General features: G+C 33.1%; 2 protein-coding genes across 2 annotated transcripts in view; one reads left to right on the top strand and one right to left on the bottom strand.

Moving 5' to 3' along the window:
- The first annotated feature begins 20,382 nt into the window (after nucleotides 1–20,382).
- Nucleotides 20,383–50,151, top strand: LOC110100354 (protein NBR1 homolog). The gene is made up of 7 exons (XM_020827804.2): nucleotides 20,383–20,650; nucleotides 46,937–48,135; nucleotides 48,265–48,385; nucleotides 48,476–48,721; nucleotides 48,827–48,976; nucleotides 49,336–49,762; nucleotides 49,830–50,151. Exons 1-6 carry the CDS (start codon nucleotides 20,576–20,578, stop codon nucleotides 49,732–49,734), a joined length of 2,190 nt encoding a protein of 729 aa, XP_020683463.1. The 5' UTR covers nucleotides 20,383–20,575; the 3' UTR covers nucleotides 49,735–49,762; nucleotides 49,830–50,151.
- Nucleotides 50,152–68,659: 18,508 nt separating this feature from the next.
- The window catches only part of LOC110100362 (phosphoenolpyruvate/phosphate translocator 2, chloroplastic), a 10,907-nt gene continuing 7,477 nt past the window's right edge, over nucleotides 68,660–72,089 (bottom strand). Inside the window, exons 4-9 of the mRNA XM_020827815.2 lie at nucleotides 70,800–70,885; nucleotides 70,498–70,582; nucleotides 70,197–70,316; nucleotides 69,632–69,700; nucleotides 69,117–69,246; nucleotides 68,660–69,003 (exon numbers count right to left, since the gene is read on the bottom strand). Coding sequence (XP_020683474.1) covers nucleotides 68,933–69,003; nucleotides 69,117–69,246; nucleotides 69,632–69,700; nucleotides 70,197–70,316; nucleotides 70,498–70,582; nucleotides 70,800–70,885 — 561 coding nt within the window. The 3' untranslated portion in view covers nucleotides 68,660–68,932. The remainder of the gene's footprint in view (nucleotides 69,004–69,116; nucleotides 69,247–69,631; nucleotides 69,701–70,196; nucleotides 70,317–70,497; nucleotides 70,583–70,799; nucleotides 70,886–72,089) is intronic.

Genomic DNA, 72,089 nt, shown 5'->3' with positions numbered 1-72,089 from the left:
AAATTATTGGATATTCTAATTCAAATTTTGTAGGATGTACAGTTGATTAAAAAAGTAATTCTAGAACTTATCAATTCATAAGAAACTTTTTAGTTTCTTGGTCTAGCAAAAAATAAAATTCAGTAGCCTATCTACTACTTAAGCACAATACATTATCTTAGGTAGTTGTGTTGCACAAATTCTTTAATTAAAATAATAACTAATTAACTTAGGATTTTCAATTGATATCGTTCTAATTTTTTGTGATAATACTAGTGCTATATGCAATTTAAAGAATCCTATTCAATATTTTTGAACCAAGCATATTGATATAAGGCATCACTTCATTAGAGATAATGTATATAAGGGAGAATTTTAATTGCATCATGTTTCTACTGAGAATAAATTTGTAGATATTTTCAAAAAACTACTGGCATTTGACATGTCTAGTACTTTAGGAACTAGATTAGGTGTGATTGATCTTAATGCTTAAATTGAAATTCTATAAATTTGATTTGTTGTGTAATTATGTATTTGTTTATTTTCTCTTATTATTTATTTTATTTATATTTTATTTGTGTATTTTATATTTTTATCTTATTTTTTATTTTACTGGAAGCATGCCATTTTGTTTGAAAAGCTTTCTATTTATCATGTCTTGTTTTAAGTGTTTTCTTTGTACTGTATGAATTCTGTAATATGTGCATGGTAGGTTTCTGAGTTGAGCACACAAAATTGAGTTTTTCATTAAATTTCATAATATACAATGTCGTCGTCATATGCATGAACTGTGTTGTTTCATCTAATTTATTGGTGACGGTTTTTTAAACATTCAGTTATTTTTGTTAGATCATACGTACAAAATCGCATTTTATCTGTATAATCATGTTGTCGGTTTTTTTAAGTGGATGAACCTAACTGTCATAAAATGATCTTAAATTTTTTTATCATCTTGGACAAACATGTGTTTGTCTGTACGGTAGTTTGGTATAAAAATCTGTACGAAATGATGCTTCGGAAATGGCATTTTACCAAAAGCCTTTTCATTTTTGGTTATTTCTATTCATATATACAAAACATTTGTGTCCTATATGATTTTAGAATCGTATGTACGATCAACATTTCATACTGTACGATATGACTTTTTTTTTTTAATTGAAGGGTCTTGGATAAAATTTTCTTCACATTCTCATTTATTTCCAAACCTTCTTGAGTCCAAAGCTTAGAAATGGCCAGTAAGAGCAAACGACCTCACACTTATAAGGGCTCATCCTCCTGATCTGGTAGGGACGATAAATTTCTTTCTAAACAAAATAAGGAAGCTTTGATAGGTATTTTGCTGCCAAAATAACCCCTTCCTGACTCCTCATTTAGAGTGATATCAACTTTTCTATCATTCCTCTATTTATCTCGGCCCAATTTTCCTTCATCCTTACTTTGATTTACACCTACCACCGTGAAACCTTTTAAAAATTCCTTGCAAATATAAAGGTAAATCAAGTTCACACAAGGATTGCCTCCATCTTTAAGCAATATGTACAGATCACTAAGGAAGATCTAGGTAACTTCCTTCACCTAAGAACGTAAGAAGTTAAAGCGCACAATTTAACCTCTAGAGCCAATTTTAACTTGTCAAAAATAAATCAGACTCTTAGAGGAGTTGCCCAAGCTAGCCCTCTGCTCGTGTGTACACTCTTAATCAAAATGGCAGGATCATTCAACATGTTTTGAGATACTCTATAATTCCGAAAGCCGGTGATCGCATAAACTTGACACCTCTTTTGTCCACTATCAAATATTTGATTATGACTAAAAAACCTTTTGATGAAGCCCAACTTATCATAAATTATATTTATAAACTTTCTGATATTGAACTTCCTCATAATAAGAGGAAGAAAAATGTGGCCTTAGGACATCTAGTTTCCTATATCTTAGGAAAAAAGTACAACCTAATCCATCTTGATCCACCCACTGAACTTCCTATTTTCTTTACTGATGTCTCTTTTTGGGCACTCTTTGGGCGGGATGAAAGTTCATAGGGAGATGATTTTGAGGAAGGAGGAGCTCTTCCTTCAACACCTACACCTGGACCTAACAAGAACTTCTATCAAGAAATGGTCCAGCACTTCAATAGAATGGAAACTCATTTTAATCAATGCTTTAATCAAATTGAGAATCACTTGAATCTGCAGGATGCTAGATATAATGAGGATATGGGTTGGATTCAAGGGCAATTTGACTCGGTTAACACCAGTGCAATTATTATTAGTAGCTACTTTTTAATGTTTAACCTACCACCTCCTCCAGATCAAGGTCCCTCTAATTATTAGTTGTACTTCTATGCTGTAGTTGCTAATGAGTTTATGTGTTTATTGTTGAGTTATTTTCATGTGATTTCACTGATTTTATGTGTTTTTTTTTTTTTTTTTTTGCATTTTTTGGATGGTGTTATTTTAGATGATACTAAATGGAGAAATGTGTTTGTATGTGATCTTGAATGATAAAAGAAATGATGTAATATTGTGTTGGCATGTATTGAATTTCACTTCTTGAAATATTTATTTTTTCCTTAGACAAATCATTTGTGGTTGATCTCTTGAATGGAATTTTGAACTATTTTGTTCTACAAATTAATATCTTTACAAAATTTAATCTTTCAAAATTTAAATTTAAATTATGACTGGATGTAGATAAGGAGATCAATTTCATATTATATAGACAAGTATTATTTAGATATAATTATTACAAAATAGTTAACTTATTTATTTTATTTTTATTTTTCAATGTGTATATTTTTGATATTATTGGAATTTGAATTAATATTATTGATATTGGAAAGAACGAAAAAGTAAAAAAAAAAATACACAAAGTGTGCAAACATTTAAAAGATGTGCAATATTTGCAAAGTGAAAAGAGGCACAAAATTAACTCAAGTTAAAAAGATGCACAAAGTGTGCCACCATTAATTAAAAAGATATGCAATGTCACCAATTAAAAAATTCATATTGTTCTTTCTGTTATCATTCTATCTTTGATCCAAATCCAAATCCAAATAACCAACAACTATCTTCACTATTGAATTAGAAATTAATTAATCTTTATTTTGTCATTTTTTGCTATAATCATTTTTATTTAATTTGTTTAGAATAAATAGTGAACCTGGTTGAGTTTTCTTATCTTAGTTTATATTTGATTCAAAATTTGAATTTTTGTTTTTAAGCAATAGGATGTTACTCTTGTATTTGTAATTAGTTTAAAATCTTCTTCTTCAACTACTTTGATTTATCTGTAGAAACTTTTCATTTCAAGATGTACTTTTCTTTTTGTTATTATCAAAAGGGGAAGTCATTTTTGATGTCTATGATTGTTTGATATTTTTTATGTATGTATATGTTTTGTTACGAGTGTCTTTTGATGTGTTAGTGTGTGTATATTTTTTTTCGTGTTGTTTTTGTTATTTTATTTTTATTTTAGTATTTTTGTTTGGTTTTTGTTTTTTATTTTCAAAGGAACCCCTTATTTTAAATTGATCATTCATTTAACAGGAGCTAAGGAGAAAACTTGCTTTAAATATTAACTCAAACTATAATTATTTTGTCATCATAAAAAATGGAGAGATTGTACCAACTTAGCTTTTAAAACTATGTTTCTATATCATATGAGTTTTTGATGATACCAAAATTTTATTATTTTGATTACTATTTCTCGTAACATAAATTGGAAAAGTCGTATTTATGTTGTTTGTGTGTACTAATATTTTAAAAAAATATACTCCAGACTACTGAAGACTTCAAGATAGATTAAATTAGGGCTTATTATAATTGAAGTCTATACTTTTTCTTATTTTCTTGAGTTTGAGAGAGTATGATTGTAATTGGGTAACCATGCACACATATATTAGAGGAGTGAGTCAAAACTTGTAGTTTTAAAACTAATCTTATTGTAGATGCTAGAATCATACTGGATGATTTGACCTATGTGTTCCTCCTGAAAGAAGTTAATCAAATTATGCCTTAAAATTTTTTCTTGTACTGTTTGTACTATACGAACATTGGTTCATACAAATGATGTCCAGAGTACGAAGTGGATACATACCAGTTCGTCCTGAATGAACTCATCATTTTATGTACTGATCATACTGTATGAAATGAGTTTTGTACATATGATATCCAGAGTACGAAATGGGTGCATACCAATTCATCCCATACGAATAGGTAGATTTTTTAAACTATTCATTCTATATAAACTTGGGTTCATACAGACGATGTCTATAGTATAAAATGGACTCGTCCATTTTCATACCAAATAAATCATGATTTGGTTAAACTGATCATATTGTATAAAATTAAGTCCATACAATACATCAACCAGTGTATGAAATGCAATCGTATAGAATCATACCTGATGAACTTATGTATTTTTTAAACTATTCATACAGTACGATGTTAGTTTGTACATACAATTGATAGAGTATAAAAATAGAGTTGTCCAAGTTTGTACTAGGATTTTTTAATTATTCATACCTACAAAATAGATCATATTATATGGTCCAAGATGGTCAAATTGAAAATTTTAGTTTTCTGGACAGTTTTTCTTGTCCTTTATATATAAGGTCCTAAAAACTGACTGCCTATAGAACTCCTACTGTGAATTTCATTTGAGAGTGCACTTGGAGAGTTTTTGAGAGAGTGACTTGAGATTGGAGAGTGAGAGATTTGTTAATAGGGATTTGTGAGGGGATTCACAAGGTTGTCCAATGGTGAAGATCTCTTGCATGTTCTTCAAAGTTCTCCCTAATTTCTTGAAGGCTCTTGAAAAAAGATTTTCAAAGGAGATCCGGTACTCTGCCAACACCAGGAGGGTGTGAAAGGAGGATGGTACTCTACCGACACTAGGAGGGTGTTAAAAAATGATGGTACTCTACCGACCTCAGGAGGGTGTGAAACGATGATGGTACTTTGCCGCACCAGGGATTGGGGGAAGAGAGGTTAATTATAAAGGCTTCTCCATCTTATTGTGGGAGCAAAAGGAGAGTCACTTTAGTATAGTGCAATACCTAAAGAGGGAGTCTTCAGGGAGTAAATGTAGGTCTAGTTGGACCGAACCAATATACATTTCTGTGTTCTTTTATTTTTATTTTTACTACATTTTTATTGTTCTTCACTTTTAATTTTGTAGTTGAAAAATTAATTTTGAGAAAAATTTTCATTGTGCTTAAAAACTTAAAATCAGTTTTCTAAAATTTCCAAGAGATTTTTTAAATTACCAATTCACCCCTCTCTTAGTTAGCCTTGGGGCAATTGCTTTATATCTAACAACCTATTTAGACTTTCACTTACCCTTTACCAAGATAAAACCTAACCCTAACTCTACATTCTAAATCTTTAAAAGACCTCACTAAATTAAATTAAGCCCATTTAGTCACTTGATCCCCCATGATTGGCCATGTTTGACCAAATTAACTCTACACTCTAGCCCTTTTAACCCAAACCCCCATTCTTATAATTAAACTCAACCCATGCCATTCCATGACCTCTCAACATACCCAATATTCCCTTGAATGTATTATATCCTATTGAACCCCTTCGTTAACCAAGTCAACCCTAAAGCTCAAAATAATTCACAATCCTTCATCATGAAATTAATCCTAAACCTTAAATCCAAATAGTAACCTAACTTCCTAAACTTCCTAAACTAGCTACTTGATCCCCTTGTTTGACCTGGGTCAACCCTTGCGATAGCCTAAAGGGATAATAAATGGCTTAAAATCTAATTCAACCCAAATCACCTAGCCAAAATCTTATATTTCACTCCTTTGGGTCCCAATAACCTTTCCAAACCTTTTTCTATATATCAATCCACCTGGTCTAAACCCATTGCATTATTAAAAGCTCAACCCAACCCAACCAAAACCCAAACATAATGAAAAGACCCCGACTCCATTACTCTTCCTACAAGTTATCCGGTTCATATGGCATGATCCTAAGGAGGAATCTTAATCAATCTAAACCATCCAGACCTACCCCTAATGGTTGAATAGGATGAAAACCCAAAAAAGTTAATCATTTTGATCTCATTGCCTAGAGCATCCCATTGACATTTTTTCATTCTTGAACCTTCCATATAGGAAACCCTAGATGGTAAAAGCATTTCTAACCACTTTGGCAAAATGGAGAGGCCAGGCAAGCAAGTTCAAATAAGTCTTTCATGGTAGAAATACAACTTTCAATATAACCCTCCTTAGTTCCTACAGTCTTCAGCAAAGTTGTTCTCAGGATGTCCACAAAATGAACTGAGCCAAAATCCCCTTCATTAGACCATTTCCCTGAGATAAATTTCAAACTTGATCTCCCTAAAATATGCGTTAGGACCTTTCTGAACAAAATCTCCATCCCATAGCCATTTGATCATTGGATGGTTAATTTTCCTTATGGAAATTCTTCTCGATCAGTCTTGAGCAATTTAACCTGTTGGATTTCCCAAATAAGTAGGTTTTTCATAAACAATCATTATTTAAGATTGGAGGTTAAAGACAAAATCATATTTATCCATCCAAATGTACTTTCATAGCATTGATTTTTTTCATGTTCCATCACGTTCAACCTCCCCACAATTTACCCCTTTGAATGGTAACTATTTAATCCTAGAACAAACCATTGTCATTCGATATAAGTTATTACAAGCCCTTATCATAGATCAAGTAGCCAATCATCTTATATCACATGGAAAGTGCATGTTTAGTTGGTTGCTAACTGTATAATATTTGGGAGTTTTAAATGGTCGAAACATGCTTATAGTGGCATGGCTAATAAATAGGAGAAAGATCAAGGGTAAGTTGGGAGTGGTTTTCATGGACGGCCGATGTTGATTCCCTTGATCGTGATCGTTTAATTTATATTTAAATGTCTTAGTGATATCGGAATTTAGCGATCTTGAGCTCTTTGGACTCATCTCACCAAGTTGCTCGATTCAACTATAAGCATGTCACATTTGGAAACTATTTGATAATAATTGTGGTTTGAAGCTTCCAAAAGCTCTTCAGGTCTTTCATTTGAACCCATTTGGGCTCGTATTGAGTCGAAAGTGGTGTCGTTGGGTTCATATTTTTGAGACGATCAATTTGACTATAAGTTTGTTGAAATTAGAGTTTGAATGGTCCCAATTTTAATTTTAAAAGTTTCCAACTTAATTTTGCTTCGAGATTCATGCCCAATCAAGATTTTTTTTAATGTATCAAGTCTCATTGTAAGAAACCATTAACCTATTTTTTATTTTAAATATTTTTGTTTTATTCATTTTAATTTGGTTAAAACTTACAAAAGTTACACAATGTTGAATTTTAGCAAATTTTCACCGCATAACTTTTGGTATATGATAGATGTCAATAATATAATTATTTTGACTATTATATTATTAAATTTCACTAGATAAAATAGAAATTATTGAATTTTTTACAATTTATACTGAATAAATAATTGAGTACTTTTATTTAAATATATTATTAATACAACCAATTAATATGTATTGAAAAGATGTAATAGCAAGATATCTTCACTTAAAATATCTAATATAATACTAATTATTATTTATTTATATTTTACTAACATTAATACTAAAACACTAATTTATATTATTAATTGCTACTATAAAGTACATATATTAATACTATTATTATAATTGATAAACTGATCAAAATGATTGAATGCTATGAATGAATGAAACTGATTGAATAATAAAGATAAAATGATTAATTAATTGATACATGAGACTACTGATTCCCTATATTGCTATTGAGTATGTGACATACTAAGCATGTAATATACTTAGTATGTGATGTATTAGACAGCATGTGTAGATTATTTTAGGGGTTTATTATAATAATATAATTTTGATAATTTTCATCTAGGCTTTAGTTTTATCAATTATATGATTTCTTTAATGATTGATTGTACTGATTTGTCAACTATTTTTTTAATTTGACAAGTATATTAATTTATAGGTTTCTCTACTGTATTATTATATTGGCTTCTATACTGTATTAGTTTATTGTTTACAAACTTTGTTACTATAATATGTTAATTTTACTACTTCTTCAGTGATTTATGATCATATAAATATTACTGCTATGATTTAACTACTGACATGCATATTGCTCTTTCACCATGCTTTGAATTTAATTGTATTACTTGCTGGATTCTTGAGCTCATTATATGTAGTTAAATGATTTCTGAAAGTTTGAAAGTTCGAGAAGGTTATTAGACCTAAGGAATAATCCTGAGGCACACTAATACATAAGTAATACTATCACTTAATATGGAAGCTAGTACACTTATCAAAAGTTACAAATATAGTGATAATAATTTAATCAATACAACATCATATCATTCACAGATTTTCAACCAAGCAGTTATAATAGAAAATAAAATACAAAATTATAAACTACAGAAAATAAAATCAGAAATAACATAACATATTTTATAGTGGTTCGATCAAACTATAACCTATGTCCACTCCCTAGAGTCACCCACTCTAGGTATTGCACTATCACTATAGTGTCTCTCCTTTAGCTCCTACAGCTAGGCAAAGAAGCCCTTATAAAATCTTACACCAACTTAGTGCGGTATAGGATCATTCTCCTTTCATAGGTAGAGAACCTTGACTCCTTTTCACCCTCCTGGTGAGGTGGAGAACCTTGACTCCTTTTTACCCTCTAAATGAGGAAAAGAACCTTAAATCACTTTCACCTTTCCCAGCGCGATGGAGTAGTCGAGTCCTTTAATACCGAAGAAATCTTCTTCTTTCCAAAACTTCCCTCAAAAAAGATATTGACTGTGATGGTTCTAAGGTGCAAGTTTGTTAAAGCAATTATATGAAACCCCCTCCATACTCTCTTGAAACCCACAAGGATCTTCTCCCTCTCAAACTCCACCCTTTTGTCTCTCCCTTTTAAAGCTCTATCTTCAAGTTTTATCTAGAAGAATGGAGACTCATTGCATGCTAAAGACTCTTACAAAGTTTATGAGAAAGCTCAAATAGAGGGCTTCAAAAAACCCTAAAAGTTTAATTCAACCATCAAAGATTGTACAGTATAATTATAGGATCGTCTAATATGATGTGTTGAATTTGACATGTTAGTATTATAAGATCATCAGTGCAAACATTAGTATGAATAGTTCAAGTTACCTATTAGTACTATACGGTCATCAGTATGAATGATCAATCATAAAGTATGATTAGTTCAACTAAAATGCAGTTCGTCCAGAACAAATCAAAGGATGACCAAAATTGTTTATGTTAATCATGTAGTATGATCAAGTTCATACAATATGATTAAAATTTCAAAATTAAGCAAATTTGATTAATTAATCACAAGATTAAATTAGGCAATATTTAAAACATTGTACAATATGATTATGTTTGTATAGTATGAATAGAATAATTTTTAAATTCTAGTTTTTTCCTAATTTAAAGAACGATAGGGTTTCTAATCATAACAGATCGTCCAATACGATGTGTTATTCGTACTATACAATTAGTTATATTTCAAAATTATTCTCAGATAAATAAAATATTTTGATTGATTTATGTAATAATAGATTTTTTTTAAGGATGCAATATCAATAGTATTAAGAAAATATACTATTACAAATTATAAATAGAATCACATTCCTCCTTTAATAAAAGAAAAAAAGAAGAAGGAATACAATCCAAACTAAAATCATACCAAATAAATTCATAACTAAGAGCTATGTTAGCGCAAATATAAGCTAACTTATTACAACACCCATTCACATAATTAAAAATACTATAATTAAAATCTTTAATAATAATAGAATCCCCCACTTAGTCTTCAACAACACCACCATACGAATCTTTAGAACAACCTTGGAGAAACTTGATAACATTAACATTATCATCTTCTACTATGATCCCTTTATAATTTAACATCCATTTCTATAAGAATCGACTCAAGGACTGGACTGCTAGCAACTCAAATCGTTAAATGTCCCAATGTACCCCACTGTAATCTAATGCAAATAAGAACCTCCCTCTATGATCTCTAAAAACACCTCCAACACTAAATATATAAGACAAAAGAAAACAAACCTCAACATTCACTTTGATCTAATTGGGAGGAGGAGGATGCCAAGAACTCTTCAATAGTCGGTTAGGCTAATTGACACTAAAGAAGCTCGAATTTAAAATACCACAACCTTCTGAACTATCTATAGCAGAAATACTGACCATATTCGAAGCAATGACCAAACTGCTATCTTCATTACCACCATACACTCCTTTGCTTCTTGACTTCCATTACAAAAATACCATAGTATAATAGATTCTACATGAAACAAGCTATTTGGAAGCATTTCGTTCCAGCCATTCACATCATTCATTAAGGGAATGAAAAACTGGAATAAAAAAACACCACTTATTCAAAATCTGTATAATATGCACCAATTACAAACACCCCACTACCACATGTTTGTCATCTTCAATCTCCAAATAGCCTATTGGATAAGCATTTTTAACTTTCATCTCCTATGCATCAGAAATTGAAATGTAGGGATAGCATTGTGGAATATCCTCTACCAAAAAGTTTCCACATGCGGATTAAGTTTCACTTTTTTAATCTAACTCCAATATTGATAAACTAAAACTTCAAAAGCAAGAGCAAAAATAGTTTTACTCGAACTCTGATGAATCATCTCCACTTGATCTTCGGACAATTAAGGATAAATATTAGTATTACAGATCTGCAAGATCAGGTCTTCACCAAAATAATTCTGAATCTCCTCTACATTTAATACCCTATTCAAAATGAACTTATCTAGCATCCAATCAGAGTCCATATGAATCGAAACAAACGTAGGCAAATTGAGAAGGCTCTTATCTAATACCCAAACATTATTGAGAACATTAATGGACCTACCATCCACTACCTTCCATCTGATTATAGGATTAAGAGCATTTGCACCATCTGCAACAATCTTCCATGCATTAGACCAACATTTTTGTAATAATAGATTATCTAGTACGATATTGATCATAAAATATGATGTATAAAAAAATTAAAATATTTAAAATTAATTCTCCTTCTCGTGTGTGTGTGTGTGTGTGTGTGTGTGTGTGTGCATGGTCACTAGGCTAGCATACACCTTTATAGGACTTGACTCAAGAAGTTAAAAATAAATAAATAAAAGTTATATATGCTTTTAACATAATCCATTCTACCCAATCTTGAGCCCTGAATCTTTAAAGAATAGTATATGTTGTACCTAAAATGTTAGTGATCAACACATTAATAGATATGCACTACAAAGTTATTTATGCTTGTGCATCATCAGACTTTTAAATTTATTTGTAATCAATGTTATCTCCTTACTCTCATCATCTACTAAGCCACATTCATCCATTTCTTTGACTTTTATCATTATAATCTTCTCATCACCTACATTTAAAGGTCTTTGACTCACCCTTTGCTCATAGGCAATGAGTGAGCTGATTAGATTGTCAATAAAATAAGCATTCAAGTCTTTCAATTCATATATAGTCGTTACTTTGACATTAAATTTATCAAGTTTACAATGTATAATTTTGTTAACCTTTTCAAAATTTGAAAGTTCTCTACCTAAAGCATGCAAAGATGTCACTATTTGAATAAATCTAGTATACATGTCTAAGAAAGTCTCACAAGATTTCATACTGAAATGTTTATAATCATGTAGTAATATTTAACCTAGATTGTTTGACTTCACTAGTACCTTCAAATGTAATGTAAAGTCTATCCCAAATATCTTTGCCAGTTGTATAGGTTGAAACACTCATATAATCTTTTGAAGTTAAAGTACATAATAAATAATTCAAAGATTTTATATTCAATTGGGCTTAAATTTTTTCTTCTCCACTCCATTCAGTATAAGGAATATTTATTTAACTAATTTAATAATTCATGAGAGTACAGAGTAGTCAGTTTGAATCATATGCGACATTCAAAAATCTATTGATTACAAGAAAGTAGACATGTAAATTTTCCAAAAATCAAACAAAATATTATCAAATAAAGGAGGACAAGTAATTGAGTAATCTTCTACAGTGTTCTAATTTCCAAAGTGAGTCATTAATCATTTTTTCAAAAGTTTTTTAAAACCTTGTTTTTGAAATATCACTCTGATACAACTTGAAAGTGCTTTGATAACACCTAAAAGTTTGAATGTTCAAGGAGGTAGTTAGACCTTAAGGAACTAACCCAAGACATATTAATACGAAAGTAATATTATCACTTAATATAGAAGCTAATACACTTATTAAAAGTTATAAAGATGGTGATAATAATATAATCAATCTAATATAATATCAATCATAGATTTTCAACCAAGCAGTAATAATATAAAATAAAATACAAAAAATAAACTACAAAAAAAAAATCAAAAAGAACACACCATATTTTATAGTGGTTTGGTCAAATCATGACCTACGTCCACTCCTCGGAGTCCCCCACTATGAGTATTGCATTATCACTATAGTGTTTCTCCTTTAGCCTCTACAACTAGGCGGAGAAGCCCTTACAAACTCTCTTCCACCAACCTTATGGGACAGTAGACCATTCTCCTTTTATAGACAAAGAAACTTGACTCCTTTTCACCCTCCTTGTGAGGCAGAGAACTTGGATTCCTTTTACCCTCCTAATGAGGTAGAGAACCTTGAATCACTTTCACCTTCCCCAGTGCAGCGGAGTAGCTAGGTCCTTTAACACCAAAGAGATCTTATTCTTCCTAAAACATCCCTTAAAATAAGCCTTGACTATAATGGTACTAAGGTGCAAGCTTGCTGGAGCAGTTATATAAAACCCCCTCTACACTCTCTTGAAACCCACTAAGATTTTCTCCCTCATAAACTCCACCATTTCCTCTCTTCCTTTTAAGGCTCTCTCTTTAAGTTTTCTCTAGAAGAATGGAGACTCAATGCATGTCAAAGACTCTTACATGTCTTATGATGAACCTTAAATAGAGGGCTTCAAAAAACCCTTAAAGTTAAATTCAACCGTCAAAGATTATACTGTATAATAATAAGATCATCTAGTAGATGTGAAAAATTTGACCTATTAGTATTGTACGATCATCAGTGCGAATATAAGTATGAATGGCTTAATTTACTTATTAATACTATATGATGATCAGTGCGAATGACAAATTATATAGTTTGATTAATTCAATCGAAATGCAATTCATCCAGGATGAATAATGAGATGACCAAAATTGTCTATATTGATCGCACAATATGATCTAGTTTATACAATACGATCTAAATATATAAATTAAGATGATTTGATTAGTTAATCACAAGATTAAATTAGGTAATATTTTAATCATCATATAATATAATTAGATTCGTATAATATGAATTGAATAATTTTTCAAATTCAAATTTTTGTCTAATTTAATGAACGACTGGGTTTCTAATTATAACAGATCGTCGAGTACGATGTGGTGTTCATACTATATGATTAGTTATATTTCAAAAATATTTTCTCAGTTAAATAAAATAGTTTAATTAATTTCTATAATAACAGATTATCTAATGCTATATTGATCATAAAGTATGATGTACAAAAAAATCAAAATATTTAAAATTAATTCTCCTCCCCTTATGTGTGTGTGCATGGTAACTAGACTAGCATAAACCCTTACATGACTTGACCAAGAAATTAAAAATAAATAAATGAAAATTACATATACTTTTAACTTAACCTATCCTACCCAATCTTGAGCCCTAAATCTTCAAGGAATAGTGTCTGTTATACCTAAAATGTTAGTAAACACACAAACATATATGTACTATAAATATTAAGAAAAATAATGAGGTAATCAATATTATTTGTTATCATCAAAATCATAAATTTAGAAATTTGAGTTACAATAATCTCCCCCTTTTTATGATGACAAATATTAATGGTTGATTTTACAAACTAAAAATATTTTCTTCTAAACTCCCCCTCACTAAAAGAATTACATTAAAAAATAGGGGAAAGTATTTTTTTTATTTAAAAAAGAAAAAAAAACTAAATAATATAAATTTTTAAAAACTAAACCACAAATACAACTAACCATAATACATTCTCCTCCTTTGACATTATAAAAAAGAAGAGATAAAATAACACTTAAAATTAAAATACATGCAGAAGAAAATAACAACATATATAAAGAACTAAAGCATGAAATTATATTTAAAATATAATAAAAATCAAATACACAAAATATATAAACAATCACATAAAATACATAAACAAAGCATACAAACAAATATTACTATACTTATACATGATTGGAATTAATAATTGAACCCTTGTTTGTACATCATAAGTTGGTTACCTCCTCATCATCTTGCTCATATTCTAATGACTCAGAAGCTAAGTCTGCTGAGGAGATTTTTTGCTTCTTATCATTTACCATTATTACATTTTTCTTATTTTCACCCTTTTTTACATGATAAGTTTTTAAATTTGGGCATTCATATTTCAAATGTCCAAGTTTCTTACACCCAAAGTAAATAACATTAAAAGAATGCTTAATATTTTTACCATTTTTACCTTTGCTCCACTTTTATTGATGCTTATGCTTATGCTTTAACAGACTTTCAAATTTATTTGTTATCAATGCTATCTCCTTACTGTCATCTTCTACTAAGTCACATTCATCCATGTCTTTGGCCTTTAGCATTATAATTTTCTCATCACCTGCATCCAAAAGTCTTTGACTCACCCTTGCTCGTAGGTAATGAGTGAGCAGATTAGATTGTCAATAGAATAAGTATTCAAATCTTTTAATTCTTATATAGTTGTTACTTTGGCATTAAATTTATCAAGTAGACAATATAGAATTTTGTTAACCTTTCAAAGTTTGAAAGTTATCTATCTAAAACACAGAAAAACTAATTCAAATATTTTATATTCAATTGATCATAAAGTTTTTCTATTCTACTCCATTCAGTATAAGGAATATTTGTTTTGACTCCTTTAATAATTCGTGATGGTGCAGAATAGCTAGTTTGAATCTTATGCCACTTTCAAAATTCTATTGATTGCAAAAAAATAAACATGCGAACTTCTTAAAAATCAAATAAAATATTATCAAGTAAAGGAGAATATATAATTGAGTAACCATCTATGGTGTTCCTACAGCTAGGTGAAAAATGACCAATCATATAGTACAATTAGTTTAACTGAAATGCAGTTCGTCTAAGATGAATCATGGGATGACCAAAATCGTCTCTATTGATCATACATTATGATCATGTTCATATAGTATAACCAAAATATCAAAATTAAACATATTCAATTGATTAATCATAGTATTAAATTAGGTAATATTTTAAATATCAAATAGTATGATTAGGTTTATATAGTACTAATAGAATAACTTTTCAAATTTAAATTTTTGCCTAATTTAATGAATAATGGAGTTTCTAAGTATAACATATCATCCAGTATGATGTGGTGTTTGTACTGTACGATTAATTATATTTCAATAATATTTTCCCAGATAAATAAAATATTGTAATTAATTTATATAATAATAGATTATCCAATACGATATTGATCTTATAGTATGATGTATAAAAAAAATTAAAATATTTAAAATTAATTCTACTCCCCTTGTGTGTGTGTGTGCATAGTCATTAGACTAGCATACACCTTTATAAGATTTGGCTCAAGAAATTAAAAATAAATAAATAAAAATTATATACACTTTTAATATAACCTATTATATCCAATCTTGAGCCATGAATCTTCAAAGAATAGTGTATATTATACCTAAAATGTTAGTTAACACACAAACATATATGCACTACAAATACTAGGAGAAATAAAGAGGTAATCAATATTATTTATTATCATCAAAATCATAAACTCGGAAGCCCGAGTTATAATAATTTCAAATCATGGCAAGTGAGTAAGAGTGTGAGATCGACCAGGATTATTTAAGTTTAGATTCCTATTATTTTAGTTATTTTTTTGTGCTCATGATAGAATAGTTATGATATGATTATATAAATCTTTAGTAATGTATATGACTTTTGAGAAATAAATACATATGTATATATTGATATTTTAATTGATAATTTTATTTTTACTAGTGTTTATATTGATAAAAGAAATTATATAGCTCTAATTATTATATATTAAAATATAAAAGAATACTTCTTCTAAATTAGATTATGATGCATCACAAGTATGATCCTAAAAAAATTAAAATATTTAATTACACTCCCTCTTTTGTGTGTGCGTGGTTGCTAAATCAGCATACACCTATTACAAATATTGACTAAAAATGAATATTATAGTCTCTTTGAGATATAAATTAATTCACACACCAATACACCATAATTTTGAGCCTTGAATCTGTAGTCTTGCTTCATGTATGTTGTACCTGAAAGGGTTAATAATGCTCAAGAAAAATATATGCAGTGTATAAAGCATGAGAAATTAAATAAATATCTAATAATTTTTAATCATCAAAATACAAGGTTAGGCTCCCAAATTACAACATAACTATCTCCACTAACTAAGTAGAGTGGGGACCATAATGACCCATGAAAATGGAACCATAAGATCTTAATCAAGTTCATTATCATTCCCTTACCCCCTAACCATCCATATTAGGTGAAATGATGGTAGATTTTTAAATCTTAAATATTAAAAATAATTCTACTATAAATCAGGTACTAACTATCTATTTATTGACAAGCCTTAATTGAAATAGCTCTTTCATCATCAAGAGGGATAATTAACCATAGGGGATTGTGCCTATGAGAAACTTAAGCTTAAAGTTCTCACGAGTGAGAACAAAAATTTTAGGTTGTGCTTTATCTCTAACCAATATGCCTTCCGAAAACTCACCCTATACATTAATCTATTAAAACTCTCCTCGAATCATGCGGAGATGTCAGGGCACAACAAAAAAATTTGGAGCTTACACTTCTTGAACTCAGTGTCTCTCTACCCTCCATACTAATAGTCTATTATAATAATATTAGTGCAACCTACTTATGTATAAACCTATTTCTTATTTGTGTATCAAGCAAATTGCCATTAACTTTCACTTTGTTTGAGAAAATTTGAAAAATAGTGGTGTGCTATTTCTCAGGTATCATTTAATGATTAGCTTGCAGATGCTCATACTTGATACGTTCTCATGAAATTATTTTGATCGGGCACGAATCTCGAGAAAAAAAGTCAGTTGGAAACTTCAAAAATTAAATTGAGGAGCTCCCGAACTCCGATTTCAGCGAGCTTATAGTCAAACTGAGCACGTATCCGATAATCTAACAGAAACAAGTCAAAAACATGGCAATAAGTACGAAATAAGGATACTGAAGAGACGCTGATTGAGAATAGGATTAGGCAACGATTTGGATGTATACAAACGGACTTACGATTTTGACGAGCTTATACTTGAATCGAACGACTCGATGAGACGAGTCCAACGATCTAAGATCACATAATTCCGACATCACTAAGGCTTTCAAATGTCCAACGAATGGTGCACCAATCGTAGGATTCAATATCGGCCGTCCATTCGACCACTCCCTATTCGCCCCTGATTCAGCCTATTTAGGGCCATGCCACTCCAGAAAATCTATAAATAAGAGCATCATTCTTCAACAAGGGAGGGCCAAGCAAGAGAAGCAAGAGAGAGAAGAAGAGAAGGAAGAAGGCCTCTCTCGACGGCTCCGGACCACCGTCGGACCACCGCAGAAGTCCCGCGGACCACCAAGGAACTGCAGACACCGAAGGAACTCGCCGGACACCACCGAAGCCTCGCCGGAGTTTCATTTGCACACTTCTTAAGGTCCGACGTTCAGTTCCCTACGTCTGTTGAAGACACGACGTCTGCTAAGGCCCGACGTTCAGATCCCTACGTCTGTTGAAAGACCCGACGTCCTGCTTAAGGCCGACGTTCAGTACCCTACGTCTGAATGAAGTCGTTAGGCCGAGTTCAGTCACGATCCTGCTGAAGAGATGTACCGCTTAAGGCCCGATGTTCAGTCTCTACGTTCCCGCTGAGCCCGACATCTGCTTAAGCCCGAACGTTCAGACCCAACGTCCTACCCAAGGCTAGACCATCAACACCGATCTTCCAAGTGACGCTGGTGCTAACACCTGAATTCCTTGTCTCCTACCGCCTACGGTCCTTCTGACCTCTGTCGCTCTACGGTCCGTCCGACCACATCAATAGACAACGGTCTTTCGACCCAGTTTTCTAAACGACTACGGTCCTCATCAGGCCTTCGTCGCTAACTATGATCCTTCGACCTCCATCAACAAACACCAGTCTTTCTGACTGCCCGGTCTCTGCCAAGAGAAGAGAAGGAAGAAGTCCTCTCTGACGGATGCCGGACCACCGCCGGACACCGCAGAAGTCCCGCCGGCACCACAGGAACCTCACCGGACACCACCGAAGCCCTCGCCGGAGTTTCATTGGCACCAATGCTTAAGGTCCGACGTTCAGTCCTAGTCTGTTGAAGACCCGACGTCCTGCTTAAGGCCGACATTCAGTCCCTACGTCTGTTGAAACCGACGTCCTGCTTAAGGCCCGACGTTCAGTCCTACGTCTTGCTGAATATCGACGTCCCGTTAAGGCCCGACGTTTCAGTCCTACGATCCTGCTGAAGATCGACGTCCCGCTTAAGGCCGCGATGTTTCAAGCTTCTACGTCCCGCTGAAGACCCACATCCTGCTTAAGGCTGACGTTCAGACAACATCCTACCAAGGCAGACGATCAACCCGATCTTACAAGTGACACTGGGTCTAACACTGATCCTTGTCTCCTACGCCTACGTTCCTTCTGACCTTGTCGCTACTACGGTCATACGACCAACATCACTAGACAACGGTCTTTCAAACCCCAGTTTTCTAACGACTACGGTCCTTCAGGCCTTCGTCGCCTACTATGATCCTTCTGACCTCCATCAACAAACAACAGTCCTGCCGACTAAGGTCTCCTGCCGACTACGGTCCTTCAGGCCAAACAAACATGTATATGTAACTCCTACCATGTAATGCAATCTATATGATGTACATTTGCTACATCAATCCAAGGCCTTCTCCCAAGGAAGGGCCTCATTTGTAATCGACTGCAAATACTAGTGGATTCATTCAAACTGGGCCAGACCTCGTGGTTTTTCCCCCTTTTCAGGGGTTTTCCACGTAAAAACTTTGGTGTCTCTTATGAATGCTACTCCCTCTCACTTATTTGCTTGTGTGTTGGATCTTCGTACAATGCTAATACGTTAAACTAAATATTTCTCTACCGCCGCGAATACTCCAGGACGCAACAATACTAAGCATTTTTCTCATCATCTACTCAACAATCTATGTGTTAAGTTTGCGACTCCATCTTAAGGGGGCATATTGAAGAAATCAAATAAATCAATTGTTTCCTTAGTTTCAATTTTTTTCTTTTGGTCTATATATTAAATTGACATTTATTATGGGTGTTAATTCACTTTTATTTTGATTTTCTTTCATCCGGTCTATGTTTTAATTAACATTCATTATGAGAGTTAATTCATTTCTTCTTTTAATTTCCTTCATTTAATCAATATATTAAATTGACATTCCTTACATATATTAATTCATTATCTTTTTTCTTCACTCTTTTGTATCTAAAATATTACACAAAGTTTGTAATACAAAATCAAATAAAATAATTCTTTCCCTTCAAATTGTCTTTCTCACTATTTAAAGTCATCATGCTAATAACATCAATCATTATGTTCATAACTATCAAGATCAAATTAATAAATTATTAATATAATAATGAAAATTATCTCATCTACTTTTAACACATTAAAACAAAAATTGTGAGTTATCCTTAAGCAACCTAAAATTTTCTTTCTTATCATGTTTGAGTTGATAGTCATCTCCACATTTGAAACCAGCCTAAAAATTGCTCAACTTAGCTAAGCTCAAAATCTACTATTTATAGCTCTACTCCATGCTTGAAATCAATTTCAATTTGTTTTTGACTTGTTCAAATATAATTAGAGTCCACTCGAGATATAGGCTTCGTTTGTGACGGCTTTCTTACTGCTTCTTAAAGCAGTTTCCTAGTACAAAAATTAAAGTTTTTTATTAAAAAACTGCTTTACGAAATAAAAAAAAGTCGTCCCAAATAAAGTCATAGTTCACAATATTTTCATAAAATCTATGGCATCTATTATATAATATATGCATCACTTTTAATATAATATTTATAATTACATATTTAAATAATTAAATTTAATTTGTTTCATCCAAAATTAATTTTTTTTTTTTTGAGTTGATTCATTTGACTTAAAATAGCTTGATTATAAAAGAAAAAGGAAAAAAAATGAGCCATTGCTTGCTTAGTCGAGAAGAAACCGGCACTATAAAAGGACCGCCATGCGCAAAACTACGCAGTCCGTCCGTTATTCTCGCCCTGCGCCTCATAATTTCGCTGGTCCTCGTTCCAATATTCTTCTCTACGACGATCAGTCTTGCTACTAACCATGTTAGATTTAGGTTAGGTCAGTCTTCCTCTTTCATCTATCTCCGGCTCCCACCGGCACGATGGCTTCGACATCCTCGTTCCGTCCAATGGGTAGCAAGGAACAACTCGTAGACATGTGGAATGTGGTGATAAAGGTTCGATTTCGTCTCTTCTGATTCATTTGATTACCATTCGTAGCGATTTAACAACAAGCGCGACCAAGTCATCGTCGTCTACTAGGCTATGGTCTGGTGTTATTGAAGTAGGAGGGTTTTGTCTGTTGTTCTTTAATGCCAATCCGTACCTTAATATCGATTTCGTGCCTTCCGATATCTGTGGAAAGTTAATGGAAATTCGAAAATATCAAAATTTTAGGCGTATTTGATTGTTTGGCTAGATTTAACAAATAGGGTTTTGGTGACGTTGTTTTTTCTGTGAAATTTTCTTTAAATTTGATGTTTTGGTGGATTTTGCTACATTTTCCTTGACTTCATGTTATGTCGTTGTTACCAAATTTGCAGATAGTTACAATTATCAGCTATTTACGGGAAAGGGTATTTATGGTTGCTTAAACAGCTTAATTGAACTGATAATGGTGCTCCATCACCAAGTGATTAAGCTGTTTTGTTATAAGTTTGTCTATGTAAAATAGGGCAGGTGAATGCTGTCATCGTTGATGGCATCAATTTGATTTTTGCCAACTAAAGGAGAAATTTAAAGAGAACACGAGCAAGTCGAATTAGTCGTTGGGGTGAGAACCAAAATTATTTTAAATTGCAGCAAAAGCCATTTAAAAATGTGTTTTTGCTCTGCCATACGGGTAGTACGGCACCTGCGAGGCAGGGCAAAATGCGCTGTAATTTGCGGCAAATTATTGCATCCGGTCACCAGACGCGGAAAATAGGTTCGGACATCCAATAAAAATTTGCCACGTCACTTGCGCTTTTGGCTGCGCTTTTAGTTGCGCTTTGACTGCGCTTTACCTGCGCTTTTGACTGCGCTTTGACCCGCGCTTTACCTACGCTTTACATGCGTTTTACTTGCACTTCACCTGCGCTTTTGACTCGCTTAATTTAAAATAATATTTTATTAAAATCCGAACCTATCTCCGTGTCCGTTGACCGGATGCAATAATTTGCCGTAATTTGCTATGTTGTTTTGTTCATCTGTTTTTTAAATGGCTCGTCTTTAGAGGGGAATGCAAAAAATTACTATTGTTAAAAAAATTAATTTAAAATATTTAACATGTAAACCTCAACAAATATCTTGCAATTATATTAATAAAATAATTAATGCATAATAAAATTAGCATAAGTGGCATGTCAAAGCAATTAAGAAAATTGAAGGATCACAACAAATTCCTCACATAATTTCAAACTATAGATTGAGCTTGATGTGAGAACTCAATTATTTAGAAAATAAGAGCCAAAAATTGAAATAAGAATTAGTTTTGAACAACTGCTGCTATAGCAGTCAAAAAATGAAAGGCAAAGTTCATTTAGAAGTCATTTTGCCCTTGCCTCGTAAGCTAGGCAATGCCTATGTGCATGCTACTTGTCCACTTAATAGGTGAATTTCAGGGAGCCAACTTGGCTGCATGGCAAAGGCGAAGCTCCCTTTTAATGGCATTTTGCTCAAATGTTGTTTTGGTCAAGTCCATCCTTAGCCTTGTTATGCACTTTTGGCTATGCTATCATAACACAGTTGCACTTTTAAATAAGTTTATCCTGATTCAACCAGGCCCAAATCTATCCCTACTCTAGTCTTGCACTTTTGATTAGGTTTACCCTTATCTTAGGTATGATCTTTTGACTAAGGATTTCTTTGTTTGGCTGAAAAAGGAATACAGTGTAATAGGAATGCTTTAGAGTTATATGGATGAGTGTACAAAGAATGCATGAGATTTTTTTTTATTTGAAACAAAATGAATGTAATGTAAAGTGCAAAAAAGGTGATGACAGGTGGCTAATATTGACGGTTGTGGATTGTGGCAGCCGACAACGGTGGTGGATGGTGGAGCCAGCGGCGGTGGTGGTGGATGGTTGCTGCGGTGTCTGGTGTTGGTAGCCGTTGACGGCAGTCGAGCTGGTCGAGGAGGGTGGCTGCTTATGGTGGACAGTGCTGGCGGGCGGTGGTGCTTAACGGTGGTGGGCTTCTGCTGATTGAGCTATCAACAGTCCGTGGTGGCAGGCGGTGGTGGCGAGCGGGTAGCTAGTGGTGGTGGCAAACGCGTGGCGCCAATGAGCGGCGCCAATCTCAATGAATTTTCGTTGTATTTGGAACTCGCTAAAATCTGAGGAATTCCAAATAAGCCAAAAATAATTTAGAAGATGAATTCTAAATGCATCAAAGTTTTACCTTGCATTCTACTTTAAACCAAACAACCCTTTCATTTTTGAATAAGTTCATACCCTTTTGAACTTGCTACCTTTATTTATTTACCTTCCATCTAGGAATATTCTTTAGGGACCTAGCCAGATTATACTTGGTTGATTTTAATATTGACTTTGTTGGATAGTTTGACCAAGTCATTCTATTATTCAGTCACAGCTTATAGTTGAACACTTTTAGCGTTGGCTAGAGACATATGCCCAAACATTCCTCTTCTTCTACGCAAACTGTCTCTATTTGGGATTACCTTGCACTTTGGCCATTTATAGCTCTTTTTTAATGCTTAGAATCTTTTATCTTTCTAGTATTTGTATTACATTCAAACAAATGAATTTTGAGCTAGATAGAGGATGGTATCAACTATATTACCCTAATATTACTGTATGTACATATGTATGAGGTCAGCCTATATAAATTGGCTAGATAGATTAACCATTAGGTTTTAATAATTAGCATGTGGCTATGATAGGTTAACTGTCATTATTGGGTTATGATTCATCTAATAATGAGGATCATCCTACCCTAATAATGATTAGATATAACTGTTTAGGAATACCAACAACCTAGGGTACGTCATCTTAATAAATTTTTATACCATTTGTATGGCCAAAAGCCAGTTTGGAAATCCATCACAGTCATACGAGTTGACACTTATTACACTTCAATTTTTTGTTCACACACTTAGGTGTTATGATTATTTATATCTTCTTTGCCATTCAGTATATAGTGGATGTAGCCAGGTCAATATTTTGCTAGAGGATCTTATTGGTGTATGAAATGGCTCGTTATATGACTATTTAGGATGGATATGATTGGTGATTTGACTATTTTTTGCACTTTAATAGGATATATTCTTCTTGTAGGTATGAGATGTATGATCATTTAAAGTTTTCTTTTTACATGGATTGTGCTTCAAAATTTAAAAATACTATCTCAAGCATTATTGTTATAAAATGTGATTCTATATAATTTATTTATGGGATTTGATATATAAAGTGCAAGATTTTGTTTACTTTCTAGCATTTTAAACTCCTATAAAATGTTTTAATTTAGAAAAGCTTTATGTGCACTATAAGGTGCAAATAAAGGTTCCCAATTTAATATATATTTTAGACTAAATCCTAGAATACCTAGTTCCAGGAGCACCCGGATGATATAGCTAATGTTAGATAGGACCAAATATACATACTTGAACTAGGTGGCAAGGACCATGGGCAGAAGGATTTCCTAGCCTATATCTTATTGCTTTTTTTTTTTTTTTTTTTGTATGGAGATTTTGGAGTCTGAGCATGTATTTCTATAGCTCAGGTACTTTTTCTTATTTATATTAGAGCATTTATATGCAAAATACCTAATTACACAGACTTATATTTTCTTCTTTCAGCCTTCATGGCATGTAATCTTAGAATAGGATTTTTTTTTTTTTTTTTGCTTCACGTATAAGAGAATAATGAAATTAAAATTGAAGCGAGCAAACAACTAAAAATTAACTTGCTAAATTAATTTTTTTTCAAGTAATTTAAATGTTATATTTCAATTTTCAACCCTATAATTTTATAATTATAAGCTACTTAAAAAATTTATCATATATTTTTAAATAACCTTTTTTTTTAATGTTAAACATGTTTAGTTTGCAAATTTATTTTGAAGAAAATTTATTAAAATTTAAGCATGCAATCTTATAATTCAACCTAATCATTTTAATGATTTGCCTAATTTGCTTAAGGGTTGTTTTGTTACAAGTATTTAAAATTCAAGAGAATTTTAAATGCAGTATTTGGAATGTACTACATTTAGAATATAGGGATCTTTTGTTATTTTTGGTTAGAATGATAAAAAATTAATCTAAAAATAAAAGAAAAACAACAACCTAGGGTATGGATGCAGGATTCTCCACCCATCGAGCAAATGAGTATTGCTCGAGTGCAGCAATCCTAGATTATGAAATGAATTTTGGCATGGACTCGGGCTTTGTAAAGCCGAATCATGTAAAAATCATTTTATCCGCAAAGCTAATTTTCTGTAGTATTATTTCTCTTATTTATTACTTTTATGTTTATGTTTCTCTTTAATATCCATATCTTTATGTTGAGACTTTCCTATGCTTATCTTGTGAAATTAAATCCCATCTTGGGACAAGTGTTAGCTAAGGGTGCAAGTGAGTCAAGCCGACTTGTGAGCCGGTTCGGGATTGACTTGATAAATGGCTCGTGAGGGAGCTCAATGAGCTAACAAGCCAAGCTTGAGCCAACCCCGACTCAACTCCTTAGCTCATGAACCGGAACATTTAAAAATAATATAAAATATACTATAATATATTAAGATTTAGAATGTTAAGTACAAAATTGTTGAAAATATTTGAAAATTATATTCATTTTCTTATATTAAATTATTCTTATTTTTTTTAATAATTTTGCATTCTTTTTATAATTTTGTTATAATAATTTATTAAATCATAATTATTTTCTCTCTTTCATTATAAATGAGCCAACTCGAACTCGTTGAATAAAGCTCTTGCTCAAGCTCGAACTCGTTCAATAAAGCTCTTGCTTAAGCTCGAACTCGATTAATTAATCAAGCTCAAGCTCAAGCAAGGGGTAACTCGAGCTCAGCTCAACTCGTTTACACCCCTAGTATAAGCTATTAATTGGTGCCAAAGTTTAGACTTTATATTTGGATAACATCCAGAAGTTGATCTTTTGGGATTTACACATAATTCATAGCACACGAGCACACATTTGAAACAATTCATGAAGAGCATTCTATCACTTGACATTCCTTATTTGATTGCATATTGTTTGATTTTTTGGAAAAATCACGATGTGATCAACATTTGCAATCATGCAATATGCATTTGTGGAAATTGATTTTGGAAAAATTTAAAATGGCTATTTTTATGATTGATAACCTAATTACAGCCTATTCAATTGAAGACTGGATTCCCCTCAAGTTGCTTTTTTTAGTTAATAGTAAAAGTGTTATGGCTTTATACCATGTTTTGAAATAAGTTGGTTACATGAATATTTATAAGTTTAAGACAGGTAAGCATATATGAGACATTTTCATTCTCGCATGTTAAGGAACAAACAAGCTGAAATAAACTTTCATTAACATTCTTATGTAAGAGTACATACTACTTAAAATGTAGCCCAAAGAAACAATCATTGAAATGTTTGGGTGTTTCAATGGACTACATGTGCTAGGTAAGGAGCATAAAAATTGAAAAAAAGGTAAACAAGTCATTTGTTCTTTGCCTAAAGAATGGGATCTAAAGGTAATAATCATTTTAAAAGCTAGAGATTTAAATATTTCTTCTATTTATCAATTACATGGATCTTTTGTAGAACATGAGCAAAAGATGACTTCTAGGGGGGAAAAGTAGGAATCTGCAAAGTAGAAAAGTAATATTTTGACATTTGAAGTTTCAAAAATTCATTGAGAGTATGGAATTAATTTTAGGGGCTATCTGGTTTGAAGTAAAAGGGGTGTAAAGTATTCTAAATGTAGGAGATGGAGAATATTAGCATTTAGTTTAAAGTAAAACAAATGCAATGTAAAGTTTTGGTGTATTTTATCCTTTAGTCCATTTTTTGTGCATTTGAAATTCCTTTGATTTGGGCGATTTTCAAATACACTGGAACTTCATCTACTGTCTGCGAGTCGTCGCTGCCATTGCTGTCGATCGCCACCACAAACTCCAGCCGCCAATGCCAATGACCTCCAGCACTGATTGTCGCTGTCAATCACCACCACCACTGGCCTCCACCACACTCGACTGCCACCACCATCACACTGCTTCCGGTCATATCCCCTCTGGCAGCCACTGCCGACCTCCACTTTCCATCGCCAGTTCCAACCACCACTTGCCATTGTCGTCGCCGGCTACCACCGTCACTAACCACCTTATCATTAAACTTTGCATTCATTTTACTTCAAGCTAAAAAAAATCATTTTCCCGCATTTATTTTACACTCATTCAAATAATTCCAAAGTATTTTAAATACACTGCATTCCTTTTTCGGCCAAACAAACAACCCCTTAGGAAGTGATAAAGAAAAGAGTGCATTACAAGCTAGATGGCTTGGAAGAATGATGAAGAAATATCTTCATATTTATAAAGGTTTTTTTTTTTTTTTTTGTAAAAAGAGTTGGCCGAGTAAACAAACCCTATAATACCCACAAGTTATGTTGGTCATATATTTTGATAATCATACAACCCATCAGTTAAAAGATGTGCATGGCATACATAGCCAAGATGATTTCTAGATATATTAAAGATAAAGATGGATCTTGTTTTGCATATAAAAAGAGGACAATGTACAAATATGTTTTTATCGTAAGAAGTTTGGTCACATTCAATAGGATTGCAGTTCAAACAAGGACAAGAAAGAGAGAATTCACAAAAAAAAAAAAAAATGAAAATTACATGGGCTTATTCCGACAGTGAAGAAGCTAGCACATCCAAATTTGATCATGAGGAGGCAAACATTTGTCTTAGAGCTTTGGATGACTCAACGGAAGAAGAATTAGATGAGATAAATGATGATCTATCTCATTGAGGGTTAAAATGATGCACTATTTGAACTAAATAAAGTTTTGCTATTCGGAAAAGACAGTGCATGATAAATAAGGAATATTTAAACTTAGAGTTAATTGGCGGATGCTAATGAGATTATAATTTAAACCATTAACCAATATAACCCTTATACATATTGTGTTGAGTCCAATAATTTTACTTTCAGTGTTGTCTCCTAATGACACAAATCTGTCATCCCTTTGTTCCGATGTAATAAATTTTGTACGATCTCTTATTATATACAAAGTAACAATCATTTAGTTGCAAAACCCAGACTCTATCCACACATGGATGAATAAATGCTTTGTGGAGGGGTTGTGCTCAACATTTATGCCTAAGTGGGTTTGGGTATCCAAACAAATTGAGATGAACTAATAACAAATCTACATATATAGTTCCTAGACATTTGCCCCATTCAACCACATGAAATACAATAAACATTAGTGTTAGCATAGAGACAATGGGGATTAGAGTGGTATGTATTGGTTTGGACATGGCATTTTTGTATAAATAATCTATTTATGATTTCATAATTAGATTCTCTCTATGTATCAAATAACGAAAGATTATGCAACAATAATTTAGTTTTCTTTCAAATAACGAAAGATGTGCCATGCTTGTGCATGGTTTTCTGTATGCATTTTTGTATAAATAATCTATTTATGACTTCATAATTAGATTCTCTCTATGTATCAAATAACGAAAGATTATGCAACAATAATTTAGTTTTCTTTCTAACACTATCAAGCTTAGTTCAAAAAAGTGCATTGATAAAAAGTTTGGTATGCATTTTTCTTTTTCATACTATTTGATTAAGTATAATGGTTCAACTTTTCTTGCAATCATGGGAAAACTAGTAATTTTTTTCTTTATATTGATTGTCTTTATAAAATTTTCATTAAATGGCTTTCAATTTACTTATATGATGATTCATAGTTATGACATATGAGATTATGTCATACCAATACACACATTTATAAAACTTTCTTCAAATAAATTGTTAACTAGCTTACCAAAACTAGAATTTTCCACTTATCACATATGTGATCTATGTTAATCAGGAAAGCAGACTACAACCTCTTTTAAAACTAAAAATATTTATACTTATAGACCATTGGAATTATTGCACATGGTCTTATTTTATTCCATTAGCCTTAGGAGAAAAATCATATGGTTATGTGATTTGTAATATTATTTTAGTTTCTTAGTTATATATTTTGTAAGTAAGAGTGATTGCCTTGTTAAAATTTACTGAGTTTGTAAAATGGATTAAAAAAGATTAAAAAGGTAAAAACTAATGATTTCTTGCATAAGAAATGATCGCTAACATGAGTTTACAAATGAAATGTTTGAAAACTTGTGTGATGATTAAAGTGTTAGACATAATTTTTTAGCCACTATGACGCCTCAATATAATGTTTATGTAGAATGTAAGAATAATGCTTTATTAGATATGGTTAGGACCATGCTTAGCGAGTTCTGCTTAATAAATTATTTTTGGGCTGAAGAAAAAATACAATGTATTAAAGGATTCATGTTATGATTATTTGATAAGTTTTATGCTGGTTGTTAACTACGTAATGTAACCCTCTATTTTTTTCATCCAAGGCTTTGTACGTGGCAACGACAGTGTTTAGCATTGGTTAAACAATATTAGAAATGATATTTCTTTATTAGATTTAAATGAGTATTTGACTCTTAATAGAACACAATGGAGAAAAATGATTCATGTAGCCGACCCTCGTGGTGGGATAAAGACTTTATGTTGTTCTTTTTATGCTAAAACAATCAACACTGCTTTTTATGTGATAACTGATAACTAGATTTAATGTTAGATCCATTATTTGTAAAGGTAAGAAATCAAATATATTTCATTTCTATGTTTTTTTATGTTTGTGTTATATTCTTAAAAATAGAAGAGCCCACTTAAAAGAAATTTGGCTTTTGATCTAATGAAGATTTATTTCTAGGTTATCCAGGATATAACAAATTTATAGAATTTTTAATAATAGAATACTAGCTATGGGAAAATTTATACATGTCACGTTTGATGAATTATATCATGTTTCAATTAAAATATATGTTTTGGAAAACGATGAATTCATTATAATTGTCAACATAAGTTTAGATGAAAAAGGGACCTATGCATGAACTGCCAAGTTACCTAGGAATTGAGATACACGTAGTCCCCTTAAATAAATTATTTTAGGAGAAATGCCTTTAAGGATAAGGACTAGATGACACCTTAGAGATGAAATAGACCATTCAACATTTTCATCACAATAAAAACCTCTAAATATTAATGAAACTTAAAAAAATAAATTTGGATTATCGCCATGCATGAATTGCTAATTCAATTTCTTAGAAATCATATTTAAGAATTAGTCCCAAGAGCCTCTTATGAGAGCCTTATATTAACTTATCATTGGAACAAAATGGGTATATAGGAATATACATTTTTCTTCATCACACTTTAATAAGAATAGTGATTGAGGCATTCTTGTTGTCATGGTGAAAATGACATTTATTTTCTTTATATTGATTGTCTTTATGCAATTCTGTTAAATGCTTAAAATTTACTTGTGGATTATGACATAAGAGATGATGTTATATCAATGTACAGATACTTATAAAACTTAATATAAATAAATTAGTAATTGTCTTGCTAAAACTATAATTATAGAAATAAGAAAAAAATTATCATTGCCGTCATTGTTGTATTATGATTCTTATCTACTAGTTTTTGTTTATTTTGGACGAGTGTTGGATCATCTAATCCTATCTTCTATCCATTAAATAGCTCAGAAGATGTCATTAAGATGTCCTTGTACAAAAGTAGATTGTGGGCTCCAAAAATTTGGCCCCGGCCTCCGCCCGCTTTCTTTTCTGTTCGGGGGAGTTTTAACGGAATTAAATTCCAGGATAAATTTTAGAAGGCGGATGAGTTTGTCGATACGACACTACCCAGAGATTTTGCCCTCATTTAGCGAGGACTTTATGATCTGAGTTTTGGTTTCCTATAGGCGCAAGCCCCTATAGTTAATTACCCCTCCCGATCATGAGAGAGCACTTTCGATTAAAGCTAGTCGTGAATCAAATACATTGTATTCATAGATATGTAGTATCCGGCATATAGTAGCAGTATGGGTTTGGGATGTTGGAAAATCTGAAGATTTGATATTTAAAATAGAATTTCACCACCTTGCACTTAAAGCGAATGGTGGGGGAATGAATGACGGACTCGATCAAGATTCCATGGTTTCGTTGTCCCAGGCCGTCGTGATCCCTGGTTTACTTAGTTAGAAACTTGACAGAAGGATCCTTATCGGCAGCCATGGGTTGCTTCGTCCAAGGGTACCTTGTAGACCAAGGGTGGATGTTTGTCTAAGGGGATAAATTTGAATCCACCTTAGCTAACAGAGGATTTTGTGCTCTATCGATCATATCCTATTGATTTATATCTCAAGGATTTGATGACACTAAGGAATGTATTGGCTCTAGTCATAATCAGTATTTTGTGGAGCCATTTGGCGGAAAAACCACTCGGTTTAGAGGGCCTCAGGTCATAACCGTTTATTCTGCGGTGCCATTTTGCGGCAAAATTGTCGGTCAGAGGACACGTACCACGTCCTTACTGGCAGGAGATTATTTGAGAATCGATTATAGTGATATTTTCGATTAGACATTAGCTTTATGTGAGCTAAAGTATATTTTAATTTGTCCACCTCGGCAAACTATTGTGGAGGGTGGATGAGTTTTGTTTTAAGTATTTTCATGGATTATTTTAATTTTAAACATCTTGGAGTTTGGAATTTTGAAGATTTTTAGATTTTGGGTACTTGGAGTGGAATTTTGACTTATTTGAAATGGATCCCTCCAGTTGGGATTTGCATTTAACACGGTCATCATCCGGATGAAAGGGGTTATTTCTCTTTATTGATTGAATCTAGTCAACTTTGTCGAGTTATCGACAGATGATCGAGTTTCGTAGGCTTTATGTCTTTATTGATGAATTTTATTTTTTAGATGTCTTGAAGCTTAATATGAATGCATTAAAATAAATATCTCGGTCGACATCACGATCGCATATTTATTTAAGGATTCGAGCCTTGTTGACTCCTGTCTACCCGCACAGGAGGATTGGGCTCGAACTTGGGCTTATTTATTGACCCGCGCAGTATCCCTATAAGTCACGTGTGTATCCATAACACGTTCGTCAGGGCCAATGCAGGTGTATGATTACATACCCCTTTTTGTGTACCTATGTATATACATATTACTATACATGTGTGGGGGGTACTTTGAAATATTTGTAAACGTTTTTGGTTCGGTCACATGAATGTTGCGGATCTGGTGGCATAGTGTTGTACTGGTTATCTACCCGTTTTGTACAAGTAGACTAGCCATGCACTACTTGTTATTTTTGCAAGTGGATTATACTGTACTAACGAATCTCCTGCTTTAGGTTGTAAATGTTTGCATCTATCATAATTCTTTTACATTTTTGCTCAAAGTCTTTGATCTTTACTGGGGATGGCATATTGCATGCTCATAAAGGATCCCTTGCCTTTGTAGTATATCTACTACTGTTGCTTGCAAATGAATCGTGTTGTCGTAGTTCTCTTGCGTTGTGCTTGTAAACATTGGGTCCCTTACAAGTACTTGTAGGTATTTGCATTTATCATAGTATTTTTGCATTTGCTGATGGGTGGCATGTTATATGCATGATAAGTTTCCTATGGTGATTTGTAGGAGCTAGCACTTATTGTGACCTTTCTATATTCTGTGTTTTATCATCCACAAGCAGGTCGTAGTGCGCACATAATAATCTTCTACATTTAATTGTTGGTATCTATACACATTGTAGGCTTTCATCTAAGCTTGTAAATGACATCTTGCATGAGTATCCATACGCCTAAGAAATTCATCGTATATGCAGCATACCTCCTATCGTCATTTGCATGCATTCCTTATGTCTTTGCTGCAAATTTTTAATATTTGTTGTACACCTGCTATTGCTATTTGTAGGCATGTAGATGCATTCATCCATGGCTCGATGTTGATTACAGGACACTTCATTTATTAAAGCCCTTCCGTATTTTCTTGCAACGAATTGGTGTATTTGCAGGATATTACACGGTGGTCAATTGTAAGGGTACATTGTACTTGTTCACAAGTTTAAAATGACTGTGTAGAGGTTATTGTATTTGTTCTAAATTTTTTAAATTCATCTTGATTAGCAATTCATTGCATACTAATTGAGAACACACTTTTGTATTTGTTGAGTCTCCATATCAGTATTTGCGAGGGATTCTTCATACCCATCTCATACTGGATATCATCACTTATAAGAGCCACCTAAGTAACATTAGCTGTGTATGAGCTTCTATGTCTTGTTGATGAACACACTATGATATTCATTGTAGTCACATTGTTTCCCATTAGTGTTTGCAAGTGAATGATGATTGTTGGATGAACTCCACTCATTGCTAATTTCTTCATATATTTTGACCCCAATTGCTTGTAGGGCTCAATACATTTAACTGCATTTTGATCTTGTGTTTGTAACAGATAGACATGATTGTTTGCATGTAGATGATCCATGTTGAGTGTTACAAGTCTTCTATTTTCTCAACTAGAGAAAGAAAAGTGATGTTTGAATAACTAAGGACCTTTTATTTTGATAATCCAAATTATCATTTTAATGCTTATATTATGGTTGCACATTCGTTGATCTAATATCCGGTCCTATGTAGTTCGTTGTTTGAGTCCCTTGTTATTCAGTTCAAGTCCTGTATGTCTAGTCCCTATTAACTGCAAATTTTGTTGCATGTTCAAGCTTTTCAAATCAACTCAAAGTCCTTTGCACTTAGTCCAAACCCGAGTTCGAGTTCTCTTATACATGACTCAAGTTTAGTTCATTCAATTTTATTCATTATATCCAATTCAAGTTCAATTTCAAGTCTTATGTATTCAAGTTCTACTTGATGTTGCTCAACTCAAATTCAATGTTCACAAGTTCTTGCTTTGAGTTCAAATCTGTTGAGAAAAAAAATCCTACATGTCTTGCACAGTCGAATCCTCCGCAAGTCCTGCAGAAATCGGCGCCGTTTGCATCGTTTCCCGGAATTCGTGCGCAAGACCTTAATCGTACCCAAATCCCATCATTAAATACCGAGCAAACGAAGCCGAAGAGCTATGTTCTTTCGACGCTCTATTCCTCCACGCATTCAAAGTCCCGCAAGCCTCCTCCTGCTCGCAAGAAGCTTCCGCTCCACATCTCCCTTCCATTCGATCTCCCTCAAGGAAACCACCCGAACTCCACCTCTTGCAACCCCCATCCGACTCCTTCCATTCAAGCGACCGAACTCCACCTTCACTCGCAATCTCCTCCTCTTGCCGGGAGACTCACCCATCTTCCTTACCTGACACCTCTGCAGTCGACCTCACCATAGCTCCGAACTCCACTACCTCAACCCCTATCCGGCTTCTCACCCAAGCCGAGAGAGAGAGAGAGAGAGAGAGAGAGAGAGAGAGAGAGGATCGGTGCCCCTAACCTCTCCTCCGACGATTTCCCTTCCTTTCGATTGGAGGTTACGCCATTTTGATCGGAAGCAGCAACTTGGAGCATGCTTCCTGTGAAAAAAACTCCCTCCCTTTCACGCGCTATTTCGGCCAAATCCCGTAAATGTCAAAATTAGAGAGAATAATGGGGGAGGGATTATTATTAATTATTTTAATTATAATAATTTAAATTAATTAAAAATAATATTAGTTAGAATTAACTTAATTTGATTATAATTAATCATCATAAATATTATTAATTATTATTAATTATATTTAAATATAATTAATTAATTATATGTTAATTACTTTAATTATAATTAATTAATAATAATCTTAATCATTTATAATTAATTTAGTTTAATTATGAATGATTATTTTATTTTATTAATTAATTAATAATTATTGGTAATTACATATAATTAGTCAAATTAATTATATATTAAATATTTTTAATCGTAATTAAATAATAATAGTTATAATTAGTTATAATTAAATCTTATTATAATTTATCTTTTTTAATGAATTTTCAAAAAAAAAAAGAAGAAAAATGAAACCCTATTACCTCGATCCACGTGCAACAAACCCGTGAAGGTATGTATTCTCTAAAACTTAGATTCTTGCCTTCGGAGTTCGCGGTGCACCGGAAAACTGCCTGTGTACGCCTTTATTGCGCGTGGTGGTATGGGACCGGTGCGACACCTACGATGAGGCGAGTAATCACCTAAAAGCCCCATTTTGAAATCGTGGCGCACCAGAAAATCGCCTATACATGCCTTTATTGCTTGTGGTGGGATGGGACCCCGGTGCGGCGCCTACGGCGAGGCGGGGGTACTTATAAGTTCGCCCGAGCAGGTGGAAAGCAAACTACTTTTTTAAAGCATGTACTGTCAAAAACTTCATAAACGCCTTTATTGCGTGTGGTGGGAATTAAGGTTTAAAATTGCGTAAATAAGCCTCAAGGCACTTTTCGTCCGTGAGGTGAGGCGTAAGCCTCGGGCAGTGCGAGGCTCAAGCCTCATGGACGAATAATTGTGTAAATAGGAATTTAAGTATTCTAACAGGTAAATAACACTAAGAGTTTATGATACAATAAAAATATCTAAATGAGAAATGAACTTAGTGGAAAACAATAAAATAAATGCAATATATGCATTTCATAGCATAATTCAAAATACAAAATCACAACTTGAAGTCTATCAAAAGTCAAAACTCCCAAAGTACAAATAAGAAAGAACATCTAAAATCCAATCATGTTTCATCACAAAAATTGCATTTCAAATACACATATGTCTTCTCGTCGCCGCCTACGTCAACCTGTACACTGTACTTCCAAGAAGGGTCCCTTTGAACATAACTCAAATGATTAATCAAGACTTGAATCAAATAAAATAAGTTCGAACTTGAACTAAATTTGAACAAAAAGTGAACATAATTTGAACTCAAGAGAAAACTTGAGTTGGATTACAGGGGACATAGAACTGAGCTTGCACATTGAGCTTATGAACTTGATTTGAACTGGACTTGAAAGAACTCAGGCTTGAGTCTGATTTGGACAATAGGGGACCTACTCAAATTTCATTGTAAGCAACAATGTGGAACATCTCAATCATGAATAAAGACCAATAGGGAGTGAACAAATGATGCAAATATGTGATGTTGATTACAAGTAAACATCAATGATACAAGTCCACCATGCATGCTACAAGGAGGATGAATAACTTATAATGTTCGCCATTACTCACACACAAGAAACAAAATTGTAAAGTGAGTGAGCACGAAGAAATGCAGTAGTGTCCTTATTACTAACAACGATTCAACTCCAAGAAAATACATCAATAAAAGCATCTTAAATGCGCATAGAAGAGGAATAATGGAGTTGAAATAACTTGCAGCATTCAGTCAAGTTAATCTACAAACAATAATGGTATATCCTCTGCAAGTATAATAGGTCCCCTTGTGACAACGAATACACACTCAACATCAGATAGCTCATAGATGAATATATCAACTCGCTGGTAAGCAACAATAGCATCACAACATATGATGATTATTGGGATACTCTCATAATCAATGTTAATCAAGCATCTACGATCAAGGCATTGGAAGTGAAGAAACAGTGGTCTTCAAAGCATGAAGTTCATTGTTTTTATTTTATGATTTCTTCTTTTATTAGTTATTATGGTTATTGTATTTTTAGGTATAAATTAAGCACTAGAGTGTATTTGAAAGAGGGGGATATAATTTGGAATTTTAAGAATCGCTCTATATCTTATTTTTTACTTAATCAGGAACTCTGGGATACTAATCAATCTTTTGGGTTGTTTAATTTTTGGTATCCCCTCCACCCCAATTGGTTTAAAATGAGGAGTAGAGGATCTTTTGTTCCTTATGAAATTTCATATCTTTCAAATATATTTCTTTTTCTTAATTTTACTTTAATAAGGCTTCCTTTCAGTTTTGGAAGGATTGCCATTCTTTTTCTAGGCTTTGAAAATAAAATGTAAACCACAGTGAGTTAAAACAATTCAACTGGCTACAAATACTAATCAAAATTTTTAAATATTTCTTTTTTTAAATAAATTTTTATAATATTTAAATATAGTATAATAAATCACTGTGCTGAGTAAAGTAATAAGAACATAGCAGTTATCCAAAATTTAAATAATATACTGAGCAGTCAAATAAATTGAAATTCATATCACATAACATAATAGATTTCTCCTGTCCCAGACAATTTCAAAGAATTTCTAGCCCCTTATGACTCCCTTTATATTTATAGTACCAAAACATATTCATAGGCACTAGAATATAACATTGTGCCACAAGAATATGTCTGTAGGCATCATAACATGACTTTTAGCCACCAGAATATGTTGTATAAACGCTAGAATATCTTGCTTCTTTTACAATAACATTTCGCAAAACTTTTCAATTCAACCAATAAAATTCATAACTCAATCACATAAACATATATTCATCACTAACTAGCATAATTAGCTTATATCAGAATTGTATAGTTTTTCATAATGGTAGGCAATATAAATTCTTATCAAATACAAATTAATGGTTTAAAAGCATAATCTAATACTGAATCTAGAGGTGTTACAGCTCTTCTCTCAAAAAAATGTCATTCTCAACATTTTTAAAATTCAAATTGCAGTTCACAGATAAATTGGGATAGAGCTTCATATGAAGTCATACCTATGCTTGACTGAAATTTGTTATTGTAAGCAAATTTAGTCAGAGGAATGTGATTCTCCCAGCTGCCACCAAAATTCAAATCATAGCCTGAATAGATCTCAGTACCTGTATAGTCCTTTTAGACTATTTATTACTTTGAGGATGAAATGTCGTACTGAAATATAATTTTATACCCAAACCTTGTTGAATACCCTCTTAGTCTAGAGTTAAACCTGTCATCTCTTTCAGAGATTATTACCTTAGATATTCTATGAAATTTGATAATCTCACGCACATGTATTTGTGCCAAGTTGTCTATCGAATCTGACTATCAGATCAGAATGAAATGAGCAGACTATCATATGATCAATTACAACCCAAACAACATATCCAACTATCATATGATCAATTACAACCCAAACAACATATCCCTATCTTGAACTGGGAAAATCCAAAGCAAAATCCATAATCACCTCTTCCCATGTCTACTCTAGAATGGGCAATGGATTTTAAAAACCTCTCAGTCGTTGATTTTTTTCCTTCACTAATTGATAGACTTCATATTTTGAAATAAAATATGTTACATCTTTTTTTATTCAAAAGCCATCAAAACATATCTTTCAAATCATTATATATTTTACTGCTTCCTAGATGAATATTATATACTGAATAATAAGCCTCATTTAGAATCTCATGTCTCAAATCTCCTGAATGAGTAATCCACAACCTGCCCTTACAAAAGATAGTACTAGAATCAAACACTTGTAGTTTAGTTACCAGCTTTAATCAAATCAATCAATTTCAGATATTTTGTATCGAACTTCTGAGATCTTGAGTTCTTTCTTACAAAGAAGACTGAATAATCATCTGAGCTAATATACTAAAATCCTAATCAGCAGAAGAAATCACCTCTAACTATAATCTCTCTATATCTCGTATTAGGGATTCATGACAAGTAAATTGAATACGTGAAAATTCAGAAGACTTTTGCTCAGAGCATTTGTTACTGCATTAGCCTTATCAGACTGATACTAAATAATCATATCGTAGTCTTTAATCAACTCAAGTCATCCCCTTTGCCTCAAATTCATATCACTGTGCTGAGCAAAGTAATAAGAATATCGAAGTTATCCAAAATTCAAATAATATACTGAGCAGTCAAATAAATTGAAATTTATATCACATAACATAACATATTTTTCTTGTCTCAGATAGAATCTCAAAGAATTCTGGCTCTTTATGACTCTCTTTGTACTTATAGTACTAAAGCATACCCATACGTGCTAGAATATAACATTTTGCCACAAGAACATGCCCGTTGGCATCAGAAATGACTTTTTAGCCACCATAATATGTTGTATAGGCACTAGAATATCTTGTTTCTTTTAGAATAACATCTCGCATAACTTATCAATTCAACCAATAAAATGCATAACTCAATCACATAAACATTTATTCATCACGGTGTAGTATAATTGAGCTTATATCAGAATTGTACAGTTTTTCATAATGGTAAGCAATATAAATTCTTATTGTTCAGTAAAAATTTATGGTTTAAAAGCATAATCAAATTATTATAGATTGTATAAAATATCATTTTTAGACTTTAATTGTATTACATTATTTTTTCAAAGTATAGATTATTTTCTATTCAATAAAAGCGGAGTAAATTCTAAAACTTCTAGTATAAATTTTTTTAAAAAGATTTAAAATATTTATAATCTCAATCTCTATAACATCTAAAAAGTTTAGTAATAATTTTACCAGTGCAAAGTTATTCTTATTTTTGGGTAATGAAAATAAAAATTTAATAAAAAAATTAAAAAAAATTGTATTTTTATAATTGAGATAAACATAATGTGACCTGTCTCGATCCGGATAACTTTCTGAATTGATCCGATGGCTAAAAATGACCCAAAGATGCTCAAAATTCTTTTTTTTTTTCCTCTAAAAGGCTCTCTACTCTCTCCAACGTTGATTGCCCAAATATTTAAATGAATAAAATAGTGAAATTTAAAATATATAAAAATGTACATAATGGCTTAGTGCTATATCATGCCCCAATATCTAATTCGAAAAAAAATTATTCTTTTTTATCTTTTATAATCATAACATCAAAGCTATCTAATTTTTTTATCAATGAAAACTACCATTAACATTTTTAAAATTCATAACATCAATATAGATCTATATTATCATTGCTTCCAAAATCATATTCAATACTCAGGAATTATATAAGTACAAAACATCATCCAGTCATGAGTATAAAAGAAAACTACAAGAATGAAGAAATAAAACAACAGTAAAGCTGGATAATCTTGACTATTCTCACACTCCTGATCTTCTGCCCTGACCTGAAATGATTGAAACTATATATAATGAGCTAGAAAGCTCAGCAGGTCACCAAATCGTACAACTGAACTCAAAGCATGATAAAAAGATAGTATGCATGTCATCTGTCAATTTGTAATAGTGAGAACCAATGATCATAAATCATTGCAAAAGTAGTAAAACTCATGTGCAATAGCAGATAAATTTGTAGATATTAAAATAGTACGGTATGGAAGCCAGTAAAATAATTCAGTATGAAAATTAGGACATCAGTATGGTTGTCAAATTAATAAAACAGTCACCATAGTAATATTATTTAATAAGTAAAGAAATCATATAAATAGTGGAACTAAAGCCTCGATAAAGACCATCGAAATCATAATCGCCAGTTCAGTATATCCCATAATTGGCAACAGTGGATCAGTAACTGTAATAATATCAATGAATCAGTATCAAAATCAGCGATTTAATAACAGTATCGTCGGTGACAGTAATAGTAGAGCAGTACCATATTGGTAACAGTATATTCCTACAGTGATAGTAAATCGGTGTAGTAATAATAAAGTCATACAATAACTGCAATTTAGTAATCACACTAAACAAGGAGTCTTGGCAAAGCAGTATTTTTCTAGTAATAAGTTAGTTATATTCGTTGGCTCAGTAAACAAAGTCGTCACTCCTTACCCGTCACCATATTTATAATTTCTTATAACTATGAATCAATGAATTACATGAATTAGTGGAGGATAACATCAAACCACAGTATTTAAAGGAAAAATTATTCCCTTTCTCAAACCCTAAAAATAGAATGAAGACTACAGTGAGCTAAAACAACTTCACATGACGTAAATATTGATCTAAATTTTTAAATATTTCATTTATTAAGCAAATTTCTCGAATACTAAACACAGTATAATAAATCACTGTGATAAGCAAAGTAATAAGAATATAGTTGTTTTCTAAAATTCAAATAGTATATTGAGTAGTCAAATAAATTGAAATTCATATGACATAATAGATTTCACCAGTTCCAGACAGAATCTCAAAGAATTCTAGCCCCTTATCTCTCTCTTTGTGCTTATAATATGAAAACATGCCCTTAGGCACTAGAACATGACATTTTGCCACCAGAACATACTCGTAGGCATTAGAACATGATTTTCTAGCCACCAGAACATGTCGTATAGACAACAGAATATCTTGCTTCTTTTACAATTACATTTCCCAAAACTTCTAAATTCAACCATCAAAGCAAATAACTGGATCACTTAAAAATATATTTTATCACACTATAATATAATTGAGCTCATATCAAAATTTCACAATATTTTATAACGGTAGACAATGGAAATTCCTACAACAACAACAACAACAACATCAAGCCTTTATCCCACTACGTGGGGTCGGCTACATGAATCCTTTTTCTCCATTGTGTCCTATTAAAAATCAAATTCTCGTTTAAATCTAATAAAGAAAGGTCATTCCTAATATTTTCTAACCAAGTCTTTTTAGGTCTACCCCTACCTTTCTTAACATAAGTCAAATCTAATACCTCTACTCTCCTAACCGGGTCATCGCAAGGCCGCCGTTTTATGTGACCAAACCATCTAAGGCGACTTTCTCTAATCTTATCTTCTACTGGAGCTACTCCAACCTTTTCACGTATATGCTCATTTCGTATCCTATCTCTAAGGGTAAAGCCACTCATCCACTCGAGCGTCCTCATCTCTGTCACACTTAACTTAGTATTATGCTTCTCTTTTAATGGCCAACATTCGGCACCATAAAGCATTGCAGGCCTCACTACCATCTTATAGAATTTTTTCTTAAGTTTGAGGGGTATATTTCTATCACATAACAAGCCCGATGCATTCCTCCACTTTAACCATCTAACTTGAATTCTGCTGATATTATCCTCATCTATTTCACCATCACTCTGAACAATAGATCCAAGATATCTAAAATGTGTACTCTTATTAATGACTTGATCGCCCAAAGTCACAATCCCCTCACTAGGACTATTACTGCTAAAATTACACTCCATATATTCCGTTTTAGATCTACTCAATCGAAAATCTTTAGACTCTAAGGTTGACCTCTATAATTCAAGTTTACCTTCAATTCCCTCTCTAGTCTTATCAACAAGAAGAATATCATCAGCAAAAAGCATACACCAAGGTACATCCTCTTGCAAATGTCTAGTGAGAACATCCATGACTAAAGTAAAAAGATATGGGCTTAAGGCTGATCCTTGATGTAACCCAACCGAAATAGGGAAATACTTGGTCAAACCACCTTGTGTTTGAACACATGTAATAGCTCCTGCATACATATCTTTAATGATTTGAATATAAGCATTATTGACTCCTTTCTTTTCAAGAACTCTCCATAGCACTTCTCTTGGAACTTTATCATATGCTTTTTCTAAATCAATAAATATCATATGTAGATCCTCTTTATTTTCTCTATATTTCTCCATCAAACCTCTTAATAAATGTATGGCTTCCATAGTCGACCTACCCGGCATGAATCCAAATTGATTTTGAGAAACATTAGTATCACGCCGCAACCTATGCTCCAAAACTCGCTCCCATAGTTTTAAAGTATGACACATTAACTTAATACCTCTATAATTCGCACAATCTTGTACATCACCTTTATTCTTAAAAATAGGAATTAACACACTCATTCTCCACTCATCTGGCATCTTCTTAGTCTTCAAAATAGTATTAAAAAGTTTAGTAAGCCATGAAATTCCTTCATCTCCTAAGCATTTCCACACCTCTATTGGAATATCATCAGGTCCAACAGCTTTTCCACCCTTCATTTTCTTTAAAGCCTCTCTAACTTCAATTTTACTAATACGCCGATAAAAATATAAATCTTTATTTTCATCTAGGGTGCTAAGGTCACTATAGTCAATCTTATTTTCACAATCTTCATTAAAAAGTTTAGCAAAATATCTCATCCATCTTTCTTGAATATCATCTTCTAAGAAAAGTATTTTTTGATCTTCATCTTTAATACACTTCACTTGAACTAAATCCTTACTACTCCTATCTCTAAAGATTATATAAAATATCATTTTAAGACTTTAATCTTACTACAACATATTTTTCAAAGTCTAGATTATTTTCTACAATAAAAATCAAGTAAATTCCAAAACTCCCTGTATAATTTTTTTTAGAAAAGATTCAAAATGTTCATAATCTTAATCTATATAATATATAAAAAGTTATGCAGTAAAAATTTCACCAATGAAAAATTATTATTCTTGTATTTTGGTAATGAAAATATTAATTTAATCAGAAAATTCAGAAAAATATCATATTGAGATAATCATAATGTCACCTACCTCAATCTAGATAACTTTTTGAATTAGGCCGATAGCTAAAAACTACCCGAAGCGGCTCAAAATCCCTTCTTTTCCCTCAAAAACCCCCTCCTCTCTCCAATGTCGACTGCTTAAATGTTTAAATGAATGGAATAGTGGAATTTAAAATATAGAAAAATGCTAATAATGGTCTAATGCTACGACGCTAGTTCATTTTTTTAAAATCCAAGAGCACAATGTCGAGGCGCCACTTTTAAGTACCTAGGCGCCATAGCCCACAACATTGCGGCGTTATACGAGATAACACCCTAGGCGCTCCAAGGGAAATTTTCTAGATTTTTTCAATATGCATTCAAACCCTTGGAACCCACTCCAAAGCTGATGCAGACCTTTTCCATACACACATATCACTTCCAAAAGCATGCAAAAGAGTTCAAAATATAAAAAGTTCAAACATTTATCTTTTTCAATTCGGGTTAGAATAAGTCGAACCAAATGTTGAACTTGGAGGTGTTTATTCAAAGTGTGGGAATCATATGTATAATAATAAGATGGATAAAAAGATTTAGGTGGCAATTGCTCAACTTAATTTTTGCTATTGGGATCAAATGGAATATGATGCGATCCATAATAGCTTGCATGATGGTATGATATGTATAATGATGATAGTTAATAAATGCCACATATGTCCCATTCATATCTTCAACTGAAGAGTAGTGATGCAGGTCTTATGATAGATACATGAATAATATGAATATTTCAGATACTTGTTGTAGTGATAATGCACAACATTATGATCACCATAGATTATGTTTTGATTGCCTATGTAATATGATGTCATAGTATACTCATTGTGGATTAGTAGATTAGGTTATGGTGGGATTATTTTAGGATTTGGGAGTAATATGGAGAGTATGTTGTCTGTTTTAGGAAATGTTTCTATTGTTAGTTCCAAAATTAGGTGGGGAAGGGGATGAGGTTTAAGTAGGAAGGAATTGAAGAAGGGGGACATATTCCTGCACGAGGATTAGCCGTGTATGAGGGTGGTTTAGAAATTACTTTGGTTTAATTATGAGTTTTGAAATATTTGGACTAGGATTTTAATTAGGGAGGATTTTATGAAGGTATATAAGAAGGAAAAAATAAGGGATTTAGAGGAAACAAAAAGGAAATTGAGAATTTGGTCTGAGTTGAGGGAGGTATTATTATAGTAGAACTTGAATTGTATGATTTATATTTTTGCAAAAATAATGTTATGCATTAAAATAATTGAGTTTTCAAGAATTGAGAGAAGAAATGAAATATTAGAAATTTTTAATGGAAATGGAAAAACATGGGTGAATACATAGAATCCAAGGTAGCAGACTTAGAAGTCCATGTAATAGGATATTATTTGCATGAAAAATTGGGGCAGAAATTGAATAGAAGAAAGAATGTTAAATGGATCTTTTTAGATACTAGTAATGCGGATTTGGAAACATATGATTCTTTATAGTTCCTTGATACATACGGAGAATGGAGGAATCAATTTAGGAGGGAGAAACCAAGAAGGGGAGAGAGGAATCAATTTAGTAGAGAGAAACCGAGGGGGAGAGAGGAAGAGATTGGTCTAGACTTAAAATAAAGGACAATTAGAAGGGTGGGAGAGGATTAAGCAACTTGCTTTAACTATTTAATCTTGAAAATCTTGTGCACCCAACCTTAACCTTATTATATTGAGGGGACCTCTATTAATAAGAAAAGTGTAAATAAATAATGATATTTAGAGGGACTCTCTAATAAGGAAAATTTTCAAGAAAGGAATTTAATACAAATCCAAAATAAAACTAATTGTTGTGGTCTTCTAATCATTGTGATGTGCTGATGCGATAGGAAATAGTGCAAAGATACAAATCTTTCTTTCTTACAACATAGATAAATATAACGCTAAGATTGCAAATTAAGAGACAACTTTCTTCCTTAAAACATAGACAAACATAAACAAGATAACAATATTATTAAAAACAAAGACACGCTACAACTTATAAAAGCTTAAGCAGAAGGATACATGTGGAGTGGAAACCTTGGAGAGAAGAAGTAGGTAGAAGTCTAAGACGAATTAGAAGTAGGGTAGAGGAAGATAGCTCCCAAGCTAGATAACCCGTAGGTTATATATTCCAAATATTCATCTCCAAAAAAACCTTCTAAAACAGCAGCAAACAGCCCTATATATAGGGAAATTTGGGAGATTATAAATTATATTCAAAGTAAGGTAGCCAATGTATATTTTTTTTAGAGATTATATGGTTCTATTTAGGGAGAGATTTCTGTTAGATAAGTAATAAGTTAAATAATAAAAAATGCACTGTTTCCTGACACGAATTCTTATCTAACTTTGCTTGGACTAAGTGGACGCCTTCATGTATTTCTATGTTTTATAAAATTTCGTTTCATATTGGTTATGCTTGAATTTGAATTTAATTTAACCAAGTCTGTAAGGATGAGAGAATCTTGGATCTTTTCATGAATGTTCGTTCTCCTTCCAATGTTTAAAATTGCGTTATCGGGTATTGAGGCGTTTTTCATTCGTGAGGCGAGGCGTAAGCCTCAAGGCGTTTTGAGGCGTAAGCCTCAAAATCAAAAGATTGCGTAAACATAAAATGCTAAATTTTTTATATGCTAATGAGTGAATAATATAAAACATAAAAAAACATAAGATATAAAGTGAAATCAAAATATCCCAATAATAAGACAACATAAAATATAGTTCAACTCAAAATTATATCTTTCCCAAATCCCAGTATTCTTTTCATTAACATATAATTCCAATTTCCAAAAATAAATAGCACTGACATATCACATAAGAACTCATAACTCATCAGCACTGTCATCACTAAGGAGTTCTTCATTTAAATCATCATTATGATGAACTGCTCTCTCCCCTTCCTCCCCTCCTATAGAGTCCAATGTCGGGCATTTACTTCAAGATTTATGTATGTTTTAATATATATTGCGTGGGGCGTAAGCCTCATGCCAGTGAGGCGAGGCGGGCCTCAACCAAGTTGAGGCGCAAGCCTCATAAAAAAAACTCGAGGCGTAAGCATCGAGGCGTTTTTTATTGGAATTGCGCAAAGGCGAGCCTCATATTGCTTAATTTTAAACCATGTCTCCTTCAATCCAATGATTAAGGATCTCTTTTTATGAAAAGAAGCACTCAAGGTGAAATACAATTGCTTATACAAAGAAGCCCTTCTCCTCTTATAGTTGTCTTCCTATTCTCTTTTTTCATGACTTGTTATCTCCAGAGCGACTCAAGCTGTCGTCATAGAAACTTGGTGTGACAGAGTGATCTGTATTCTTCTAATTGAGCTTCTTTTGCTTGAAAATGTATAAAATATACAAAGCTTATGATTAGTATAAAATATATAATATGTAATTTCAATGTTACTAGAAGATAAAAGTAAATCGAGGTATAATAGGTTTAGGTATATCTTAAATCTATCATGTAGAAGAATTGGAATATAGATGAAATTATGATAAATGTAATTTTAAGAGTTAAGATTGAATTATTAAAATAAAAAAGTGCCTTTGGAACTGATAAAGGAATATTGTTATCGAGATTTAAAGGTTATAAAATTACAACTGAACCGGCTTTCTTGCTTGAGAGCGTTTGTTAGGAAAGAAGTTATTGATCGATAAAAAAAAATGTTATTGATGGATAAGTTGAGCACATTAAAATATTAAGATGGATGTGTAAAAACTAATTTTTTTTTTTTTGGTGTTACTATGAGGTATATAAAATAAACAATCTAACATCTTTCAGATGCCTTAGCATTCAAATACTAACTTTGCCGCTTCTTTTCCCCTTGAATTTGGCTTTCAAATTAAAAGTAATCCTTGTTTAATGGGCAACCGCCCTCTTTGATAGACGTCAACATACTAAATGTGGTTTCACTTGCTAGCTTTTTGAAGGGATACCGTTCTCTTGGAATCTATAACCTTAACCGTATGTTGCATCTTATTATTTTATGAGATCCGTGACTTTTGGCTGCAACTTTTTAAGCTACTTCTTTTCACTGCCAGGTAAACCATGGTGATAATCTCAGGCGATTCAATGCCCACATGCGTCAACAATATATGTTATTTGAATATGACATGACAAAACTGAGAGCTAAAATATCAAGTCTCTTCAAGTTTAGTCCTGATGCAGTTCTTGAACTTACCTATACTGATGAAGATGGTGATGTGGTGGCTCTAGAAAATGATGATGAATTGTGTGACGCTGTTCTTTATCAGAGTTTAAACCCTCTAAGGATAAATGTTCAGATAAAATCGTATTCAACCAATGGTTCTTATTCAGGAAAAAGTCCGGTGAAAAATTCTGATTCAAATTCTGATACTGGATCTGATAAAGCAATTTCAGCTTGTGACAGGTTTTCTCAACTTGCAACTGGACTGAATCCTACTGTTGAAAGCTCTCCGAAGTCGGATCCTGAGCCAATTCTTCGAGCCCTTGCAAATATTTTTCATGAGGTGATACAAACTGCATCAACCACACCTATGCTTAGTGAACTTTTGACACTCTTATCCAAGAAGCAACTAACAAAAGTCTCCCAATCTTCTCACAAGTCTACTGGCAACCCAGTGGGCATCTCTTGTGGAACTCCTGGTCTAGTATACTCTAATACTGGTAATGAACCAACAGTTTCAAATCACAAGCCTCAGACTAACTTTGTTAGTCCAATTCCAGAAAATATTCAAAAGACGGATGAAATTGACCACTCAAAGCAATGTTTGCGATGCATAACCTATGCTCCTGTAATTTTTGATCAGAATATAAGCAAGGAACAAAAGGAAGTATGTGATGTTTTTCGTGATGGGAAACCCATGGCTGCTGCTGCTAAGCTTCCTTCTTTGTCAACTACTACTCTGGTTGATAATAATTTCATGGAAAGTTTTGACAAGCTAAACCCCAACATTGCTCCAAACGTTTTGCATGGAAATTCCAGAGCCAATATGCTTCCCTGTGATACTACTACTGGACGTCCTTTTGATTCAATTTTCTCTTTCAAACAACAAGATGGTTCCACTTCTCATGTTGATGCCATAGGAAACAGGACATTTGCTTCTTCAACTGCATTTCCTCTCCATTCTCCAATGCTGCACCCTTGTGAAAGGTCATCTAGCTCTCTTGATAGCATGCCACGTCCTTTCCACAGGGGTATCATATGTGATGGATGTGGGATGCACCCTATTGTGGGGCCAAGATACAAGTCTACTGTGTAAGTAGCTGCTTATCTTACATCCGCTTTTATTATTGTCATTCTTTTGCTATATTTCTGCTGTCAATCTACTTTTTCCTCTTGTCTGCACAGCTTGGCTCACTATGCTTTTTTTTTTTCCCTCTTCAGGTTTGAAAATTATGATTTATGCAGTACTTGTTTCCGAGATATGGGCAGTGAGACTGAGTACATGAGAATCGATTGGTCTGATTTCCAATTCCCTAAAGCGGTGAAAGACCAACACAAGCTTGTAAGATGATTAATTTGCACGCTCATGATTTATCAATTTTACACAACTATTTGGCACTCTGTGTGACTGCAGTATTTCTTCTTATTCCAGCAGTATGGTAGCCAACTTCCTTCAACACTTGCTTCCCCTAATTGGATGAAGGCGCCCATACCAAAACTTGATAGTTGCTTCATCAGAGATGTAACTGTATGGGATGGAACTGTGATCGGCCCTTGTTCTCGCTTTACGAAAATATGGAAGATGCGCAACAATGGCACAATTTCCTGGCCATTTGGAACACAACTTGTAAGGCTTAGAGGAGACTACTTAGGGGGCCATGACTCAGCCATATTGAAGGTTGAGCATTCATACTTTAGTTGAACTGATTCAATTTAGCGTTTCTTTTATGTTTACTAAAATTTGCTTTTGATGAATTATTGATATTAATTCTAACATATGCAGATTCCTGAGACAGGATTGCCAGTGGATGAGGAACTTGACATTGCAGTTGATTTTTTTTCACCATCAGTACCAGGTCGATACATGTCATACTGGCAGATGTTATCCCCTTTTGGGCAAAAGTTTGGGCAGGAGGTTTGGGTCATTATCCAGGTCTTATACAAAACTTTCCCTTTCCATTTTCCTATCCTGTGACAAAAATCTAGATCTTTCTATTTTAAAGTTTAGCAGATTATATACATGATCGGATCAAGCTTCATTTTTCAGAATGGATAAAAAAAAAAATTTTTGTGGGGGATGAGCAAGGACGCGAAAGATTGATAAAATTAGGGGGACAATTTTTTTAAGAGGGGGCAAAATATCCAAAATACCCAAAATATTTCAAAATATCCCCTCAATTTTTTTTTTTTTGTGAGTGGGCATTTGCCTCCGCCCCCCGCCTCAACACATATGGGGGGTCCGCCCATGATTATATATCCACTTGACAATTGCATGCAATTGTATTAACACAGGTTGACGATCATCACCAACGGGCTTCTGCTTTTCTCAACATGAATTTGCCCACTAAAAGCAGTCAGCAGAACAATAAAGTCGTCGTGGATGTCGGCGAACCCGAGCCCTTGGATTCAAACAATTTATCAGTGAAAATGTTTAAGCCAGTTCTGCCAGCTGCATCTCAAATTTCAAATCCTTATATTGATATTTCAAAATCTTTACCACCTGCTAGTTATCATCCTCTAATTGATACTCCATCTGATGCTCTCGCCAAAGAGGACATGGTGGAGCAAACCTTACTAAGAGAGCTAGAGGAGATGGGCTTCAAGCAGATTGATTTGAATAAGGAGATCCTGAGGCAGAATCAGTATGACCTGGAGCAGTCGCTGGAGGATCTCTGTGCCTTTATTGAATGAGATCCACTTCTCCAATACTTCCGGAATGGTAATTTTTTATTCAACTCTTGCTTTTCTATGTTCTTCTGATATTGACTGGCTTCTTTGGATGATAGAGAGCTGAACAGGAAGCCTCAATCGAATTTCAAGGCTCTTATTACCGGAGAGAAAGATGAATAATTATAGCTTATATATAAGTTGAAAGTGGATTTCTTATATGTTTATTTATGACAAATAAGGATGCAATTTACGCTTTGGTTTTACTGTTCTGCTATAGCTATATATAATTTCGAACACTTACATTTTGGTTTTACTGTTCAACTAAAGTCCAAGTTTACAAAGGGGAGGATTTGCATGATGTTTCGTTGCTGCTGTATCTTCTTTCACCTTTTGTAACAGTTATTTTTCTTGTTTTATTCAACTACTTTGGCTTTGATTTGGATAATTTTTTATTTTTTTAATTTATTTTTTAATTAAAAAAATGTGTTAAAAATTTGCTTTAGAAAGTTGGGCAGTTGTTATTTTTTAATTATCAGATTTATTGTGTGATTAAGATTAAGATTTCATTTGGGACGGTTTTCTAAATGCTTTTTAAAAGTAATTTTTAATTGCAAAATTTTTAATTTTTATATTAAAAAGTTGTTTTAAGAAACAGTCAAGAAATTGTTCCAAATGAAATTTAAGATTCAAATTCATCTTGATTTTTTATATTATTTTGATAAGTGAAATGAATCTCAAGCATAGAAAATAAATTAAACATATATGATTCAATAATTAAACCTCAACGATTGCTCATTAGCTATAGGAGATCAGGATTCTTATATAATGAAACATGAATATAACTTGGAACATTTTTTTGTTATCATTTTTTGCTGCTTTTAAATGATTTTTTACTAGAAAATTTTCTCAAAAAAAGTGGAGCATGAACTATGAAATGTGAATACTATGAAAGGATTGGTGGTCTCCTGTTAGAGCTCATATTTTAAGATTGATAATTCATTACTTTCAAAGTATTAAAAAAAGGAAAAAAAAAAATGTGTGAACTCTATTCAATTTGCATGAAATAAAATGACAAGCACTACCTTTTATATGGATCCCAACAGTTAATCTGTGCTTCATTCCTGTTATCATGCTCATCATCCATAGAACAACATGAATTTGTTGGCCTCAATTAAGAAGCTTTCCTTAAATAATTTGAAAATATCATGCTTTCTAAATTTTAAAATCTTCCTACAAGGGAGAATTTTTTGTTGTTGAGGCTGTCAGGTTATCTGACGTAGCTCTATGTTCGGACGCCAATAATATGTCGCCACGTGGTCTTACTCAATACCGTGCGGCCCGACGACTTGATCCAGGATTGCTATGTTCGTGTATTGCTCGGTATTGCTCTAGAGCCGAGCAAAATAGACCAATATAGAGAAAATACCGAGCAATACCTAGCAACACGCGAACATAACAATCTTGCCTCCGTTCCGGGTCAGGGTTGTCGGGCCGCGCGGTAAATAGTGAGAACACGTGACACTATTTTACTGGAGTCTGAACGTAGAACTACATCAGGTGACCTGACCAAATAAAAGTGAAATATTAAATAATCTGAATATCTTTATTAACTTGCATTGTACAAACAAATTCAAATCCATCTCAATATACCTTTTAAAAAAACTGTCCTTTTTAATGCAACATCTTATTAGAATCACAAAGCAGCAATTTGAGCATAGTTTTACAAAAATGTTATAATATAAGATTGTGACATATATATTTCTCACAATAGAATTTGTAGAATAAGAGAGAAATCATGAAAATCACCACTACCCTATTTGTTATTATAGTATCACAACTATAGAAAATTATCTCTAAATTACAATATGAGATATATGATTTTTCATGCAAACATAACTTCCCCTTAGGTGTTACACTATGAAGCATCTAGGCAATGCAAACTCCCTTCTTAACTTGACAATGAAGGCATACCTTCTAATGCCTAAGTGCATGAGCACAACATTGAACTAACTAAACATATAAATTTATATATACATTGTAACTAGTAGATATGAAAAAAATCATATTTCTAAAACTTTCTTTCAGTGTAGACTGGTCATGTTGATAGACTTATGAGGGTTATAATACTACAAAGTATATATGAAAAATGATTTTTGAACTTTTTGTAATTCTTTGATTTTATAGGGCATGTCCCACAACATAAATTTAGCATACGTTTTTCTGCATTGAAAACCTATTATATCACAACAAACGTAAAAAAATAATAATAATAAGTTATGCAATCCATCACATTCACTCTGACCATCTTTTTAATAAGATTGTGAATCAAGCTAAACATTACCTTATTTTAGTGTATATGTTTACTTACTGATCTCAGGTGAGCACGTTTTACATGTGTATGTTAAAGAATCATTACCCCTATCTCAATTATTTGGAAGGGGCGTACTAAATTATTATTTCTATGTTTGTTTCAATTGAGTGCCATCGATATGTTAAAATTATTCTTTGCAAATCATTTTGAATTAATTCTAACCATTTAACATTAGGTCAAATCATCTTTCTTAATAAATTTGACATTAATTTTAGTTTATCAAAAGTATATCTATAATACTATTATAAAAGTCGTTTGAATTTCCTTCCATATTAAATTTTGGACATCCATTTTATCTCTTCTAAAATTATCTTGTACCTTTATTATATTATAAATAATTAATAAATCTATATATAAGTGTAACCCTTTGTATTCTTATTTATTATTATACATGAAATTGTGAAACTCCTCACATTAACTATATAAAATTAAAATTAGTAAAACTCACATTAATTAATTTAGTGCTCATATCAAATCTAACCATCCATCTTTATATGAATGCATGCTTCGTATTCTATTTTAGAAATTAAAATCCTAAGGGAACCCTTTGTATTCTCAATTGTTATTATACATAAAATTATGAAACTCAATCTTGGTCATCCATTTGTTTCTTCTAAAATTATATTATCCCTTCATTGTATTATAAATAATTAATAATCTATACAAGTATAACCTTTTATATTCTCAGTTATTATTATACATGAAATTGTTCACATTAACTATCTGAAATTAAATTTGGTAAAACTCATATTAATTAAAACTCATATCAAATCTGACCATCCATCTTTATATGAATGCTTCTTATTCCATCTAAATCAATTAAAAAGTATATTTCAAGAAGAATCGAAGTTGAAATAATACACTGAACTCTAATTAAAAATAAGATATTTTCATCGACATATCTTATTACTTAAAAACATTCTTATAACTCAAAATTACAATTACAAAATATGTGAATCCCAACAGTTAATTTGTGCTTCATTCTTGTTATCATACTCATCATCCAGAACATAAAATGAATTTGTTGGCTTTCCTTAAATAATTTGAAAATGTCATGCTTTCTAAATTTTAAATTCTTCTTGCTACAAGGGAGTTTTATAGAGGCTCTTCACAAGACAATAAATTAGGGAAATATTAAATAATGTGAATATCTTTATTTATCAATCTTGCATTGTACAAACAAATTCAAATCCATCTCAATATACTTTTTAAGAAAAACTTTGTCCCTTTTAATGCAACATCTTATTAGAATATGAGTAATGTATGAGCGATGGTCCAATGATGGTCATATCGGCCTTTGCACAGCGACTTGTTTTTCTGAAGCTGCTAGATTCATCATGCCCACTCCACTAGAGCTTTGCCCTAGCAGCTTCTTCGGTGTGTTTTTCTCCGTTGCTGCTAGCATTTCGCTGGCGTTGTTCGTTTGTGAAGCATCTTGCGTCGTTCATGTTTGTTTAGGGAGGTCTCGTCTCCTCTATTTTGTTGAATCCTTCATTTTTAATAGTTCGTTGGCCCTTCTATCCAGTAGTCAACTTTGGCCGATCCTGATTTTTTTGGGGGGTCAACTAAAATCTTGCTCATTTGCATATGCTTTGTCTGGTATTTCTTTTGAGGCATGTTTTTCTGATCTCAAGCCATCTATTTTTCGTGGTTTGCTGTCTCTTTGAATTTTAGATGATGAGGTGCTCACCCTTGCGGCTCCTTTGAAGTTTTCTTTGGTTTGTTTCTTTCCTTCCAGGCGTCTGAGTCTTGACACTTTTCAGAAGTTTTTCTTTGCTCTTAAGCTCAATGGTGAATTTTTTGTAACATTGTTGGACCATTGTCATGTGTTGATTAAGCTGGTGAATGACCTCAACTATAGCAGAATTTTCTCTCATAGATCTTATTTTGTTAGAAATTGTTATATGAAGGTGGTCAAATGGTCTCCTCTTCTTGATATTGGTGTGGAGTCCCCAGTCATATCGATCTGGACTTCATTCCCCAACTTGCGACCACCTTTTTTTTTTTTGTCATGTATTCTTCATGGATTAGGTTCTTTATTTGGTCATCCCCTAAAGGAGGATCATGTGACGGCTCCCGTCCCTCTGTACGTGTGTGTTAGTTGAGCTTGACATTACAAAAAAAAATTATGATAAAGTTTGGATTGGTCCTGAAAAGTTTAGTTATGTTCAGCATGTTGTCATGGAGGAGTTTCCCCATTTTTGTGTGCAATGTTAATCAATTGGTCATTTGCCTGGTGAATGTCGTTCTTCAAATATGGTGTTTGATTTGGGTTTTAATTGTAATTCTAGTGAGAAGGTTAATGCCGTGGTTGAAAATGTGGTTATTGCCGGTCCTGTGGAAAATTCTATTCCCATCGTAGCTCCAGTTAATCCTATTGAGGTTGTTGTTAATGGGGAAATTGGTATGGATGATGCTTTAGCTATAGAAACGAGCAATGGCAACACTGAGGATGCTGCTCTTGGTGAAGGGATATCGATGGCTCTTTCTTGTGGTATTAATGAGATTGTGGCTGAGGCTTCTGAGCCTAACAATTACTTAGTTAATTTGGAAGCAAGTCCTATTGTCAATCCTGATTTTGATGTTGATGCCTATGATAGTGTACCTATGGGTTTTTATGTTATTGTCCCACACGGGTCAGGGGACTGTGTTGTTGATCCAGAGTTGAGCCCTTTGGTGGGTGCTTTGGTTGTGAAACCATTGAGTTTAGCTGCTGGATGTATGGATTCTCCTGCGATTGTGTTGGAATCGTCAAATAAGCTTTTGGTTGATGTCCCTGTTTCACTAATTTTTAATGAGGTCTTGAAAGTTCAATTAGCAAGTGTGGAGCAAAATGACTAGATTAAGGAGTATGTATCCACACCTTGCGAGGGTGTTGGGGAAGACTTCCTTCAGTATGAAGATGATGTTCAAGCTATGTTTATCTTGAAGGACAATTGGAGTGGTGAAAAAGTTTTTGCTTTGAGGGGTGGCAAATGTGGAAGAAGAAACTCTAGAAGGAAGTAATTCATTTTATTGCTGGATCTTTGGATGTTTAGTCTCATTTACGAGTTATGATGTTGCATTTGGCTCATCACCTGGGCTCCGTGGCTTGTTGGCAATCATTGGTGGTGGATCTTCTTGCTCTTTTGGTGGCCTTATTTCGAGTGTTTTTTGTTGTTCGGCTGGTAGACTGTTGCTTTTTCCCTCCTCTTGATGGTCTTTGCCTATCGTTTGGGTGGTTGGTATGAGTTATGTAAGATGTATGAAACTATCAAATTTAACATGTTATTTTTTTTCCTATAAGTAATATATTTCTAATTTATAAAATAAACTAAAAAGAATTTCTTGAAGAAAAAAAAGGATTTTTGAACTTTTGGTAATTCTTTATTTTTATAGAGAGCATGCCCCGCAACACAAATTTATTACGCTCATTTTTTGCATTCAAAACCTAGTATATTGCAACAATATAATAAGTTATGCAATCCATCACATTTACTTCGACTATCTTTTTAATAAAGCCGTGAATCAAGCTAAACATTAACTTATTTAAGCTTCCATATTTACTTATTGATAGCAAGCGGACAGTTTTACATGTGTATATTAAAGAATCATTACCCTTATCCCTTAAATTATTATTTCTATGTTCGTTTCAATTGGAGAGACGTTGTCAATCGAGTGAGTCAAGTGTGCAGATGCGCCTGAATCCAGATACTAGTCCTGATTCTCGTTTTCTGTCGCAGCGAGCATTGCGCGAGATGCTGGAGGCTGTGATTCCGGAGGATTAACCGTCATATTTGATCTGTGCCAGCAATTATTTGCGGTGTGTCCGCGTTTATTGCACAGGCTGGCCGTTGTTCGATCTTGATGGTTGGGATGAATTTCTTCCTCTTCCTCTGCGTCCACGACCACGGGATGTATACAAGGCTGTGGAAGAATCTTGCAGAGATGTTGTTCGAAGTGAGTCCGCCTGAATATTAATTTCCTCACTTATTAAAAGTGAGTAGAAATTATCAAGATCTATAGGCTGTAACATCGTGCGTATGGACGTTTTGAATGCATTGTACGTTGGTGGAAGCCCGTTTAACATGTACAGAACTATATCTTCTTGATCAAGAATCATTCCGGCAGCTGATAAGTTGTCTGCTATAGTCTTGATTTGGGTAAGATATTGAACCATTGTTTGATTTGCCATCTTCACATTGTGTAATTCATTCCGTAGTTGAATCACCCTCGATCTGTTCGACGACTGAAGGCGTCGTTCAATGGTTCCCCAAATTAATGCGGTAGATTCCAGGTTGATGACATAGGGTAGAATGGTTGACGATATTGTCGAGCAAATTGCGGCAGCTAGGTTCTGATCAACGAGTATCCATTCACGGTATTTTGGATTCGTTTCTTGATGACCCTCTGGTAGGTCAATATACCTAGCCGGTGGAGATGCCGATGGAAGAAGAAAATCGGAGAAACCATTAGCCGTTAGAAGTTTGAGGATTTGAGAACGCCATACCAAGTAATTTTCAGCTGTAAGCTGCGTAGATACAATGATTTTGATATTGGATATGACGAATTTGAGAGCCGCTGGGATGTTGTATTCGCCTGCGACAGATTCTTGGGGCGCCGTTGTGAGAGAGGTGGAAGAATCCTCCATTTTAGGTCGGAGCTCCGATAGATCTATTAGAGGAGCAGCCGGACAAGATGAGGATGAGAGGCGTTTTTCAAGAAACAGAAAATCGCCCCAGGCTTTGATACCATGACGAAAGGAGTTTTAGAAACAGTAATTCTATTCTCTACCGTGAACAGATACATAGCATAAGTATATATAGCCTGAGATAGAACAGACTCTACTACAGGTTTATTACATGTAGACTGATTACAGGTTATCTAGCAGGTATTCTTAATAAGTTTGGCAAAAAATGCTAGTTAAGAAGAGATTTTATACGTGATAAATTCATGATCAAGTCGTTTATTTTCAATTAGAAAGTTAAAACTATATTATGTTCAATATATTTTTAATTTAATTCAATTTTATGTGGTTTATCAAAACTTTAAACTTAAATAAAATTTTGAAACTTATTTTCATATTAATATGTTAAAATAATTAAGGTGATATGCCTTAATAAAATTTACTTATCTTGATGTAATGTTTATATTGGAAACTTTTAGAATTAAAATCAAAATCATTTATAATCTATTTCATCAAAATTATAGTATATTGCTCTCCCAACTACTATAATTTGAATGCCGCTTGACTGCTGTCATCCAACCTCCAACCACAATCACCTAATTTTCATTATCTGACAATCTTCTCTCAATCATTCTTCTGTAACTCGACTGTCATCTTTGTTGTCTTCTAACTACCATTATTCGAATCTCATCTTCCAACTACTATCACTTGATTGTTGCTACATGACCATCATCCGACTGTCGACCACTGTTATATGAATGTCATTACCCGACTATGGTCATTAGACAATGACTTGACAGCCACTATGTCGGAGAAGTGAAACACCCAACGAAACAAACAAGAAATAGAAAATGAAATGAAAAAAAAAAATAGCACCGGGATTTAATGTGGAAAATCCCGAAACCAGAAAAATAGCACGGAGTCATACCAAACCAAGAAATTCACTAAGAAAATTTAGGATAAATAGTATAGATCTCATTTCGCTATTGCTCTCTCATTGTCTCTATTCTCTCTTGCACCGTTCTTTATGAACAAACAAAGAAAATGTACAAAACCACCAAGTGACGTAGCTCTTAATGAAAAACAAGAAAGAAAACTATCAGTTAATCTCACATCACCTGTTTGGAGTGCTGAGGCTCTAAACTCTTTATATTGAGTCTTCCTGACAGCGCCGAGGTTCAGCACCACAGTGATCTGCTCTCTGTCTTTTTCCAAGCAAACTATGCAGGGTCGGGGTGCTCGGATACACAATGTCGTAGCGTTGTATGGTTATATAGGAAAAAAATTTTCAGGTGCAAAGCATCCGAACCCAACCAGAGGGAAGACCCCTTGCAACCTCTCAGCAAACTCAGCAAACTGAATTGAATTCCGAAGCAATAATACGCCCATTGATCATCACAATCAGATTCCCCACAAAGCTAACACATTATTCGGTTGTTGAGCACTGTCGCCTAATTATCATTGTTTGATTGCCATCACTTAATTGACCGCCATTTCCCATCCACCATCGTTTAACAACCATTATTTGAACATCATCGTTAGATTAATCATCTACCTATTGCATCTTCAGCATTCTCCTCACATTTACAAAAATACAATCGGTCAGGCCGCATCATTTTTTTTCTTTTCAGGTTCTTCGTATGAAATGTGTGGTCTGATGCCTTTCTTTTTTTTGCTATTTTTGTGTGGTAGTTATTCGTGAAAAGCTATGATACAAAAGTTCAATTTCCATTGCTATGAATTTTCTAAAACATATCAAGAATAATTTTTTTATAGCAAAATTTACATATTTTGATGGGCAAGCTGGATCTTTTGATGACAGACTTATTTATTTATAGAGCAAGCTTTCTTGTCAAAGCTGCTAAAACCTGCAAAACATTAATAAAACAGAGAGAAGAACAATGAAGAAGGAACAGATATTGGAGAAGATGAACTGTTGTATTGATTTCATAAGCTCATTTAATAACAGTGGTAACATATATATATATATATAAAGCTAAATAGTTTGTTAGAAAAGGGAGTATATGCAGTGCTGCTGTAGCCTCCTGAACAGAACAAATAATATGATGGAGTGTATCCAGTAGCAGGTGGTCCAAGAATGCTGACATGGCATGGATGCACTAACAGCCCCCCGCAAACTAAGCATCCAAGGAGCAGATGGTTAGTTTGGATCGTAAATCAAGAAACAGCTTAATCGATAACAATTTGGTGAGAAGATCTGCAATTTGATCTTCCGAGTGGATATGAGAAACTTGAACTGCCTTGGATTTGATGTGCGTACTGATAAAGTGATAATCAATTTCAATATGCTTCATGCGAGCATGGAAAACAAGATTGTTTGCAAGAGCGATGGCAGAAGAATTATCACAAAATATAACAGTAGGCATTTTTTGTGGAATGTGAAATTCTTCAACCAGGCGACGAAGCCAAATGACATCAGATGTAGCAGATGCTAGGGAACGATATTCAACTTCAGTAGAAGACTTAGCCACAGTCACTTGCTTTTTAACGGACCAAGAAATCAGAGTATTGCCTAAAAAGGTACAATAACCTGAGACGGATTTGCGGTCGGAAGTATCAGCAGCCCAATCTGCATCTGTGTATGCGCACAGCTATAAATCACCAATTGTGATAGGAAGACCAAAATGCAGTGTATTCTGTATATAGCGAAGCAGCCGCTTAAGTGATTGGAAATCTTTGTTTCGAGGATGATGCATATGTTGACAAATAGCATTTGTCACAAAGAAAATATCAGATCGAGTTATAGTTAGATACTGAAGGGATCCGGCAAGTCGTCGATAATGAGAAGGATCACTGAACGTTTGTTCAGCCAAATGTTCTTGAGAAGATTTTATAGTCATGGGAGTTGGAGCTGACTTACAACTTGAGAATCCAGCAGACAATAAAAGCTCCCGAGCATAATGCTCTTGATGAAGAAATAAACCTGATGTGGTTTTACAGATTTGAATTCCCAAGAACAAAGAAGCTTCACCTAAGTGTTTGATAGAAAATCTGCCTTGTAATTGAGTAACAAGATGTTGAATAGTTTGACTGTCATTCTCGGTTAAGAGCATGTTATCAACATATATTAAGAAATATAATTTGACTTGAGCTTGTGAGTATAACAAAAGTGATGGATCAGCTTTACTAAAGCTGAAACCAAACTCAAGTAAGAAGGAAGTAAGTTTTTCAAACCACTGCCTCAGAGCTTTCTTAAGGTTGTAGATAGATTTGCGTAACTTGCAAACATGATTGGGATGTTGAACATCAATAAATCCAGGTGGTTGAGTCATGTAAACTTCATCCTTAAGGTCGCCATGTAAGAAGGCATTAGAGACATCCATTTGAGAAATAGACCATCCATGATGTAGAGCAATTAGAAGTAGAATTCTAATAGTAGGCATTTTAGCAACCGGACAAAAGGTGTCGGAGTAGTTAATGCCAAACTGTTGACTGAAACCTTGAGCTACAAGATGAGCTTTATAGCGATCAATTTCACCATTTGGTTGGAGTTTAGTTTTGAAAATCCAGCGGCAACCAAGAATGGGTTTATTAGGCGGTGGAGGGGTAAGAGTCCATGTACCTTGCTTTTTGAAAGGCTAGAAACTCAGCCGACATAGCATTCCTCCAATGAGGAAGATGAATTGCTTTAGTGTAACACGAGGGAGTCGTTGACAAAACGTGAACAACAGCAAGATCAAAAAATTTCTTGGGACGGGACAGACCAGACTTTGATCTGGTTTGCATAGGATGTTGAGGTTGTGAAGGATGGTGTAACATCACAGGAGCAGAAGTTGAAGTATTTGTGGTGGGTAATTGGGACATGAAGGAATTTGTAGTGGAAATGGATGAAGGATATGTCTGGGAATTAAGAAGAAGAATTATTAGATGAGAGATTAGAAGGAACAGATGATGGAACAAGCAGTAAAGGAGAGTATGAGGTTGGTTGGTTGGATGTAGGATTAGAGGAAGAGGTAAGGGATTGGAAAGGAAAGATGTGTTCATAGAACACCACATGATGTGAAATGTAGAGATATTTAGTTGGAAGATGAAAACAACGATATCCCTTATGAGATGTGGAATAACCCAAGAAAATACATTCAAGGGATCGAGGTGTTAGTTTATTTGGGGCTTGAGGTTGTAACCAAGGAAAGCAAAGACATCCAAAGGTTCGAAGATGAGTTTAAGATGGTTGAGTTTTGTAAAGCTGTTGATAAGGAATCTATAATAAAAGAGATTTTGTGGGAAGGCGATTGATCAAGTAGTTGGCAGTGGTAAGAGCCTCAGCCCAAAACTGTAATGGAAGATGTGCAGCAAGCAAGAGAGTTCTTGTAAGATCGAGAAGATGACGATTTTTGCATTCAGCAACACTATTTTGCTCAGGGGTATACGGACAACTAAGCTGATGAGAAATACCATGAGTGAGCAAGTAATTTTTAAATTGGTTGCTATTGAATTCTCCACCTCCATTAGACAGAAAAATAAGAATTTTGGAGTTAAATTTATTTTTAACTAAAGCGCAAAATTTTTGAAACTTAGTAAAAGTTTCTTTCTTAGAATGCATTAAATACAACCAACAAAATCCAGTAAAGTCATCAATGAAAATAACAAAATATTTATAACCATTCAAAGATGACAAAGGTGCAGGGCTCCAAACATCAGAATGTACTAAGTGAAAAAGGGGCTTTTGATAAAGTGGTGCTTGTATTAAATGACAGCTTGTGACTTTTAGTGACATTGCATGAGCCACATGAAGAAGTAGAAGGAGAAGTACATAAAGATGGTATATATTTGACTAAAGTAGATAATAGACGATGATGTGGATGACCAAGTTTGGCATGCCACACAGACGACGAGAGTTGAGTAGCTTGAAACACTTTGGCTGAAGTATTGGATGAAGGCGATGAAGAGGTAGAAACTTGATAAAGACCATCATGGCTGAACCCATGAAGAAGAGGTTGATTGTCCTGAAGGTCCTTGATAACGAAGCCATTAGCATCAAAGGAAATAGAAACATTATTGTCATATGTGAGTTTAGATATGGAGAGTAAATTATGAGACAAAGATGGAACATGAAGAAGATTTTGAAGGCGAAGCTTACGGGAAGAATCAGGTAGAGGTAGAAGATCTTGACCGCTGTTTTGAATAGGCAGTGAACTCCCATTAGCTATAGAAACTGAGTCTGAACCAAAATAAGGTGCCGGCTGTTGCAGATTTGAAGCATCTGGGGTGAGGTGGGTTGATGCACCTGAGTCCAAAACCCATTCAGTCATTGCAGCTGAGGTTAGTGGTTGATGTTGAGTCATCATAGCTCGTGGATTCCATGAGTTTGGAGGAGAAAACTGCATATTACACCTATGCCAACAATTAAGGGCAATGTGTCCAATCTTTCCACAAATTTGATAAGATGGACAGGATGAGGGAACTTGAGCAGGTACCGAAGCTCTGTTAGGCGAACCAGATGGACGAGGCTGAGATCCTCTGCCACGTGAAAACCTGTTGCTGTTGAACCGTGGACGTGCCAGTCCAGGTTGAGTAGTATTCCTGCTAGAAAACAAAGCCGTGGCTTTGGCAGGTACAGCCGTTTCTCTGGACTGCTCACTTTGAAGAATGATTTCTTCACTACACAATAATGAGTACAAAACTTCCAGAGTGATAGGATTTAAATTTGTGTGAATAGAGGTCTTAAAGGCATTATAAGTGGAAGGTAGACCATTCAAGGTAATGAGGATGATATCCTCTGTATCTATTTTGCAACCAACGGCAGCAATATTATCTACAAGTGATTTGATCTATGCAAGATATTAAGTCATTGATTTATCCCGCATCTGAACATTGTGAAGTTCATTTTTAAGTTGCATGACTCGTGACCGATTTGTCGGCTGAAGTCGCTGTTCCAACGTGAGCCAAACTTCACTTGCAGTGGAAAGAGTTAACACATAGGGTAAAACTGAAGGTGAAATCATAGAAAACAGGGCAGAAATCAGATTTTTATCTATGAGAGACCAAGCCCTGTATTCAGCTGAAGATGAGTCGGTAGGAGCTGGTTGAGTGCCAGTAAGGTAAAGTTCAAATCCATTTGCAGAAAAATGCTGGAAGATTTGTAATCTCCAAATAGCATAGTTATCATTGGTGAGTTGGGTGGGCACTATATGATTGAGATTGGAGATAAGAAACTGCAGTGACAGAGGTATGGTGAGCTCAGTGACTGAAGCTGACACATTAGAGTTCTGAGGAATGGAGCTGGAAGACTCTCTGTCCGCCATCAAGAAGAAATAGTTGCTGTTGAGCAAAGAGGCTCTGATACCATGCTAAAACCTGCAAGACATTAATAAAATAGCTAGATGAACAATGAAGAAGGAAAGGATATTGGAGAAGCTAAAACTGTTGTATTGATTTCCTGAGCTCGTTTTAATAACAGTGGTAACATATATATAAATGTAAAGCTCAATAGTTTGTTAGAAAAGGGAGTATGTGCAGAGCTGCTGTAGCTGTCTGAACAGAACAAATAATATGATGGAGTGTATCCGGTAGCAGGTGGTCCAAGAATGCTGACATGGCATGGATGCACTAACAAATAGAGTGTTACATTTTAGGATGTGTATGAATTTTGAGTGCTATATATGTAAATAAGTAAATTTTAAGTTCTATGCATATAAATCACCCTTTTAATTTTCAATCTCAATTGTTCTTTCTTGAGTATGTTTATGTTAATCATGCTATTTCACATTAAAGAATTTTTCAATCTTAGTTCGCTAGCAGAGTTATCTTCATCCAATGGTAGAGCAATGATTTTTTCTTTCTGAGGGCATACTTTAGTGATTTGAATATTATACTCTCAATATTTACATCTAGGCTTGATAACCATTTATAAATTTAAAAAAAAAAAAGAAAAAAAAACAAAATTGTTAGAGTAATTAATATAAAAATTTCTCCCCCAAGTATTTATATTTTGAAATCATTATACATATATAAAAATTACGCTCATTTTTTGCATTCAAAACCTATTATATTGCAACAACATAATAAGTTATGCAATCCATCACATTTACTTCGACTATCTTTTTAATAAAGCCAAGAATCAAGCTAAACATTAACTAATTTAAGCTTCCATATTTACTTATTGATAGCAAGCGGGTAGTTTTACATGTGCATATTAAAGAATCATTACCCCTATCCCTTAAATTATTATTTCTATGTTCGTTTCAATTGAGTGTCATCGATTGATATGTTAAAATTATTATTTGCAAATCATTTTGAATTAATTCTAACAATTTAACAGGTATAATCATCTTTCTTTATAATTTTGACATTATTTTTAATTTATCAAAAGTATATCATTTCAAGGGGATAGAATATATTACTTTTGAGAAACTTGAACTAGTGAAGTTATATTATTATTTTTTTAATGTTGATGTATAAATTGTAAAATATATAGCTCAGATTTATTATGAAAAAAATAATAATCTCCAGGAAAAAAATATATTAAATATTTAATAATATATTTTCTATTTCTTAAAAATGGATCATTTGTCTAAATAAATCTAATTCATTCTTGAGAGCAAATATAATTTGTGCTAAATTGCAATCCAATAGAAAATGTAATAATAGTGTTATCATTTTTAAATTATATATATATATTATTTATAATAGGAATTAGTGTTAATTGTTATTATTATATTTTCATTATTATTGAAAAAAACTCCTTTTTATTGTAATTTTATTATTCTCTTATTATCTCTACATATAGGTATGTACATATTTGTATTTATATAAAAATTCAATAAAAAATATAATTATTTATAATTTTCTCACCCTTTTAACAAATAGAGATATTAATTACTTGATCTATAATAATCTTTACATGTCAATGATCAAACTTTACCCAAAAATTGATAAATATTTTTTATATTAATCAAAGAGAGTCATGGGCCTTGCAAAAATTGCATATAGCACTAGGTTTATATGTGAAAAGTATTATCCATTATCTACTTGTAGGCCTCAACTCTTTGACAAAGGCCCAATATTTACAAATATATTATATTTCTTGTCATTGTCAAGCTCATTAAAATAAGTTAATAGAGTATTTTATATTTTAGGATGTGTATGAATTTTGAGTGCTATATATGTAAATAAGTAAATTTTAAGTTCTTTGCAAAATTAAGTAACGAAGATTATTCAAACTCTCAAAAATCCAAAATAAAGCTAGGTAAATTAGATTTTAATAGTTGCATGTCTTATTTCAATAAAAGCCTATTTTTATATAGTGATATTTAAAAAAAATAATAAAAAATAAAGGCACTTGTGAGTTGGTCTTCCAATGGATCTCGTGCACCTATGGCCCTCACTATAGCTTCGTCTTTATCTTCATAATTTTCATCTTCTTACTAACAAAAGAACTTCTTTTATTATGATTTTATATTTTTATAATAAATCTTTGTGTGTATTTTTTATTGTGAATTTCTTATAAAAAGAAAATTCAACACGAAGAAAAAGTTTCTTCTACAAAGAAAAATAAGAAAATATGCATAGAGATATTTTTAAATAGTTGAATATATGAATTTTAAAAGAAATTAAAGAGAATATTCACTTTAAAGTTACAAAATGTTACATTCATATTAATATCTACAAACTATATATCAATAGAGTTTAATAGAATAAGCTCATATTAATTCTAATATATTAATAACTAAAACATTTTATGATAAAACACCAATAAATAACCAAATTTCTATAAGACTTTACTATGAATGGATATCATGAAAGACACCTTTCATTCTATAATTATATATGTTGGAAGGACTCTTAATGCATTGTTACAATACCCTAAATTAATCAAAGCTATAAGTAAATTTATACAAGCAATGCAATTGCCCAAACCATTGACTAATTATTAAATTGTCTTATTAGAATTATTAATAATTTTACTTTATTTATAAGAGTTAAATTAAAATATTAATATTTAGCTTACAAATAAATTCATATTCTTGACAAAAAATAAAAAATAAAAAATCTTCAATGAGTAAGCATATATGTATGATGATGTAAGGTGATTTTTTGGTCCTCATAGGCCATCCTAACTATATTCAATAGATGAAATTAGAAACTTTAGAGAATTTATATTTTAAGTGGGTAAGATAAGTATTTTTGACTATTACATGAGCTAAGAAAAATAATATTTTGTTTTTTTCTTTTTTTTCAAAGTATGGCCCACATCAGATATTGAGCCTATACATTTTTACATTAATGCCCTCATATTCCTGACTAAAATGCTGGCATGCAACAAAAATAAAATGAAGTAGAATAAGTTATACAATCCATCACATTTGCTCGAATAGATCTCTAATCGAGAGCCAGTTTCACACAAATATTATTTTATTAAAATTTATTCATTTATTACTTATCAATCTCAAAGTCATGAGCATTTATTACAAAATTATTATTTTAAAATTGCTTTCAACCATACATGCAAGCTTTTTGTTGAGCACAAATTCAAATAAGATTTTTTAGCACTTTTGTCTAAATGTATGAGATAAGAATAATTATACTTGTAAGTAAACTCATTAATTCATTCATCCTTAGTCATATTCTTTTGAAATCCAAATATTTTATTAAATAAAATAAAATTTTACATTGGTTTGCAATTATTTACTCCATAAGTATGTAAACTACACATAAACCTATTGAAATATCTTATGTAGAAAACAAGTTTGATAGAAAAATATAAAATAAATCACTAACATAAGCTATAAAATAATCATTAAATGAGGATTTGGGTAAGGTTACTTTACTCTACTAAGGCTCCAAAATGTGGCCTTATTTGGATTTTTTTAATTAAATTGAAATTAATTGTTATTTTTTATTATGGCCTATAAAACAGAAGATTTGAATGAGATGAACGTTCGGGACAATTTTTTATTGATTTCTAAAACAGTTTTTTCTTATAAAAAATTTTGAACTAAAAAATTTTGTATTAAGAAAATTGATTTAGAAAATAGTAAGAAATATATCTCAAATAAAGCCTAATTTTCTTATTTGTTATGATTAATTCAGTGTGACCATCATAATTTTTTTTCATTTATTTGGGAATCCTAATTGATGCCACTGAAGTTTATTACAATATTAGTGCCATTAAAGTGCCTGTGAAGGTTGCAATGCAGGACTTTTTGGCCTAACATTTATGCTAATTGCTTAGAAAGTTGTGATTGAGAAGGTAATAATTCATTTGTCTGCATTAGGATATGAAAATTATAGTTTCCATTATTAAAATAATTTCTCTAAAACAATAAGAGTAAGATTATTTATACCAAACTCTCTAAATCATATATTATAGCAACATCATAATAAGTTTCAGATTTTATTTAAGACGGGTTTCTTATTATTTCTTAAAATAATTTTTTAATACAAAAATTAAAATTTTATACAAAAAATTGCTTTAAAAAGCAATAACAAAATCATCCCAAAAGAGAAAAAATTATTGTGCAGACATCAGATGGTCCGGATACCAACCAGAACTCAATCACGTCATGTTTTTGCTCGGTACCAATGCTCGCTACAAGGTAATGTAGCGATTTATGATTGATTCTCTGCGTTGCAATAGCTTTTTTTTTTTTTTTTTGCTTTTTTATCTTTTTCTTCGTTGAACAGATGGAGTAATCTTGCAAAATCAATATGCAGAAGAAAATTCAAAGCTATCATTGAAACTCCACTCAAGTGTTTGAATACCATATTTTATCAAATCTAATGGTTTTTTTTTTTTTTTTCCTTTTCTTTTTCCATGAAATTTACAGCATAGCTCAATTGAATTGAAAAGAAAAGAAAAATGAAAGATAAATTACATGAGGGTAGAAAATATTCTTATATAACATAAGAATAAAACTAAACCATGGGAGAAAAATAACAGGAAATGAGCTTGCTTGGTGAAAGGCAGCGAGAAGGAGAATTGTTCTGACCTCAGGGAAGAGAAGATAGTGCAGGAAGTGTGGAACATAAGGTTGGAATAATATAAAGATATTCATCAGTTGGGCTGATTGAAGAAGAGAGAAGGTTCCAGCCGAATGGATAGGTTGTTGGAAAGATCAAAGGAGCTATGACGCCATGAAAATGGGTGGGGAATCAGCGAGGAAGAAGATAACCAGCAAGAAAAGCTCCATTGGTTAGTTTGACGAGAAATTATTAGGTGTGTAGTGCGGACGGGAGAATCGTCCGCACAGGCACTGGGTACCTAGCAGTACCCAGCGGTACTGAGATAGGTAACCACCAATGAGGTGATGAGGCACATTTTTATTAGTCTCCGGACACTCCGCATGCGGAGTCTGGACGTAGAGATATGTCCGGACTCCAGTAAAATATTGACACATAAAATGGATGTGAATATTCAATTGGATTTATTGTTTATTTTATATATTTAATATGTCCGCAAAACTTTAAGCCAAGCGCACCAAAAGCGTAAAGCACAAGTAAAGCGCAATAAAAAAGGCAACAAAAAAGCAATCAAAGCACAGCTAAAGTGCAACTAAAACACAAGTACAACGCACAAAAAGAATGCAACCAAGGTGCACTAAATGTGTCAAATTTTAAATGGATGTCCGTACATATCTCTATGTCCGGACTCCGCGCCTAATAATTTCTCCATATGAGGGGACATTGTTTTTTTATTGCGCCGCCAATAAGTTGGGCTAATGGGCTCCCATATATTTCAACGTCGAAGCTTTATATCAATTAGGATCCTGCTCCAGAATTGCTTGTTATAGCTGCCATTAATAAGATTGGCATTTCAAGGAAGAGGATTAGCATTCTCTGAATCAAATTTGTAGAACAAGAACTTGCCAAAGTCAAACACCAGCAGAAAAGTTATAAAACTTCCCAAAATCATTTTAAGTAGATGAATAAGAAAGTCGACACCAAACAATAGAAAAGCCGATAGAACAATCTTTTATTATATTTGATAACAAGAAACATCTTCAAAACTCTATAACGGTTCATAAACATGAAATATTTTATGTCTCTAAAGTGCTATATGTTTGAATTGAATACCAAATCTATCACAAGAGGAACAACTACATTATCGAAACATCAATGATAGCAATCCTCACATAAATGCATAAAAGCAAAGCCCCGAAAGAATAATATAACAGTAGTTCTTGATTAATTCTACGACAAAAATGACAGCATGTAACCTTTTATGCAGTCTTTGGCTTGATCCTTTTGACCCTGGAGTAGAGGAAAACACCCGCAAGTGCAATTCCAGTTCCTGCAACAAGGCATCAGTGGGAATTTTATTAGGGATCTTGTGATTTAAGGTGAAGATAGGTTGGTCTGAGGTCGTTAATGGCAATTAAGGGAAGGTGGGGCAGAACAAATTACCAATGGAATTGATGGGAGAAACTGGAGTCCTGAAGAAGAGAACTGATGTCACAATCACGACCACACGTTTGACGCAGTTACCAACTGAGTGGGTAACAGGGGAAACTCTTGACAGAATCATATACGAAACCTGTAAATTTATAAATTACAAGCCGTTGCATTAGCCTTTCTCATGATCAAATGCATTCAAATATATATTCCCAAAAAAAAAAATCTATAGATTATCAACTCGAGGATTATCACTTTAGTTCGCTTCAAATTCCAGCCGAAAACTGGTTAGCAAACTTTGCACAGAAGTTTCAGACGCTTTAATCAATCTTTCTAATGTTTTATAAGATTGACTCTGATCCGGAAGATGCATCATAAGATAAAATAGGAACAAATCATGATTTGGTATCCTTCAGACAGGGCAATATTCGAAGCATGCCAGCATCAAATTTCTGGTTGTAAAGTGCATGTAGAATAGTTTCTGGTACTACCATATAGAAATACAAGTATGAAAAGCAAAGTCTAACCTGCTGATAAGCATGAAAGCATAATCCTGCAATCAGGGATCTCACATAGATTTGCTTGAGGTTCAAACCCTGCAAAGTTTACAACAAAAGGAGCAATGAGACCCAGCACACATCATTAAAGCAAGAGCTCAACCTAAAAAAACATTACAAATATTCACAAATAACTTTCTCATCAAACAATAAGATTTAGGCTTCGTTTGGGACGGCTTTCTTGTTGCTTCTTAAAACAACTTTATAGTACAAAAGTTAAAATTTTTGTACTCGAAAGCTGCTTTAATAAGCAGCAAAAAAGCCGTCCCAAACGAAGCATTAGTTTTCGTCTCTGTTACATCTATGGAAACAGAAGCAATAACCATCATTCAAGATGAAGGTACTGTTTTTTTTTTTTTTTAATTCTTTGTGTACAAATGGAATGTTGAAATCACAAGTTACTGCATTATAAGGAGCGCAAATCAAGCCAGAAGACGTTCTAAGCATACACACAAGAAGTGTGGATGCAAGCACACATGAAAGTGCGTAGATCCACGCATGCAAGTCTAAAAGGTTTTAGATCCGGAAAACTCACTGCAGACTGTAGGTATGACGGAGTGAACTTGACGCCTTCAACAAAGAATGTGACAGGAGCTAACAGGAGCAGAGACATAATTGTTATAATTGAGAAGAGGTTGATATTGTCCAGAGATTCCTGTTCAAAATTACATAAATAAATCAGAACTACAATGAAATAAAAATTGGAGAGAATTTAGCCAAATAGAGTTCCCTAATATCAAGGAGTATGCATGGACATTGTGGTTTATAATTTAGCAAAGGACAGTGCACCATGTTCCATGAAATTCTCACTCGCACTTAATGGAAGGTCCACAAACCTCTCTCTTGACCATGACTTTTTTGCTAAGAACATTACGGGATTGAAATGTCAAATTGGAAGCCATAGCACTCCAAAAGCCTGCCCTGTTTTATGAAAGCAAACTGATAAGCTGACTTAAACTGTGTTCACCATAAACGAAGGTAAAGAGATTGGTTAAGAATGAGTTCAAACTGAAGAAATAGAGAGCGCAAAATACAAGTTGAATAAGCACTCAAAAATTAATCTTAATAAGATGTAAGAGAAAGATTACGCATCCTAATGTTGCTTCCTAATTGAACTGGTATCGATAAATTTTCTTACCAATTAAAAGAAGCTTCGGTCATAGATGCTAGAGCCACACCACCAACAATTGGTGCAAGAGAAAATAAAACCCAGACGGAAGGTTGCTGCACATTTCAAGTAAAACAAAGTAAACACCAAGAACACAATAACACAAAAATAGTAACTGTAAATTTCTGAATACATTGCTTGCATGCAGACAAGCCTGGCAGATAAGAAGTTATGCACTGTGACTTGACTAGGTCAATCACTTGAGCTATGGTTTGTATTGTTTAGTTTATCTTATGGCTTTTCTTTTTTTTTTAAACAAAAAATAACTTTGGAATATCAAGTAAATAAAACAGAAACCTAACCAATTATTTCAAAGAGATTACAAATAAAAATAGTATAAAACAACATTAAATAAATATATAATTTTGAAAGAAGTATTTAGAAATCTTAAATTTTTAGTTAACTTTAGTCGTATTTAACAAACATGTATATATATCACTAAATAACTATCATATCCTGGTAAATTAAAATATTGAATCTCTCTCTCTCTCTCTCATTTAATATATTATAATTATTATTTCTGACAAGGAGTTTAAAAATAATGACTTGACTGTGTTTTCTAACACTCATAAAGAGACATTTGAACCAAGTTACCCCCTGCTACACCCTGCGACACGAGAAATTATTACATCCGGTGAAAATACCGAGCAATACCGAGCATACCGAGTGTACAGAGTGCGCTGTACCGAGCACGGTACCGAGCACTTTAGTGACGTGGCATTTTGTTATTGGTTTCCGGATGCATTCGATAACCTGACGGAATAATTACTCCTGCGACACCAAGTTGCCGCCTGCTACTCCCTGCAACACCAATCAGACACAATAGAGTTCCCTAGTAGCTGCTATCTTTTGACATCAAGCAAAATGGTAAATGGAAATTTTAGAACATCAATGTATTTAGACCAGTAGTGGTGGCGAACGGCCATTGCATCAGCTGAAGGCATGGACATGTTGGTAGCAGTTATGGCAAGGCTCAAGTGTTCAACAACATATGAGGATGAGAGAATGACAACATCACCTAACTGAAGCACCTGGAGAGGTTGCATTGTTAAACTATTGCACTTCTGAACAGACTGATGGTGCCACTGGACGATGACAAGTGCATCACATGGGCTTGGTCAGCAGATAAGGGTGAAGCATAAATTGACCAGAGGTGTGGGCTCTGAAAATTCACGCCCCGGCCTCCCTGTTGCTTTCGTGGAGTTTTAACGGATTAAGTTCTGGGGTAAATTTTGGAAAGGCAGGTTAGATTTGAAGATA

This window comes from Dendrobium catenatum, unplaced genomic scaffold (assembly GCF_001605985.2).
Source record: "Dendrobium catenatum unplaced genomic scaffold, ASM160598v2 fragScaff_scaffold_763, whole genome shotgun sequence".
Lineage (NCBI taxonomy): Eukaryota > Viridiplantae > Streptophyta > Magnoliopsida > Asparagales > Orchidaceae > Dendrobium > Dendrobium catenatum.
The sequence above is the reverse complement of the archived record's forward strand: the minus strand, read 5'-3'. Positions and strand labels throughout refer to the sequence as shown.

Coding starts and splice junctions, on each gene's coding strand:
- LOC110100354 (XM_020827804.2), top strand. CDS start 20,576: ATGGCTTCGACATCCTCGTTCCGTCCAATGGGTAGCAAGGAACAACTC. Junction 48,722..48,826: donor ATGACTCAGCCATATTGAAG/GTTGAGCATTCA, acceptor TAACATATGCAG/ATTCCTGAGACAGGATTGCC. Junction 48,977..49,335: donor AGGTTTGGGTCATTATCCAG/GTCTTATACAAA, acceptor GTATTAACACAG/GTTGACGATCATCACCAACG.